The 71,769-nt window shown below is 43.7% G+C and overlaps 3 protein-coding genes across 22 annotated transcripts in view; all 3 read right to left on the bottom strand.

The window, feature by feature from the left end:
* Positions 1-1,898, bottom strand: part of LOC115406983 (eukaryotic translation initiation factor 5A-1-like) — a 9,118-nt gene extending 7,220 nt beyond the window's left edge. The window contains exons 1-2 of one of the 2 annotated variants that reach the window (XM_030117288.1): positions 1,756-1,898; positions 12-182 (exon numbers count right to left, since the gene is read on the bottom strand). In XM_030117288.1, coding sequence (XP_029973148.1) covers positions 12-173 — 162 coding nt within the window. In that variant the 5' untranslated portion in view covers positions 174-182; positions 1,756-1,898. Of the gene's footprint in view, positions 1-11; positions 183-467; positions 873-1,755 lie in introns of those variants that run through there. The other variant, XM_030117289.1, reaches the window with a different exon arrangement.
* Positions 1,899-3,680: 1,782 nt separating this feature from the next.
* On the bottom strand, positions 3,681-10,558 carry slc2a2 (solute carrier family 2 member 2). The gene is made up of 10 exons (XM_030117400.1): positions 10,335-10,558; positions 10,011-10,135; positions 9,649-9,764; positions 9,339-9,501; positions 7,928-8,034; positions 6,239-6,319; positions 5,954-6,058; positions 5,755-5,856; positions 4,654-4,857; positions 3,681-4,571 (listed from the first exon to the last, which is right to left on the bottom strand). The coding sequence occupies exons 1-10, from the start codon at positions 10,379-10,381 to the stop codon at positions 4,380-4,382; spliced, it is 1,242 nt and encodes a 413-aa protein (XP_029973260.1). The 5' UTR covers positions 10,382-10,558; the 3' UTR covers positions 3,681-4,379.
* A 1,682-nt stretch (positions 10,559-12,240) lies between these two features.
* tnika (TRAF2 and NCK interacting kinase a) lies at positions 12,241-71,389 on the bottom strand. Of its 19 annotated transcripts, none has more exons than XM_030117379.1 (35): positions 70,956-71,389; positions 57,438-57,503; positions 39,554-39,610; positions 38,321-38,446; positions 36,931-37,041; positions 35,650-35,740; positions 34,993-35,123; positions 34,853-34,907; positions 34,088-34,166; positions 33,782-33,957; positions 32,394-32,460; positions 32,085-32,283; positions 31,375-31,491; positions 30,254-30,340; positions 29,027-29,254; positions 24,697-24,861; positions 24,173-24,475; positions 23,870-23,976; positions 23,668-23,783; positions 23,042-23,139; positions 22,846-22,869; positions 21,863-21,931; positions 21,189-21,295; positions 20,888-20,990; positions 20,644-20,793; positions 20,460-20,556; positions 20,193-20,363; positions 19,938-20,081; positions 19,633-19,767; positions 18,984-19,084; positions 18,676-18,825; positions 17,838-17,855; positions 16,584-16,743; positions 15,924-16,063; positions 12,241-15,287 (listed from the first exon to the last, which is right to left on the bottom strand). In XM_030117379.1, the coding sequence occupies exons 1-35, from the start codon at positions 71,010-71,012 to the stop codon at positions 15,204-15,206; spliced, it is 4,089 nt and encodes a 1,362-aa protein (XP_029973239.1). In that variant the 5' UTR covers positions 71,013-71,389; the 3' UTR covers positions 12,241-15,203. The 19 variants fall into 19 exon arrangements, with proteins under 19 accessions (XP_029973239.1, XP_029973244.1, XP_029973241.1 ...); XM_030117384.1 differs by having other exon boundaries at positions 24,215-24,475; XM_030117381.1 differs by lacking the exon at positions 22,846-22,869.
* Positions 71,390-71,769: the final 380 nt, after the last annotated feature.

The raw sequence follows: 71,769 nt of genomic DNA, 5'->3' as shown, positions 1-71,769 counted from the left end.
GGTGATTTTACCTTGGCGTGTCCGTGCTTGCCAGTTTTGGAGGTAGACATTTCGACGATCTTGCAGGGACGACTCTTCAGCATGACAAAGCCGTTCTTCCTCAAGGCAGAGCACTGCTGGGGATAAGTTGAGGAGGCCCCAGCATCTCCACTAGTGAAATCATCATCTGCCATGGTGGACTTCTGTCAGACATGCAAGAAAATAAGAAATGTGAATGAGTGTGGAGTGAGGTCTGAGACAAGGCCAGTGTGACACACAGTAGATGCCGAGTCATGACATGGCTATCTTTAAAATGAAAATAAATAAATAAATAAATAAATAAATCAATACTACTAATGGAATTATCCCGTAATAGAATCGTTGTTTATCTAAGTTAAATCTCTGCCATCTTGTGTTTTTCCCCGCAAATCCAGCAGATGTTAACTCCAGTTCACAGACAACTCGGAGCTTTTCTCCCTCTTCTCTACCTTCTTAGCTCCAGAAAGTGCTCCGAACAAAGGTTCCGCGGAGCAGCGGCGCGGCGGGCGAGTGAGTCTCCCTGCTTCAGCCGATTAACGGAAGATGTTACGTGGCAGCGGGACCAGACGAGGTCCCGACACGGTGCCTTCAGACCGCCGGCTCGCTCCGAATCTCCGCCTCGTGTCAAGTGCTGTTTTCGTTAGCCACGTTAGCTTCGACCCACACCCACTGGCTCCGGGGGGGAAGTTTGGTAGCAGCAGCGCAAACTGTGGCACTTCCGGTGGCAGCTCGAGCTCAGCCTGCTGCCTCGGGTTTCCACTTCATCACGTAGCAAATATTCACGAAAACTTAATAAGTGATCGTTAACTTCATGGATTGATCAGCTACACGTGAGATTATTATCATCAGGATGATGCATCATGAACGTCTACTGTACTATGAATACTTCAGGAAACTTGACAAAAAAAGAACAGCAAACAGACAAGATGTCCTAGAACGTTTGCGTAATAAACAACATTCTGTCTCAAAGCAAAACTGTACTTTTTGACCTTTAGAAATTATTCAGGAACCCTTAAAAAAAATAATCACTGCACGTGATTACATCATGGAAATGCGGCTTCAACCATTTGTTATGCAACACCGTCAAAACTAGAAACTTAACCACGCGACTCCATTGATTCACACTTCATGAACGTAACCATCCTTCATCATAGGTTGTGATATTTCAGCTTCATGTCATCTCTCATGATGAGCTGCATTCAAAATGCTCAAACGACATCGCACCACCCCCGTAGTATTTGAATATTTACAGAAATACAGGATTAAAAACACATTCCAAAAAGGTCGATTCCTCTCTCGTTCATTAATATGACTTATGCAGCTAAAGACACATGTATAGAAATGACCATTCATAAAAATGTGGACTGATACGTTGTATTTCGTTGAAATGTGGTTAAATAAATAAAGCCAGGGATTGTTTTGGCAAGAAAGCAGCATTTGCCGCAGAAGGACGCGGAGCTGCTCAAACTGCGTGCAGAGGAGAGACGCAGCCTCCCGGAAACAAGGAGCACGGGCTGAAGGAGCGCGAGGCCCGGCTAGGAGGCAGCTAGCTGCTAATGCTAACGCACCGAACGGCGTCCCACCGCGGCCAAGTTAATAAGTAACAACCGGGGACGGGGACGGGTCCCGGCGCCACCCATCAGCCGAGCGTCACCGCGCCGCCGACACGCACGTTCACTCGACGCGAGACTCGCGGGTGAAACGGTAACTTATAAGAAGTGTGTACATTTAGCTTACCTCGCGTCTTGCTTACACACACTCTCACACACACACACACACACACTAAAAGAAAAACAAGAAGAAGAAGAAGAGAGAGTGACTTCGCATGCGTGGAGCTTTTGTACCGCAGGAGGGGCAGGGTGAGGGCAGGTACGGCCAGGGCTCCGGTGACGCATGCAGGGAGGGGGGAGCGCTCCGCTCCGCTCCGCTCCGGCGGGGGGAGGGGGGAGGGAAGGAGGTGGGGGTCGGGGTGGTGGAGGCTGCAGCAGACTCTCCGGGTCTTCCGCCATGTATACCCCCCCCCCCCCCCCCCCCCCCCCCCCTCCCATAATGTTGAAATATCTCTGGTTTACACAGCCAATGAGTTTACAGTACAATATACTTTATTGTCCCACTTAGGAAAATTTGTCTTGGACTCAGTAACTGTGTCATAAATGCCTTGACAGCCACGTGACAACACTCTCCACAACTATTACAGAGCAGCATTGCACATACCCCATGACTTTACACATAACACAAATATGTACCATATAATAAACATAGTATGAGTGAATTGCATTTGGAGGAGAGCTTGCACGTTCTTCCCATGAAGGGGTTTTCCTACAATACTCAGATTTTACACCTCCAGTGCACTCCTGCGTGTGTCAGGGTGTTTGTTCTGTTATGGGCTGGTGACCTGTCGGTGTACCTTCACCCATATCCAAAGGGGATCTGCTTGAGCAACCCTTAGTTAGGCAGTAGGTGCATGTACACCATTATCTTCACAGTCACTATCGTTACACAGAGTTATTCATACTCAGTTTGTTGTTTGTGCTTATTGTATCATGAACGAACAAAATTCTTTCAAATCTATTCACTAAGAGAACAACTCTATTAATGATTGCACTGTATGCAGAGTGGACTCAGAGTATCTATGTTTAATGTAGTTTTAACATTTTCTTCTGCATGGATTCCAATAATTCACTCACAGACTCAAGTTGCACACTGTTTATCACCATCAGACCAATAACGGTTTCTTTCTTCCATTTCATCCTTCTTGTACTGTAACGCAACTATTAGTAGATGTCAACCTCACTACTTTGTTTGCACTTCTTTTTGTGTATTTGCTTCCAAACAGTTAAACAGCTTTTGCTTTTTTCTTCATTTAAGTACCCAAAATAAATGAAAAAAATACATTTTTTTCATATACCGTACAGAAAAGCATAGATTTTATTTCAGCACTTGTAAAATATTAGCATTTGTACAGCTGGAATTAAATTATAATACTTTAATGTATGTAAACTTAGGAGGTTACAACTGTTGTCGCTCAAGGCAAGAATGCAGTGCTTGCACTGGAAGTGCTGATGCAGCCTGATCTGTAAGTAAATAGTCTGGAATGAGTCCCTCGGTGTTGCCAGGGGCTGTGTAAGAGTGATAACGTGTTTGGGTACATAGATCTATTTGTAAGCAGGGTAAATTTTGTGTAGTATCTGTTCAACGCTCATCTCCACCCATCTGTTCTCTGTACTTCCTGACTTATCTTTGTAAATTTTGTTATTTCGGTGGCTATTTGGGAGTATAAAACACATGTTTCTGTCGATTAAAGAATCCCTCCCAGCTATGTGGGATGCTGGATGAAACTCTATTGCTTTAAAACTAGTTAGTGTTGACGAATTGTTGTTTTTCTGTTGCACAAAAACTTTAATTACACTGTCGCAACTGGTGACAAAAGGCTGTAATTTACAACAGGTTTGTCTTTGAAAAAATGAGTCACATTTTTTGTTGTGTTGCTTTAAAGGCTCTTTGCTTGTTTTGTGAAAAGAGATTTTTTTCTATTTATAACAAACTCTGTTGGCACTAGGTAATAGCAAACACTGAATTTTGAATGAGAAGCAATAGAAGAGAATACAAGTTTCACTGAAATTTTATTTTCAGTTCCTTTAAAGATTATACAAACCAAAACACCATTTAGTTTAATGTCCATTCATTTCATGGTTGCAGCTTTTAAAAATGCATTCATACTGTTAATCCAGCAACTGGGGGGCAGTGGACACAATTCTTTGACATGATGAGCAGAAATATGTGCATGCAATTTCTTTAACACCTCAAGCCCACACAGTCAGCACTCATTTTGAAACAAGAAGTCCAACTCTGAATTTAACTCTGTTACAAATCTGTATTTTCTTTTTCATTGTGTTTTTCTCAGGCACTTGGAAATTTTTTGCTTCTGCATAAGCGTTGTGTGTTTTTATGTAAATGCCTGTGTGCTGCTGATGAGTGATGCAGCAAAAAAAATAAATCAGGCACCACAAAAGGAATTTTTCAGTATCACTCAGGGAAGAAAACATATCTTCAGGTCAACATTTTCATAGGATCAGCAATATTTGCAATCTCTTTCACATGCACATAGTATTTAAATTGATGTCAGTGTAAAAGCAAGAGTATAGCTGCTTCCGTTGTCAACCCAAAATACTGCAATAAGAGTTAATGTTTTGGTTCAATGTAAACTTCACTCCACACATTATGAAGGTATGATATGAGCACTGGGATTAAACATGTTGTCTTTTTTGTGTAAAAACTGTGTTCTCCATTCATCAATAAATGTACATAAACAATCTCAAAATACAGAGATATCTCTGTGTACCATGCAAGTAAACAGCAGTTTAGGCATCTGTTGATGCTTTGAGCTGCTGCAGTTCATTAATGTCCTTATGAGTCCGGCGTCCCTTTTGGAATTCGGCAGCGATTTCCTCAAATGTTTTGCCCTTGGTCTCAGGCACTCGAAGGTATATAAATATCGTGAAGCCAAGAAGCAACACGGCAAACAGGATGAACACATAGCTGTCCATCCAAGCCTGGGGAGAAATGAAAGGAGGAACAGTTATATCAAGACATGCCATCCCACGGGCTTATACCTACTGTGTTCTTCCGTCTCACCTGTATGTATGGAAACGTCATGGCAATGATGAAGTTACTTGTCCAGTTACAGCAGCCGGCGATGGCGATCGCAGCAGGTCGGGGTCCCTGACTGAACAGTTCAGCCACGATGAACCACGGAATGGGACCGGGACCGATCTCAAAGAAGCTCACAAAGAGGAAGATGGCGGCCATGCTGACGTAGCTCATCCATGAGTATGTGTTCTGGTGGAGAAGAGAAAATCACTGAGTTGAAAACCTCTTTCCTCCCTGATTGCAAGAGCTTCATTTCATAGCTTTCCTGCTTTAGTTGACATTTGTACTCAAATAAATGTTTGAGTTGAATATTTAAGTATCCTACTAATGGTCAGTGCTACACAAGGTCTCCTGTGTTCTGTCCTCTTGAATATAAGCTGTGTTTGTGAAGGAATCCACACTGGTGTAAGCCTTTGAAAGCTCAGGTCACCCAAGGTCGTGTCATCTGATGCCTGATAACCGCAGTCTGCACAAGTTTTTGTACAGCGAGGTCTGTCTGGGTCAGTGAGACCAAAGTGGCCAGAGTGATGGTTCAAGGACAACTTACACTGTTATGAAGACGACAAACATCTCATCAGCAAAAAACTGAGACCTGAACTGCTGACAGTGATGACTGGCACAGAAAAACTTAGAGCTCAAAAAACTCAGAGAGAAAAGCGCAAAAGACTCTGCTGATATGACAGGCAAAACTGTTGACCTGTTCCAACTGGCACCACAATTCATTGCCCATGATGTGGGCGATAATGTGCTATGGAATTTGGACTCTGGACTTCAAAATCACATAAGAGCCATAGATGAACGCACTCAGGTTGTGCGAGAGATTATCACTTTGTGGCTGCGCTGCAATGCAGTGGTTAGCACTGTCACCTGGATTCACGGAAACCCTGGTTTGATACCAGGTTGGATGCCTTTCTGAGAGGAATTTGCACCTTTTCCCGTTCTTTCATCACTTCTTTCTACAGTCTAAAATACATCCCTGTTAAGTTAACTGGCAACTCCAAATTGGATGGATGGATGGATGAAACTGCAAACCAGACAATTCACATCATCCAGTTCAGGCTACTAAGGATGGAGACTTGAACAAACCAGGAGTTTGAGGCCCACTGTCATGGCAATAGCACAGATGCACATTCCTCCCAGACCAGCCAGAGTCAAGGTCCGTCTGCCGGCCCTGTCCACCAGAGCAACCTGGAACACACAGCACCACGTTTAGTTCTGTGTTTATGTTTATTAAGACGATGCCAGTGCATGTCTGCAGTTTAATGTCGTCCATGTTGCGACTCACAGACACCAGAGTGAAGATTGTGTTGATGACCCCGACTCCAATCGTGGCATAGACTGGCTGACTGACACCGGCCCGCTCGAAGATGGAAGTGGAGTAATAAAAGATCTTGAAGACAAACAGGTAAAGATTTTATATCACTACTAATATATTTTAAGGGACAATGTATTTCTGACACTGACGACATTTAACCATTTTGACCATCATAAGGAGTATGCTGTGAATTTTCAAATGTGATTTTCCTCTAAGCTTTGAAACAAAGTCATGACTTGTTATTTTGTTACTCACAGCGTTGATACCAGAGAGCTGTTGGGACAAGTGCATCATAAGAGCAACAAACAGCTGCCGTCGGTACACAGTGGAACAGATCTGGAGGAAGGAACAGAACAAAACAATACAGAGTCAGACAACACTGTCAGAAAGCAAATCTTCTAAAATATTGATCCCATTTTATACAATCAGACTTAATTTGTCCAGCTTTACCAATTCCTCTGCTACTTTTATAGATATTATATAATCTTAAAGGGACTTAAGGCAAGATTTGTGAAAAACTACACATGCATTTCCACTTTATTCAATGCTAATGGGTCGTGAAGCATTAAAAACCTAAAATAACAGGCCAATCCGCGTATCTGTCTGTTGCCTTATACAGGCTGTGTGCCAAATAATTTGTTGCTGTTCGGGGTCCGAATTTCCCGCGCAATCGTGGGGATGTGACGTAAATTGACGCTGTATGCGCGTTGCCGAACAGGAAGAACATGGCCGCCGTGGACACGACTCAAACACTGCTGGGATCAGGGGCGGGCAGTGTTGCCAACTTGGTGACTTTCTCGCTAAATCTGGCAACTTTCCAAAGCCTCTTTTCGACTTTTTTTGTCAAAAGTAACTAGCAACAAATTTAGCGACTTTTTCTGGTGCTCTGGAGACGTGACAGGACGTCTCCGCTGTTCTTAGCAAGCAGCGGTGCTGCTTGAGCCTCTCCCCCGTCCCAAAGCACTCACAGGCGGCCAGTCTCAGCAGCGCTCCCTGCTGAGTTGGGGCCGATTGGGTAAACGGCCCGGAGCTGCCCCACGGAGGCTGACGGGAGAGCTCCGGATCTCTGCTACCGGGCGGAGACGCGCTCCGTGCCGGCCGCGAAGCGCGCAGGGACCCGCCGCATAAACACGGAGGCGGAGAGGAGCTCCGCGACGGATTTAAAAATGAATCGTTATATTAATCAATGCATAGAAGAACTATTTCCTAGATTAATCGATTACAAAAGTAATCGTTTAACGCACCCCTATTATCAGCGTTATCTTGTGAGTAAAAAAAAATAAAATAAAAAAAAATAAAAACATGACCGAAGCCGGGCAGGCACCCGAATAAATATTGGATATGTGTTTGATTCATGGAGGGAACTTCAGCTGCATTTGGGAGTGAAAATGGATGCTTACAAAAATCACATAATATGCACTGTGGTCTTGCAGTAATCCGCGACGTAGTAAACAGCATGAGCATCCCTGGTGCAGCGCTGTGAAGCCGGACATTCTGTAAAATGTTTGTGCGCGCTCCCGTGCCGCCTTGGCTGGTGGCTGCAGTTACCCACAGCGCCTATCGCGGCAGCACTGAGGTAAATTTTGAAAAGTTGCCTTAAGTCCCTTTAAGATAAATGTACAATTAAAAGCAACACTCTGAATGTTATGCAAATATACTCAATTCTCACTTGTTGAATTATTGTGTGAGTTTGAAATATTCCACAACTTATCACATCAAACAAAGCAGATTTTCTTTATAGTTTATTCAGGCTTGCAGTATGGTGAATCACTGAGATCTAGACCTTTTCAGGAATAATGTCCCAGTTTCAATTCCAGACCAGAAAACTTAAAATGATTTTCAAATTTTCTACATCACTTCAACACAAACAAACAATACCTTTTAGATCGGAACAACAGCACAATATTACAAATTCAACTGACCCCTGCCTGCTATGAGACCTACCAAAGAAAGGATGGAGACTCTCGGCTCCTTGTCAGCCTCTTCTTTCTCTCTCCTCATCTCTTCTATGTCAGGCGTTGCGTCATATGGTCCCTTCAGACGAGACAGACCTGCAAAACAAAACCCAACAAAGAGAGATGAGCTGAAGCTTGTATCAATTACTGACAGTAATTTTTTTTATCAGAAGGAAAGTTTAATGATTTAATTACAGAAAATGGAAACAATGAGTGTGTTGTAATCATAAGTTTGAAAAGTAGTGAAAATATGTAGAAATGAACTTGTACAACAAAGCTTCTTGTTGATAAATCATCTTGCTCTACTGAAGAACTTGTTTCCTTCCTATCTGATGCTGCATTTGTCAGAAACATGCACTTGTGGGATGAGCATCTGAACTCAGAATGAAGAAATTGACAAATTTTCTGCCAATGTCAAGTAGCTTTTCTTTGCTTTTGCTGTTGACTTCTTCTCTGGTACCCCAAGGTCCTCGCAATCTAGTGTCTGGTTGCAGGTGGTTATCAAACAAACGTATGCAACCCATGGCAACCCCATATCCCCACAGTTTTGAACCAAACTTTATCCTCCAAGATGATGATTGTCCCCACAGAGCAGGGTTTGAAGGTATGATAGAAAAGCTTTGACAATTTTTTTTTCCTGAGCACAACCCTCAGTTCTGCTTCTCATCCCTGAAATGCACGATCCTCAAAAATCAAAAAATGTTTTTGTGTCTAATTCTTGCTTGGAACCCACGACGAACAAAATGGCATTTTTATAGTTCAGTTTTCTTAAAAAAGGTATGTGTTGCTGAGCTTTAGAGATGCTTGTATTGTTTTTGTTCCTTATTGACAGATTCAGGTCAGCAGTATTCTGTGTTTCTCGTCAACCTGCAAAGCGGAACCAACCAGCTGCAGGCTGCAGCTCTAAATTCAGGCAACTGACATGAGAATGGTATTGATTTTCTTTACCAGTGGAAGGAAGGAAGGAAGGAAGGAAGGAAGGAAGGAAGGAAGGAAGGAAGGAAGACAAGGTTTCTGTGTGTGTGTGTGTGTGTGTGTGTGTGTGTGTGTGTGTGTGTGTGTGTGTGTGTGTGTGTTCTTGTATTTCTATCCTTGTCGGGGCCAAATGTCCCCACAAGGATAGCAAAACGTGGAACGACGTGCCTTGTGGGGACCTTTTTCCGGTCCTAAGTAGGAGAAACTGTGTTTTCTTGACCATGTTGTTGTTACTGAAAAAAGTAAAAGTGCAAAAACATTTCTTTAGGGTTAGGCTTTGTTGTGGTGTGGGTTAGGGTTAGGGTAAGGGTCAGGGTTAGGGGCTAGACATGAATGGGAGTCAATGGACGGTCCCCACAAGGATAGAAATACAAGACTGTGTGTGTGTGTGTGTGTGTGTGTGTGTGTGTATGAGTAGTTTGTACTTTTTCGAGCCTCTTCTTCCTTGCCCAAAATGATGTAGAGGTACCGAGGGCTCTCGGGGCAAAAGGGCAGCAAGAGGCATTGTAGCACTGCAGGAGCTCCAGACAGACCAAGCAACAGGGGCCACCGATCCTCGTTACCAAGCACAAAGTCCAGACCAATTACCTGCGTCCACACACACACACACACACACACACACACACACACACACACACACACACACACACACACACACACACGCACGCGCAGACACACAAGGTTATACACTCACATGATGCTGTGTGGGTGTCTGTCAGTGTGAGTGTAGTTCACCTGGCTGAGGAGAATGCCAGCGACAATCGCCAGCTGGTGTAATGTTCCCAGAGCTCCTCTGTAAGCCTTGGGTGCGATCTCTCCAATATACATAGGAACGAGCCCACATGTTAACCCTGAAACACACAACACGGACGGAGCTGATCAAAACCAATATTTTCCATGTGAAATAAAGACGATACAGAAGTGAAATACAGCAACATAGCAAGTCATGGTCTTTCTTTCATCCAACTGTGAATGAAAAAGTTAATTTAATGAGCAAAATGTTTTAAACCATTCATTTTGCACAGTTTATATCATATCAGGCATTGAGTGGGGAAATGTCTGTATTACAGCAGTAATACTGGGATTTGAAACCGTACCACAGTAGAAGCCCATGACAGCGCGGCCTGAGATGACCATGATGTACGGCTTCCACATCCTGCAGAGAAGCATCAGCAGCCCAGCAGCTACAGCCAGAACATTGATCATCATCATGCCCTTTATCCTTCAAAATGGAGAGAGACACAAAGGTGGTGAAGAGAAATGGATGGTGGATGTTTACGGCGGTTATTTCCAATGCTGATCTCAATTACAGGTTTCAGACAGTTACATTAACCTCCATCTTGCCTGCTATTAATTTCATCACTAGTCCCAAGTCTTCAGGCCTTTCAGCCTGGCTTGATGTCGCTGTTACCATTCCTCACCTGCCTTTCAGGTCTCCCACAAATCCAACCATGAAAGAGGATAACATGCCACCGATGGAGAAAATGGCCACGGAGAGTGACCAGTATACGACCACAGAGGGGTGTTGTTCCTCCTCTGGTGGTTCTGTGCTGTTGAATGACAGGTCTGCAGCTCTCTCTGAAAACACCCCCAAAGAGCGCGCATAATGCCTTTCAATGACCTACCACACACACACACACACACACACACACACACACACACACACACACACGAAAACAACAAAGTGTGACTCAATAAGGTAACATTATATTGGCTATGCCTTTATTTTCTCCTGATGGGGAAATTAACTCTGCAATTCAAAGAAAAAAAATTATGCACGATGAATGGTTCATTAGCAGCAGCATGACATTTAACATTTCTGGCATTCTTCAACACAATGTTTCAGATGACGTATCTGCAATTTACTCATTTGATTGAATAATAAAGATTTATCTAATCTGTTGACAAGATGTTCTTTTGTGCAGATAAAATTACATAACTGTTTATTTGTCTCTTAAGGTGTGTTACAATGCTGCTGCAAAAAAATGCCTGCTGAGAGTCCGTCCATCTGAGCAGGATCTTAAGCCTTTTTGGATTGGCTGTTTGTATGAATCAACGAGAGTAAAGCTGAAGTGATTCTGTGAGAAAGCAAAGCCCTGTGTGATGCCAACCTTCTGGGGAGCATTGATGACTCCAAGACTGTAGCCGTACTGCAGAGACCCAAGAGCAGCTGTGAATACAGCCACAGCCAGAGTACCAGTCAGCTGCTGCAGGGGTGAAAGGGACTCGGTGAGGTAAGCGTGCTCCAACTCAACCAACACGTTTCAGCTCAGGTGCATGCACAAGGACGCCACGGTCAACCACACAACTCCAATCACACAATACAAACGAAATAGGAATGCAAGAAAAGTGACTTTGAATTGTGTTTGTTGCAGCTTTGTGCAAAAATCCTGACCGTTTAACTGTGAATCCCTGCATATAGAAGTGTCTCACAGGAAGACTGATTATACGAATGTGACAGATATTACAAGTGACATCCTGCTTATGTGCAGATTCTAAAATCAAATTTATAATGGGAATAAAAATGCATTCACAGAACAATAAAAATTCCGTCCTCTACCCTTTGACCTAAATGGTATATAAAACACTGTAAAGCTTCACTGCCAGCATTTTAATGAAAACAAAATCTGAAATTAATGCTCACATGATCTGGGATGAGATGGTAGAAGATCTTATTTCAAAAATACATGCATGAACTGCGCTGGTTGAGAATGAGCTTACCTTCCCCGTGTCCATGATGGGTCCAGAGTGTCAGCCAGCAGCTTGGTAATGATCAGTGAAAAGTGCATGCCTGATCACGCTGTGTCCACCCGCTAATCGGCAAACACACACGCACACGTTCACAGGGATCTGCGCACACACCAGTACTGATGATGGACCTTTTACCCATTAATTAAACTTTTGATATGATGCAATGCTATAGTATACATAGAAGCATTTATTACTTTTATTACTAGGAAGTAATGATCAACAAATTGAGGCAGTAAAAAGTTACTGAAGGGAAGCACTGCTGATCTGTTGCATACTTGTTATTACAGTATGTTCCAGTTCTTAATGAAATAGAAAGTTACTCAAATAAAACACACGCCACCCTGCAAAGTTGTTTTAATAGGATGTAATAAAGGCATCTTTGTTTTTGTTGGTCTTTTCCCTTGTCTGTGATCTACTCACTCACAGGCACAATTCCTGTTAATGATTATACTTGAGACAGTGCACAAAGTCTGAGGGTCAAAGCTGATATCAATGTGCAAACTTGCAAAAAAGAAAAGGGGGGAAAACCCTCCAATGCTCTCTTTTCACAAACACAATCAGACACAACTCTAAAAGTGTAATGCTAGTTTCATTTATTTCTCTCTTACATCATTTCTTTTACAAAACAAATAAATCCCAAAACAGGACATTAGTAATGCTCTTTCAAATAAAAGAAAACAAGAATTAAACAGAATAAAGAATACAGTGGTTTCATCTTTGAAAGGAGAGACCTCAGTGTCACGACTGTCAGCATTTTTTTTTTCTCAATGGGAAGAGTGAATTTTAAAAATGGACAAAACACAATAATGCCCCATTCACGCTTGATCACTCGCGCCGTCGCATGCGTGCACACAGGGAAGACAGTGGTTTCTATAGCTCTGCTCTTTATTGCTAGAATGTTAGCCGGCTCCTCCGCAGAGAGATCAGCGAACCTAACTTTACAGCTGCACAGGAACGGCTACTGCATGAACACGGAAAAAAAAGTCCTTGAAAATACAAGGGAAACACATTTAATAATTTAACAGAATAAAATAGAGTCAAGAGGATTATTACATGACGGGGGGATTCGCCTGTTTTTGCTTTGGATGTGTTGAGCATGGGCCAAAAAGGAGGGAAAAGTTACCCAAAACAAGAGACAGGAAGAGGCACACTCAGATTCACCAACAGCTACTGAATTCATTCCACATTGATGCACACAAGTCCAATTTTTTTTTTGGAGCCAAACTGAAAGTTTATATTACTGATTGGAAAAGTTTTGCAGTCTTTACTTTGATCAAGTGCCTCGGTGTTGTTTATGGTCCGTTGGTGATTGTCTTCTCGGTGAGCTGCCTCCGGCGTGTCCGCAGGCTGGAGTTTGAAGGTGGCTTAAATGAAAACCGATGGCTTGAAAAATCTGCTGCCTGGCCTCTGTCCCGTTTTAAAGTAACTTCACTCCCATGTGTGTTGTTTTGTCAGTCGATCCTCGGGCTACGGTGATAGATCCCTCTGACAGAACACTAATTTCACTGCTTTTCAGTCGGCACGAGCGGGCCCACCGTCAGTAGTGTCGTAAAGTCATAATGGGTCGATCGAAGGATTTCAAAGGGCATTTCAACATTTTAATAAACCATACATCAGTTGCTCCTTTCAAAGAATAAATCAAGTCTCAAATTTGTTAATGTGCATCCCCATTAGAGGAGACAGATAGCATCAGCAATGTGTTAAAATTGGATAACACACACACACACACAAAGACCCCAGCTCTAAAAAACTAAACAAAACCAAAAAGCTGTAATGTAATAATCCAATAAAAAAAAAAAAAAAAAGCGTACAATGTGAGCAATGATCTTTTGGCCTCCGTTTGAGTTTTGCTTACATCATGCTAGGCACTGTACAAACAGTTCGGAGCCAAAATCAGAACAACAAACCGGGGATGATTCCAGATACACACCACAGCTTTCAACAATGAGTGCTTCCACATGCACACACTTTGTTTTTTTTTTTTTTCCTTTTCTTTTGGGATAGTAGCTCATGTCCTCCTGAGGTTGTATTCAGGATAAGCTTTTCATGTATGTCCTACAGCCACACAGCCGTGTCTGTAATTACTGTGATAAAGGAAAGAAAAACAGAATCCGAGAAATAAAACACTCATATTGCTATTGTGAGATGCATGATGTTTAGACAACCGACTGATAAACCGCACTACAAGAACATAATATATTGCATGTAAACACACTCAATGTTGCTTTGATCGCATCAAAGGTAAAAGTCCACCCACAGAGACTAAACGACTTGACATTTGCTGGACTGTGATTTCAACGTCCTGCTTCGATTCAGACTTGATTTGATTTCGTCTTATTTTCAGCATCAAGTCAACAGACACACACGCACGCACACACACGCACACTCCTGATTTCAGAGACACAGATGTGCTGTACATTTCATCAAACTTCGAAGACTGACTGACTCCAAACTGTTCCACAGAAAAAAAATGGAGGAACAGAAAAGAACAGAATGACGCGCGCATTGTTGATTTGAGGATTACAGTATATCTGATGCAGCACCTTCAGAGTTTAAAGAAGTAAAGAGTGAGGAGAGGGAGATCGTCAACGTGATGTGCGGGGCGGGGTTGGCAGGAAGAGAGATAGAGGAAAAGAGGAGTAAAAAGACAGGACGGGCCAGTGATTTCACTTTAAAGGGACACAGACATCATATTTGCATACTGTTGAAACCCACCCGACAGCCCAGCGTCTTTCTGCATCTCTATCAGAGGAACGCGATCGAACGCTAAATCACGACTCGGTTTACTCAAACCTGAAAAGATGGCAAAAAGGGAGGAAGTGGAGGAAGACAGGAGTGACAAAGGAGAATGAAAATCAATCAGGCTGTCTGAATAAATTGCCGGCACCCGGGCTGGATTTGTCATCTTTCAACTACTTTCCCTGCACTGCTGTATGGAACTGAATCATAAAAACCTGATGAAACCGTATTCATGTATCGCTTCCTCAGCCTCTGAGCTGTAGTTGCCTGGGAATAAGCCCACACTTGGAGGATAAGGAGAGAGGAATATGAAGGACATGGCTGTCAAAGAATTGAAAAAATATCATACATCTACCGGGAAGGAGTGCAAGAACATGAACGGAAGAAACGTAAAGTATAACTGTTACACACTTGAATGCACTGGTCCATGTGGAACACCGAGACAAAGTGGAGTTAGAGAGGGACAAGATTTATGGAGGGAAATAGACAGAAGAAGAGAATATTTGGAAAGTTAGTGGCACCAGTTTGCCAGTCAGTTAAGTAACGATGGCTTCTGCATGACCAGACTTCATCTAGTATAACTCTCTTTATTCAGATCTGGTCTTTATTATTTTTTTTTTCTTCTCTAAAATAACATCTTTTTTTTCTTCTTCTCTACACTGTATTAGTCTCTCCTGTGTTAAAAGAGTTCATTTATGGCCTCACGGTTGATCAGGCTCGTTTGTGAGATGTGCGGTGGGCCGATGTTGGTTACCAGACTGGCCGATGGGAGGATGAGGCAGAGTGTACGACGGGCGACATCACCAGTTCATCATAGAGTTTCTGTTGAGTGTCATGAAGAAAACTTGGCTGCTACCTCCCGAACGCACGGATGCAAAGAATACCTGCGTAGGAAAGAGAACAGAAAGAACATGCTCGAGTATTCCTATCAAGAAGTGATAAGATGGTGCTTTTATCTCGTCCTGAAGGTACTGTATCTAACTGAACCATATTTTCCTGGGAATAGGTCTGAAAAAGTGAACTTGACCTATATTTGTGGTGTGATATTCAGCTCTGAGTGTTATGCTACGTTCGAGATTAGAGACAGGAGGAAGATGCTGGATGTGATCTGGGGACATCTGACTCAGAAACCAAAGACATTAAACAAAATTGTTGTTTAATTCACTATGTTTTGTCCTAAAAAATAAAATTCAGCCACGTGTTCATAAATACAAGTTTTTAGTCTGTAAATATAAGCTGGATAAATGTATTCGCAAAAAGTAGCAGCCGTGCTGCATAAATAGCCAATCAGGGCGAATGAGGCCACACAACTCCAATAAAAGCTGTTTCTCAACCTGTTTGCTTTGGTTGGGATTGCCCTGAACCTTTTGTCACTGCGCAACAGTTCAAACAGTCGGCTATCTGACAGATAAGCACAAAGTCATTTAACTTGTGGGTTTTTTTTCTTCTCCTCCAAGACTTAAATTAATGAGGGGACAGTGTGAAAGAGTTTTCTTCAAAGACCGAAAAAGCCGTGTTACCTTGTCGTTCCGCTCGCACAGGAATTTGAGCCTCTGGGCTCTCTTGTGCATGAAGACGCCGTCCAGATGACCTGTCTCCACAGAGCGGATCTCTATGGCTTTCTCCCCCCAGCCCATAATCTGATTAGAGTGGATATAGGCTGAAAAAGAAGGAGAGAGAGAGTTTGCATATTTCTTAAAGAGCATGTAAATGAACAAAGTACAGTAAACCTTTAAATGTTACTCATGCAAGTCTTTTTGGAGACTTTAGCTGTAGTTAATCTGGCAGATACTTTCTTTGTTAGTAATTCTTTTTCCACAAAAGTGAAAGACATATGTTTGCTGCTGTTTGATGGTGTTTCATTTAAATCAGTATAACTTCAAAAGTGTTAGTGAGTGAAAACAACATTCATAGTCATATACAAGTAACTTTTAAATGCGTTGCACTACTCCAGGCTGCCACACGAGGGCAGCAACACAGAGAAGTTGCACATTCTGATTTGTCCATGTAAGAGACAGCTCAGGTTAGCCTTTGCTTGTCTCTTCACTTGCTCTCCGACCTGTATGTTTGTTGTACCTCTATTTGTACATTTGCCACCAGCCTTCTTATCTTTCATGAAAACTTTCTGTCCTAAACTACGACTGAAATCTGTATGAAAACGCCATGCTGGCGTGACATACCAACAGAGGTGGGCATTTCTCCCCACTGTAGCACCACGTCCTTGGTGATCCGTCCGTAGGTGTTGACGTAGACGCCCTCGTCCTCGTAGCACAGCAGCATCTCCATCCCATCCGTTTTGGGCAGCACCACGATGGCGTGGGGTGTCACCTGGCTCTGGATCTAACACAGACAGACACCGGCGAGCATTTCAGAGGCTTTAATTAAATCTGTCAAATTTAATCATAATCTGCGTTAGATTAAAAATATTACAGGCTCCATCACTGGACTTTAATGTAGCTGAATTTGGCAAGTGCTTTGGCCTACATATCATAATCCTCTAAAGAGCTGCAAAATATCACAAGCATCAAAAGGTTCAAAGTTTGCTTGAGAAGCCAGTTCTGTGTGAAGTGTCAGCTCTCTCAACTCTTAATGAACATAAACAACATCAAAAGCTCAACACGAAGCACGAACGTGTACATCTCATAAAGTTTAAAGCTCCAAGACCACCTTCTCTATCTATGGCGTCCAAGTAGAGAGAAAAATTCATCTCAGCTCAGTAAAACCTGCAGTCACTCAGTAGTTCTCAACACCAGCCAATATGCATTTATTAGTACAGCTTTGCCTGCGATGATCTCAGTGAAGAAGAATGTTAATGTAGACGCTGGTGGATGATCTATGCCAGTGCAGTTTCTCATTGACTGTCAGATACGATATAAAGCTAATTACAACGCATTAAATGAAATTACAATATAGCTATGACACTAATCGCTGTGACACATATGCCCTTAAGTGGGTGTTTTGATTGTGAAACTTCATGTCTTGGTAGCAGAAGCACGTTATAGTGAGGCGTGACTTCTGACTGAAGCTCTGGAGCACAACAAGTCGTGAAAAAACACATCTCAGCTTACCACAAACTGCATTTTTACTATTCATTTCATGACAAACCAGGATGTACCTATGTACAATCTCTGCTGACATCAGAAAAAGTCAGCTAATTTCTCTAAGAGGTGTGATATACTCCAAAAGAGAATGCATCAAATGCAATTGCAATTACAAACACTGCATTATCATTAAATATATACTGTGAGAGATTGTGTTTGTGGAAGGTGAGATGAATTTATTCACGTACACGTCAATGTCAGGAGAAGTTATTGGTTAATTTCTACACTAGTGAGCTGGACAGCACACACACTCTGGCAGTGTTGTGCATTCACTAAGAGGGTTTTACTAGAAATCTATTGATCTAGTCTAGTGGGAGGATGGCAGGATGTCACCTTCATCTGTTTGGCACACTGGAGGAGAGATTGGCAGGGGGGAGAGAGAGAAGAAGCAAGGATGAAAGGTGGAGACAGCGAGCAGGAACATCCTTCATTAACTGCAGAGTGCAGTGTGTGCACGATCACGCTGAACGCACGCTGGCTCACACACGAATCCTCAGATTTATTCGGTGGTTTACATTTTCTGGATTATTGTCACTACATCAACAGTTTGGCTGAACTGTGTTTGAACTTGATTTCACTCAGAGCAGGCGATTAGTGAGAACTTGGGGGTGGGGGGTGGGGGGGGGTGATCGGCATGCAAGCACCAAACTTGATTTGCATTCAAGAGCGCAACAGAAAAACGCTGACAGTCAATCAGCTTTCATGAGTGACCAGAATAATGACTACCTCTCACCATGTGTGTCTGTCCGGTGCGTTATGAAACACAGGTATGCAGGAAAAAAAAACACCTGCCGACAATGCTGTTTTGTTTAAGTGGTTGCCAAATTTATTTTGCTGGCAGCCTCCTCCAGACAGTTCGATCTCTGATTTGCCAAAAACTTACAGTGAAAACAATCGGTAGTGCGCAGGTCGAAAATATTATAACATTCAATCAATCAATCACAGGAGACACTTCTCAGGAAACATTTATTGCATTCGAAGGACCTAATCCTCACAAGAAGGAACACAATTTTCTTCTGATCTTGGAACAGGAGGACACCAGCAGGTAATACAGTACCATGGAAGGAATGACGAAATATTGACATTGGTGCTGACGGAGAATTATTGAGCCAACAAGGCGACTGAAAAGGAATATGATGAGACACGCATGGATCAACTCCCGTGGACTTACATGTGAGGGGATGTAGATGTCGTAGGGATTCCCCGAGTCCACGTCAATGACATGGAAGCCTACGCTAGAGCCATAGATGACTTTTAACCTCTGACCTTCCTCCACTGTCAGGTCGACCAGTTGAGGGCGGTGCTGCAGCTCAGTAAACGACTAACAGGCAGAGAGGAGGGTGGGGGGGGGAACATGGAAACAGACAAGAAAAAGGCGTTCAAAAATCATTAAAACACATTTATGAAAAGATATGATTTTATTAAACTTGTGCAGAAATACACAGAAGTATGAAGCAGTGCGTCTTTGTCCCTCTGTACCTTAAAAGCCATGAACTTGTGGTAGGGTTTGGGAGCCCAGGCATAGATTTCCACTGAGTTCTTAAGAGCAATGACCAGGAACTTGATCCTTTCATATTTCACTAAAAATGAAGAAAAAACACAGACAGAAAATTGGTAAACAACTAACTAAATGGAGTATTCATACGATCACTTGAACCCTTTAACAAAGTTACAATCAAAATGAGAATTACATTTAATGAACAATCTTCTCTAATTGATCTACAGGCCAACGTTCAATCATTGCTAATTATTAGTGAAAAAAACATTACTTTCTTTGCCTGTACGGTGATTTTTCTAAGCAGTATGGCTTGCTATCGACTTTATACCAGAAAGGTTTTTCATGCTTGTTTGTGATTGTTGTATAACTTCTCACTTTGTCACCTGATCATATGTTATCAATCATCGTTTCATTTCTTTAAAACTGTTCAGGTAAGAAGTGCTGGAAGGTGAGTTACATTTTTATAGAGATCGGAACACAATGACTAGTCTGTATCCAAAAACGAAAAGGGGAAGCATCATCTCCCAGACCCCCGGATCCTCCCTTGCTGCTGCAGCGCCCCTGAAGCCCCGTGGTGCAATCCACACTGTGAAAATATAAAACCCTTTAACGTGAAACCGTGAGTCTTACCAACTTTATAATGCACACAGCCCTCCAGTTCTCCAACCGTAATCCAGCCTTGCTTCTTCTCTACCTCCGGGTCGTTGTGTAATATTCTGTTCCTCAGCCAAGATAAATAGTAGACACGTAACTTATTCTTCTTTCCTGGAAGGGAAAGAAAACAACCGTAAATAAGATTGAACTGACAGTAATTCTTTCACAAATTCATACATTATTGCTCTATAAGAGGGTGGGTTTGAATTATACTGTGAAAAACATCGGCGTTAATCTTATGAATGCATCGTAGGCTTTTACAGTGTGAAAGTTAAACCTACCGGAGATAGTGACGAGCACGTTGAGGCCCTCCAGTACATCCATTTGCAAGAAACGCCGCCTGGTAATCAAGTTATAGACTTTTCCCTGTCCGCTTCGGTCAAGCAGCATCAGACCATTCTCCGTCCCCACCAGAAGATTCACACCTGAGCACACAGAGAGACACCGGAGTCAGAGAGGCAGAGAAACAAACAAAAAAAATAGCAAAGATAAGAAAAAAGGAGTGTGATATGTCAATAAGAGATATTAAGTCCTACCCCAAAGAGCGGCACAGAGGATCTCAGAGTTGAAGCGCTTCTTGTATTTGCGAATCTCTGGCGTGTCGCTGTGAGGTCTGATGTTGGTGGGGTTGACATTCACCACAGAGATCTTCCTGGCTTCGTTCAGCCGGGCTTGTTCCTGCCGCAGAAGCTCATTGGCAAACATGGCTAGTATGCCACAACAGAGGAAAAAACAGATAAAAAGATAAGTTTTAGTGCCATTACAAGCCAAGCCTTAACACAGTTAGGGTATGGTGTACCGACCTGCTGCTGAGTTTTCATTGTCATCACTCGGGGAGGTCTGATACACCCGTGGATCAACAAACGGTGTGAATGACGCTTTGGACCCACTCAAACAAAACTATAAATTAGAGAAAGAACAGCCGTGAGTGTCTCCCTTATAAACATGTATAGAAACATTAGTGTACATGTCTGCGACGTGTCTGACCTCGGCCGCATCGCTCAGCTCCTGCAGGGCCGTGGTGGGCGTGGCAGAGGGAGAGTTGCTCTGCTGCACCAGGTCGGGCAGGTTACCGTGGTTGCTGTGATTTCCAAATCCATTACTCTCTGTGTGACCAGCTCTCCTCCTCTCCTCTGCCTGGAAGACGCAAAACTCAATGTCAAATCAAAATGAAACAACAATAAAAACAACATTGACATTCTGCGATGTGCGCGAGCGGAGCGATCATCACCTCTCTCATCACCAGAGTCCCGTCCTTGGAGCTGTTGTGGGCATCTCCCAGGGAGTCCTCCGTCAGCCCGCCGTACGACTCACCACTGGTCTGCACTGCTGGCCTGTGATTCACACACATCGGAAACACACACACGCACACACAGACTGAATCATTCACAAAGCAATTCTGCTAAAACCGTCCTGACAAGCAACTGGCATGGTGTTTATTCAAAACCCGTGGATAGCTCCGTACAAATGAAGGCTGACAGGCCAAAAATAAAGTGCGGCAGAGAGGATATGAAAACAGAAGGACAACTTACATGATGCGGGGGATGTCGCTAACAGCAACTGTCCCATCATGCCCCACTGTCTCGCCGTCCTCGTCGCTGCTCTCCGACTCCTCACTGGAGGATGAATAGTCTGTAACCTTCAACAGAACACAGGGAGCGCAAACAAAAATCAATTTTAATAAGGAGAATTGATCAGGGGACCTCTAAGACACAACACTGTGAGACGACTTTATAGAGATGTGTCTAAATTACCTGCAAGGCTCATTTGAACCTTGCACATTTTTTTTCAAAATGTCAGCATTTTTATGATGAGAATATTCACATATATTGATGAAACCTCATAGATTTTTTTTTTTTTTTTTTTTACTTTAATTGAGTCTTCCTTCTGTTTGTTTGTGTTCACTCATCCACGGAGATCATTTGTCATGTGCTACTGACAGCAATGGAAAAAGCACATCATAATCTGCTTGGTAACCCGTGGGGATTTTACACAGCAAGTAGAAGAATGTTAAGATAACGCGGAGATCGGAATTTTACTAAACTGTAAAGCAGGCAAGCTTGGACCAGTAGGAGGGATGTTATCACTGAGAGGTGGAATTGTCGTTGGTTATTCATCTTTAAATCTGAAGATAGTCTTGCCTGCATGGTTTTCCAGGTTCACACAATGAAGTAAATCAGTGTCTTTATCACAGATGCCGTCATACCTTCACCGGAGGTCTGCTTCCTTCTTCTACCCTTAGTTCTCTGAGTTCCTTCGCCAGAGCGCTTAAGTCCTGAAACAGAGCACAGAGAGGAAGAGGAGAAACAGGCCGTCAGTCAGCCGACGCGTTCTGTATCATCAGGCTGCAAAACCCGAGAGAATAAATGCCCTACGGCTGGGAAAGGAGAGCAGAGAGGACCAAAGACGGGGACAAACCTCAAACGTCATGACGAAGGGACGTGTGTTTCCACATGAACACCTGAGCCGTCATGGAACAAGAGTGCTGATCTGACCTTTTTTTTTTTTTTTCTACTAAATATCTGGGGGTTTTTTGCACAAGGAATGATCATAATCAGCACTTTTATTCACTCACAAGCAAATGCTAAGTTTGAGAACAGAGGCTGTATTAGGAGAGAAAGGCTGATAATCAAGCTTGATGTACTACTGGAATGCAGAATGACCCTGCCTCTGCTCTACCAATCACCCCCATGCCAACTGGCCAGTGGTTTCTGCCCCTCCCCTCCCCTTCTCCCGCCCCATCGCCCCCCCCCCCCCCCCCCCCCCTCCAGCCAGTGGATCAGACCATATCATGCAGACGGGGGGGGGGGAGGAGCGTCACACTCGGTGGGCTTACCAGCTCCTCCTGAACCGTGACAACAGGGAAACAGGAAAAGAAATTCAGAGACTGTTCGGGCGCTTGGCAGATCAGCCTACACACATCTGCTCGCTCACACACACATGCCTGTATCGCACAAATCCCCCACAAGCACACATTCACCCACACTCAGGTATGTGTGTGGAAGCACACATGCACTGCCATTGGCTTTACACTCTGAGGTTCCAGAGTTTCAGGGGAAAGTTGTCTTCTTGTGAAACTGTCTAACTCCACCATGCCGGGGGAAGAGGAGGGGCTCTCAAGTTGGAGGTAAAGGAAAACCAGGAAAAAGGAAAAGAAAAAATATAGAAGGGGACTCGATTGTCACTGACCTCATCTATGGCTTTCTTATAGCTCTGTAGAATGGAAAGAAGGAAGGAAGGAAGGAAAGGAAGACAGAAGGAAGTAAAGAAAGAAAGAAAGACCAGATGAATAGTAGAAAAAATGAGGAGGTGGCCTGTACAAACTGACCAGAGAGAGGACTGGTGTGAGAGAAGTGAGTGTGTGTGTCTCTGCTGTGAGACTCACGGCCGGTCTGCTGGGTCTGGTGGATTCACGACCTTCCTCCTGTTTGGACTTTGCCTCCTGATTGGCTCCTGGAGGAGATCCTTCCTGCTTGGCTAGACCTTTTAGAACAAAAATGGGAAAACATTGAAAGATCAGAGAGCTTTGAAGGAATAAAATTGTCCTTCTTTGGTTAAAAGCCCGGTCTAATTTGGTTTTTCTGAGTAACATCTTTATAATCATGGGTATGAGCACTATAACATAGAATATGCCACTCAGGAAAATGGATCTATATTTAACTCTTCCTTCATGCTACGTGTTCTTCAGAGGGAGATCCATGCATTTCTCGGATATCACTCTGACCTGTTGTTTGACACATCCCTCTACACCTCTTACAATCTCCCTCTCATTTCCTCTCCTCTATCTCTCCAGAGGCTGAGAGTAACAGGGCGCATCAGACAGGTTGATCAGAGCAGAACTGCGACTGACAATGTCCCGCTGATGGCCTCTGAGGTGAGTGAGTGTGGACGTCTGTCTGGTTCCCACAAAAAGCAACTCTTTAAATTGATTTACATGCCTGCATAAGTGCGCAATTTTAAGTTTGGGTGAGTGTTTCGTCTGTTTCCTAAGTGCAGTGTGAGTGTTTATACCTCTCCTCTCTGCTGAGCCTCCCTGAGATGAAGGGGAGGAGGAAGATGATGAATTGGAGGAGGTTCTTTGCAGCATGGCGTCCAGAGAAAGCTCGGAGCGGCGCAGGTCTGGATTGCTGAAATTGGAAATATGTCGTACATGAGACCTATTGAAGATTAAAAATGGAGGGAGAGAAGAAAAAAAAAAAACCCATTTCTGTACCTGGCTCGTATGAGCTGAGAACCTGTGCGAGGGCCCAGACCCACTCCTCCGTTAGGGGAGTTCTTCCTCACTAGGGCTGGGGAGATGGATGTGGTCCTCTGGGGTACCTGGGCAGAGACAAACACACACACACACACATAACAAGTCAACACACTGGAACAATTTCTCTTTTACCCTGTAAAATGATTTCAATGGTTAAAGTTCAACAACTATTAATACTATCTATCATCATGCACAATGACTTCATCTATTGACTTGCATAATATAAAACAATGAAGAAATAGTAAAATCAAAATAAAATACATGAGAAGTTGTTAATCTTCTTTTCTGATTGTGATCCTCAACCTTGGGTGGGATGTCCTCCTCCCTCAGCCAAGCGGTTCTGTCCCTGTCCCTTTCCCTGTCCCTCTCCCGTTCCTCCCTGCCGGCGATCCGAGGAGGGAGTCCCGGCGTGTCGGAGGTGGGGTCAGAGTTCTGCCGAGGCATCTCGGGCCTGGGGGATCCCACGCTAACGCCTTCGCTCAAAGCTGAGCCTGTCTGGTCTTGCAGAGACTGAGAGCCCGACATGGAGCTGGAGTGGGTCTTTACTGGGACCAGGTGAGCCATCTGCGAGAGACAAAACAGAGGAAGTGAATGGCTGCGATGAATGGATGAATGGATGGATGGATAAAAAAGATTCAGTCATATGTCGACCTGAACTTTGATATAGAAGGCACTTCGAAAAGAAGCAAAGAGGCTTGTGATTTGGGGGGATACACAGAACATTTACATCACTAGCTTCCCAAGCATACAGACGCATACACACACACACACACAAACACACACACCTGTGGTTCGATGGGGCGGTGGATGGGTGGGGTGCGGGCAGGCTGCATGCCGCCGCTGCTGAAGGACTCGGAGCGGGGAGGGAGGGAGGGGTCGGAGATGCGGTTGGACACTTTGTGCTGCGGCGCCGGGGAGCTCTGTCTGTTCAGCTTAGATCGCTCCTCCACCTGAGACAGGTCACATACCGCCGTCACTCGCCGCCCAGCACACAAGACAGGCACGCCACACTAACGCCACTACAGGCACCGCAGCCCGCATGCACCTCCTCTGCCAGCCATCGCACCGTCTCACATCGCATACCTTTGTGGGACCACATCCAGAACCTGGATGACTATGTTGATTGAACAAGAGATTTCCACAGAACCCAGCATTGTAGAACTTGTTTTGAATTGTATGAGTCATAACAAAACTGCCGCTGGAGCGGTTGAGGCTTGAAAGAAAGATTAACCGCCAGGTTGGATATTTGTTTCCTGCTAACCAATTGTTTGTCTACAAGTTTCCATGTCCCACAAACGTTGAGAAGTAAGACTGTGAAGTGGCTTAAGGGAAAGTCAAAACCAAAAACCAGAAAACAATCGATGCGGACGCAGTTCCTGAAGACGTCTCATCGTTTCAACTGAAGGAGTGCGTGTATATGTCAACGCAAACAGCCACTAAATGCGTCTGTGTGAGTAAGACAGCAAGCTCCTCTTCCCAGTGTAATCTGATTATCAGATTATCTACTGTGCAGTAGGAGAAGATTCAAAGGAAAGCTCCCAGCAGTCAACATCCCACTTTTCAAACCTGAAGAAGCTCCTTCGTGGTCGGTAAAACACTGACTGCAGGCTCAGTGGGGCATGGTTTCAATAGCTCTCAGGTAAACATATGTGTGTAAAGAGAAATATTACAGTTTTAAAGGCTTTCTCTAATTCCAGATGAGCTCATAATCCAGCAGGATTATTCAAGATTATGCCCTGGGTCAAAAACACTATGCAAAACTGGTTCATTCCTCAAATCTGTGTTGGTTGACTGCTTGGAGGGTAACTACAGTGTGTGCAACAACAGAGAAGTCGTTAGTTGTTCAGGTGAAAGGCAGCTACCGATGAGGAAATCAGATGTATCTAATGGGAAAGAAATATTCGTTGGCCGACAAGAAATCCTGGTGAGACTGAAGTGAGAGTCTGATCAGAGTGAAATTATGGGTTAGCGTCAACACAGACTGACCTACAGGAAAGAGAGAGAGTATTGTTAGTACACCCCTCTACAGAGAAAAAAGCCTCTGGGTCATGCTGCTCGAGCCGACAACCCAAAAACTCCTTCAACTGTGAACAGAGAAACAAATACTGGAGGAAGTTGTTTTTGTGGAAATCTACATTAATAAATACCGGAGGGAAAGCGAGAGAGAGAAGAGAGGGATTGGAGAGGACGTCCTCTGAGGGTTCACCATTTCACCAGACCCCATCACCAAGAACAGATTTGATCGATTGTTTAACTAACCTAGAGGGAAACGAATGCACGGGTTTCCCAGGTGACATCGAGCCCCGAATGTACAGGGAGGGAGCTGCTGACCGGGGCGCACCGGGGCATGAGAGGAATGTGGCCATGGGGGGGGGCTGGCAGGGCTGGGCGGTGGTGCAGGGGTCTATTAATCAGGGTGATCATAAACTCTACCCTCCCTCTGGATTTCATTGCCAGGAAAAAATGTTTTGGATGATAAAAGGCGACAATTCCAGCTACACTAAATGTGTACAGCAACGCAGCAACTTCATACTAAAACACATGAAGATAAATGAAGATAGGATATAGATTTTCTGCAATGTCTTTGTCTACATATGAGCAATATATTCACACACCCCTGTTAAAAAATGACGGTATTTCGTTAAAATATAGACACACCCTGTGTACTTATTGATTCCAGTAAATGTCATATTATTTTTTTAAGATGTTTTTAGATGATTAAATGATAAACATATGTACATAGACAGGGTTCAAACTGGGGGATTAGCGGCGTTTTTATGCACAGGTTCCATGTTCACTATGTACATAAATGGCTTTTCTCCCACAGTCCTAACATGTGGTGTAAGATCATTTGTGACTTTAACTTGCCCTTCAAGTTCAACACAAGAGGAGTCGATTAGGACCATGCCACTCTCTAACTAAAGTTCATTACATCAATATGTCTTAATATCATCAATAGCATCATAATTGACTCTATAAAAAAGTCAACAATTTCTATATTTTTGGAAATGTGCCCCATAGAATAGGAGACATTAGTGGAATAAACTGATTTATCTATTTGAGGAAAAATTTGGGAGCGATATGTTTGTTTCAGTTCAAGACGCTCAAAGAGATATCTGTCTCATATTCAGCATTTACGTACATTAAAATACACATTGTATTGTGAAAATCTAGACTACTGTCTGTACTGCCATAGTTAAACGTTATTTGTGCTTTGAACAGAAGTATAAACAGTTCACTGACTGAGAAATACTGAAAAAAGTTACGAGATGCTGGCTGTGACTCTTCTGTCTACTTCTTTGTTTTATTTCAAATTATAGAAAAGATAAAGACTCCAACCCAACCAATCACAGAGACAGAGTCATCAATATGCAAAATATAGTGTGATTTATACAATGTGGAACAAGAATTTGATTAAAATGCAATGGAAGTTTAATGTACTACAAAAATAGTCAACTAATAATTGGTCTTATTTTCTTTTTTAAACGTATACATTTTAAGCTGAATAACTATGGCAGTAGAGACAAGAACACATTTTAAGTACGAATGTGGAAGTGTCCTTATGCGAATACGCCCATTTTGTTTTTCATGTTCATCAGAGAGAGGTCATACCCTCTGCTCTGAAGCATCGGATTTTGGGGAATGGGCACGATGATAAACCCTGTGGGGGAGCAGCGAGGCGTCGTTTCAGGTGAGGTGAAGATCGGAGAGAAGCTGGAATCGGATGGGGTGAAGAGGAGAAAATCTGGAGAGGCGTTGGACTGTGATCTGAAGGACACGGGGGAGAGCGACGGGGAGGTTTTGGGTGAGGTTTGGGGAGAAGGGCTTATCCGGTCAAATGGACAGCTCTGACGACGCACATTATCCAGTTGCTGTTTCAACGCGCCTTCAGGCAATGAACGACTGAGAGGGGAGCTGCTTCGAGAGCCATTTCGCTCCCACCTGCCAGTTTCCCAGTCCCAGTGAGAAGGACAAAAAGGGAGATTGTTTTCAGGCACTTGGAGAAAATTGCCATGGTGTGAGACTGGTGGTTTAGGGTTCTGTAGTCTGTTCAGGAAGGATTCGGCAAGAGGTCCAGTTTTATCAGGTGCCTGAGAGTCGGAGAGCTGGCCGATATTGTTACAACTGCCAGACAACCTCCACCATCCGGTCGATCTCTTCTGATATTCAGGTTCTATGTCTACATCTATTCTACGTGACGGCGAGTGTGAACGACTACGATGAAGACTACTGACCGGTTTGACCATGGGCTTCAATCCAGACTGGGGTTTCTGGACTTCTATCGGAGACCGAGGACGGGGTTGGAGAGCGTTAGCATGGGGGTCTGCAGACATTAGTCCTGGGATGGCTGCCTGAGTGCAGACAGACCGAGGTCTCTCTTGACGTTTTTCTTTCAGATTGTTTGGCCCAGGTGGATAAATACCTGGTCTACAATGACAGTCTCCCTCCTGCCCCCGACCTGGATGCTCTTTTTGACTCTTACTGGGTCCTCGAGCACGGCCTTGGCCATTCCCTGGACTGTGGCATCTATTTTTCTGAGCCCTGAGCTCTCTGACCTGCTGACTGATCTCCTGCTTCAACTCTGGATCGAGAAGCTCTCCCTCATCTAATGAAATACAGATATGGGGAAGATGGGTGGAGAGAAGCTGGGCATTATGGGACGGGGTTCGTTTGGGCGCCTGAGCTCTGGGTGGGCCGTGAGCGCCGGAGGATGGAGCGGGCTGGTTGAATGACTGGTGGTGGCGAAGCTGTGAGCGGGGCGGGTTACCATGAGCATGCTGCTGCTCCCGAACCTAGGAGTCAGAGTCAGAGGAGTGATACGACAAAGACACACACGTCAGACATTGCAGAGCGAGCAAAAGACTGTGTTCAGATTCACAAAGTGAGGTCTCCTCTCTACAATCCAGGGTTCACTGACTGTAGTGAGATCTGTTGAGAAAATCATTCACAACACAAGAAGGCCACAAGTGTAGTCACATATTGACCTACAACTGGAAAAAAAAAAAGATTTGCACAACATTGGTACTTTGTCTTGTTTAAAAAAAGAAGTTCACATCTCGGAAAATAAGTCATTATGGGTTCACACTGCTGCATGTCATGCACGTTGGAGCTTACCTCTTTAGCCCAGGCAGGCTTGTCATTAGGATTAATGACATCCTTGTAGTGGTAAAGCTGTTTCTTCTCCACCTGTCTTCCCTCCTCCTGCTGCTGCTGCTGCTGCTGTTGCTGCTGCTGCTGCTTCTGCTGCTGTTGTAGAGACACCAGGTAGGCTCTCTCCTGCTGGAGCTGCCTCTGCAGCCTCTCCGCCTGCCGCTGCTCCTCAACTTGCTTACGCTTGTACTCCTGGTGAAGGAGAGGTCGAAGAGGGGGGAAAAAATATGAAGCACACATGTGAGAAACAGAGGAAGGTAGAGAAGAGGAGGGGAGAAATGAAGAGAAGTGGGAACATGGGGCATGCGAGGAGACAAAAATCAACACCGAGACAAGCGCAGTGTGGAGAGACTACAGACAAATAGCTAGTATAAGCCACGACTACTGTTTTTCATAAGTTAAACATAGCCTGACTCTTCCTCCATCTACAGTACCGGACACAAGGAGTCATGCAGTCACAAAATGTGCAAAACACAAGTGATAAACACAATATCGATAGGTGAAGAAACAACACAATCACAGTTTTGTCAGTTATCACCAACACAAGGACGGTTAAGGAGGAGAAGGGTTTCAGATATGACACTCAAGATAGAAAAAACAGCGGGACTGGAAAGGGATGAGGGCGAAAATGACTCAAGTATGGTTTTGATAGATGAATTCACCGTTCACGTTTATATTGGCTGCATCTCAAAATACTGCCGTTTTATCCAGACTTCAGCTAAGTTCCAAATTAATTTAAATTCAATAAAACTGAGCAGAAGACAAACAACTCATGCCATATTGTTATATCGCTGCCCTTGACAAGATTGGGACACAGAAAGAAAACAATGTGAATCACAACAATGTCCTCTTTTCTGCTGCTTTGGGAGCCGTTGTGACAGAGCTGCCAAAACAGGATTTCTCACAGCCTCTCTTTTGAGATCCAGCCAACTTAATGATACCATACATGCAATCAGTGATGTGAATAAATTCAGCACAGGCTTTTAGAGCTGAGCGACGTATTGTTTCAGCTTCACGTTTTTCCTCGAGTCTCTAACTGTCACGCAAACGGGGACTCGAGCTGTCAGACTGTGGATTCTCTTCCAGTCAGTTCCTCTGCACAAAAAGCAACTTGGGTGCATGCAGCGGGGACGGGAGACCGCACAGCACAGATGGGGAGGCAGTTGTAGCAAGTGGGAGGGCCACAGTTACCAGCAGTAATGCCTGTTCCTGCAGTAGCTGCTGCTGGAGGATCTCTAACTGCCTCTGTTCCTCTTCCAGCTGTCTACGGATATACTCCTGAGCAGCATGTCGACACAGGGAGATGGAGAGAGACTGAGAGAACGATCGAGAAAGCTCAACATCCACATATAGACAGAGGAAAAAAACAACAACACCGGAAATAGAAAAGATTATATCTGTGGTTGCAGCAGAGGAAGAGAGGACATGATAGCAAGAAGCTGTAAGAAGTGAAAGGGACCATATCCTCAAACTACTTTAATAAATTACAAAGAAAGAAAAAAGACAGACAACAGAGAGAGATGTGAGGATATTTTTGCAGAGTACCAGAAAAGTGTGGGAGGAGAGCAGCAGAGCAATAAAGATGGAGTAGGACAGATGAAAAAAAAAAATACACACGAGGACAGCGATTCAAGTTCACTGAGAGGACAAGAGAGCGGCTAAAAGAAATGTCTATGAGAAGACACCGAGCAATCAGAATACACGCAAGAAAGCAAGCTATGTTAGAAATGGGATCTCAGAAAAGTTAGCTGTCCCAGCTTCAGAAACAGGCCCTACGTGACATTTTGCTCTAATCTGCATTAAAACTCAAATGTCATTTACTTTACATTCCAAAAGGTCCAATCATTTGGACCTTTAAATACAGATTTTGGATTTCGATTTTCATGACATGAAACTTTTTTGGATTAACTTTTTGATCTTTCTAAAATGTTATCAAATAGTTAGCTCCATCAAGGGTGTTGGAATTTGTAGACCCAAGCTGGATATGACAAAATATTTGATAATAAAGAATGGATCAGGGAAAAAAAAGCTGTGGACAATCATGTACTTCGATTTTATCACCTCAATCAATGAACAAAGCCTGTGAAACTCCCCAATACTGGAAACATAGGAATACTACTGTTATGCAAACTTAAGTTCAGAAAAATGCTTCAAGACAAAAAATAAGTCAATATTATATCTTCGGTGTAAAAACCAAGACAATCTGGCATGAAAGAATGGCGTAACTTTTAGAGAACCACACACGTTTAGGACTGGAGATGCCATTAAGGCACACACTTTCAGAATTAAAATATAATGTAAAGTGTATGAACCTGCTCTCTCTCGGCATGCCTCCTCTCCTCCTCTCTGCGGAGCTGCTCCATTTCCTCATAGCGCCTCCTCTGTTCCCTCTCATGCTGCTTCCTCAGCCCACGCTCTCGTTCCTGCTGCTGTTTGAGGAGAGAAGAAGCACTTCAATTGTCTGTTGTCTAAGAATTTTAACAAATCGCGCCTCAACTGAGATTCTCGCAAAACTGTGAAGACTCTCTCTCAGTCACGCAGCTTTCATCTTGTCGGATACTTTTAAGTTGCACGTCATCATTTGACTTAAGTTTTGGCCCTCCGTCATCAAAGGCGAACAAAAATCACACACACACAGTTACAGACACACACTTTGGCCAGTAGCGGTGGGGTCATGTTAGTTGAGTTGAGTCATGGAGCTTAGCAGTGCGTTGGGAGGCAAACCCCGGTGGGAACCCACAGAGAGCACACAGATTAGGAGTTAAGGATTTCCTTCTGTAAGCCTGCTCTCTGGAACTAAGAGAGGAACGCTGGGGAACAGGCTTTGTGTGGTGCTTTCTCACTCTCTCCTCTCATCAAGCCAAGTTCAGAGTTTCCTAAGTTTAAACAGCTCAGACGAGGACCTCTTTTCAGCTCATGCACGTCATCAGAAACGGATCTTTGCATAATAATTCGTCCAGGCAGGAGGATCCTCAAGCAACTACTTCCACACTCAGACATGCTTCCAGGTGTTTCTTCTTACCTCTTCCAACCTTCTCCTTTGTTCCTTCTGCTCCTCGATGCGTTTCTGCCTCTCGGCCAGCAGTACGCGCTTGTGCTGCTCGTTCTGCAGTTGCTCCAGCTGCTGCCGCCGCTGTGCCTCCGAACGCTCCTTATTGGCCAGCTGGAGGCGCAGGAAGTCTCGCCTCAGGGTTGACTCACCGGGGATGTTGATGATGGAGCTGGGAATCAGCCAAATAAGAAGAAGAAGCATCACTCTGGAGCAAGCGAAAAGTTTGGACATGGACTAGTCCAAAATTGGATTTTTGTGCTCATATTTATAATCACTGACCTCGGTTCACCCATGTCTCTGTCTTCATCCTCCTCTTCACTGCCACTGTACTCATACTCTGTCTCCTCTGAAGGATGGAGAGAAAAAGGAAGCTCAAGTGAGCAACTTCACAGCAAAGCTCTTCCTCCTAACATTCAGAATTTTACACTAGAACTCCCCTTTATTCATTGCTAAACTGCTCACGACTTTGGCATTCTCAGATCCCTCATTCCTTTAAGGCACTTTCTTTGAGCCGCTCTGAATGAGTGCATAAATTGTAATTTTACTGTGTGTAGCGAGGTGGAGAACATTAGCTCTGAGCTCTTTCAGTCAAACGGGGCTCAAAGCATAATAGTTGCGGAGGAAGCCGGGCTCTGGCTGAGACGCACTCACACAGACCTGCTCTCTGAATGTGACACAGTGACAGCTGGAGGAAGCCGCAGCTTCAACAATGACGAGACATTTCTATACATCATGGTGACGTCCGCCGCGCGGCGTGATGTTTGGTGAAGCGGCTAATGTGCTTCTTACTCGTACCGCTCCGTATGCGGGCGTCAGTCTATCACTCTGAAGAAAACCGATAGAACTGAAGAAAACTAATGGACGTCTGTCACTTTTATTTCCGTCCTCTTTGAAAGCCATGACTGTGACAGTGTGTGTGTGTGTGTGTGAGCATCTCAACATGCATACATCTCACACTCACTGTATGCATTTCTTTCATGTAGTGAGTGTGTCATATTCTGTATGTGTGATAATAATTCATCTACTGAATTACAGTGTAAATTAAGTGGAGCGTGTGCACCAATATTGTGACTTGATTGTAAATACTAGGATATTATGTTTAGATAGTAATACATGGACGTCCTCTGAAGACAGAAAAGGATCAGAGCAACAAACAACTGTCTAAACCACTGGCTCACTCCCATTACCGCTGCAGACTGCTCCAATCTTTGAGTTGCCAAAACATAGCTGTGAAGCCGAACACCGGCGCTCATGCACTCCCTCACGCTTTACGAAATCCAAAACAAAATCTCTGGACGGGTTCCATGACTAGACGGGGCTGCCGGTCCTCTGATCTATGGCTCCCCTAAAGGGGCCCAAGACGCCAGAGCGGGAACTACTGGTCTAAACTATGTTTAAGTTGTTTATGTGTTCTTTTGCACTCACATTTTTCATCTTGAAAACTACAAGTACTGAGGAGGCTGTATGTGAATGCTGAACCTGAATGTGGTTGAGACTCCCGGTTTAGAACCTAATCCTACAAAATTTGGAAATCAACAATCCTGCAAATAGTCTGCTGCATTTATATTGTAATTGTGCTCTTAATGCCAGTCAGCTTCAGATAACTTCAGCTCCACCTCCTACACGAACATCTATCTGACCTTTAGGATCCCATGCTGCCCTCTCACCTCTCTCTCCTCTCTTCTTCTTGGTGCGATCGATGTGGTCCTTCAGCTGGATGCGGATCTGCCTCTCGTTGGGCAGGTCTCTGATGAAGGGGTGTTTGAGGAGCTGCTCTGTGGTGGGTCGCTGGCTGTGGCTTTTCACCAGGCAGCTCTCGATGAACGATAGGAACTTCTTCGACCTGAAAGCATCGACACACAAACAATGCAATTTAAAAATAACAACTGAAAAACCTCCTGGAATTTCTCGGTGTCATGATGGCACTGGCGTTGCTCTCAATAACTATGGACCTAACTGATGAAGATACTCACCATTTCTTTGACTTTAGCCTGGGCGCGGGGCTGCGGGGAATGAGGAAGAGGGCTCTCATCGGGTGCATGTCACACAGCGCTGAAACATCAAAAACAGGTGATTGAAGATCAACATCTTTCCTTTCAGAAAGAACATGCAGCTACTCGGAAAAGCTGTAATCCCAAAGTGCTCACCAAAAGATGATTAAGACACAAAATAATAACACTTGTCATTTTTGATACCAATCCCTCTAGAAATACTGGTTATCCATCTTCAAATATGCAACTGTTATCGTACCGTTGTTTCTTTTGATTTCTCACACATTGCACAAAAGCTGGCAGACTGATGAATGTGTTTACTCAGAGATTACAGAGTCCACATCCCTATACCGTCCCTAACTTTCACTGAACAACACACTGTCTGTGCTGATTACTGTGATCACTTATCAGCGTGGCGTGGGCAGACTTTCAGCAGAAGTTGTTTCTCCGCTGGGCTGAAATTAAACGGAGGGCGTGGACGTCTCCTGCCAGCGCTAATGATAACAACTGTGCGCAGGCACCTCTCCGCAAAAGATAATGACAAAACGACTAAACACCGGGCACAAGCCCAACAACTTGACAAGCATTTTTATATCTGCTGCTTTGCGTTCATTAAAACTGTGGCGTGTGATGAGTTACAGCAGCCTAAACCGAGAAAACGATCCAAGAGCTGATTACAGCGATCGACTGGAAGAGAACTGAGTTGTAATGTGTGACAGAGGTGTGGAGTGTGGAGAGGGTACGTACGAGGCGCTCCTTCGGCCATCTCTATGGCTGTGATTCCCAGGGACCATAAATCGCTCTGCAATGAAAGGCATAAGTATTGAGACGGATCAGAAAAGCATTTGCAGTGTGTGTTTTCTGATGCAAGGAGGCTGGAGAATTACCTTGAAGTCGTATGTGGCTTCAGGGTTCTCATCACAGGCGATAACCTCTGGTGCCATCCAATAAGGTGTCCCAATGAATGTGTTCCTCCTTCCTACTGTTCTGTCCAACTGGGCCGAGACGCCAAAGTCCACTACGCAGCAAATACAGAGACACACACACACACACACACACACACAGATTAAAGCCTGAACTCCACAGGAATAAAACACCCAGACTGCGATACCTGGCTCAATTTACAAATACAGACACAGACGCACTGTAATCCCCTCCATGCTCTGCTCTGAGGGAAGAAGCAGAGAGAGAGAGAGGGAGAGAGAGAAAGAGAGGGAGAGAGGGAGAGAGAGAGAGACTCCCTTCTTCAGCAGTCTGCACCATGAACAGTGGCAGAGCTACAAAGAGATGAGTAGGCTGGTATTCAGCATAAAAGAAGAAAGCAAAGCCACACAAACACACACACACAGGCACGCACGCACACACACACACACACACACACACACACACACACACACACACACACACACACACACACACACACACACACACACACACACACACACACACACACACACACACTGTCTGAAACTTTATACCTCCTGCCGCCCATCTGAATCCAAACGCCTTGTGTTTTGTCAAGTGGGGTTAGATGACGGACTGACCTAGTTTGACCTCTGCGTTCTCAGTCAGCAGGACGTTCTGTCCCTTGATGTCTCGGTGGATGACCTTGTGCTGATGGAGATGAGTCAGACCCTGCAGAAAGTGATGGAGAAACTCTGTGAGGGGAAGTCATGGCAGCAACGAGCCAAATCGCGGCCATTATTATGAAAAAGAGCTCATTTCAGAAAAGCGTGTCCTTGAGAGGGACTAGCAGCGCCAGGACCGCGACCTTTGGCTTGAAACCTGACAAAGTCACTTTTACAGGGGGAAAAAAAAAAACTCTTCAGCAGAGGTAGAAATAAAATATCAAATGTGTCATTTTCAGTGTTTGCATAACTGAAAACATTTTTGTCCATAATTGAATTCAGACACAAATTTAATCACATACATGTAACTGCTATAATTATATAGTGTTCTTGACTATAAACTTGCTGCAGACGTAAATGTGAAATGTGTTGAACACCAGTGAGTAAAAACATTGAAAGGAGCAGAAGAAAGAGGTAAAAAAAAAAAAAAAAAAAAAACAACCAAAAAAAACAGCATGACTATCAGCATAAAAACCATGATGGGAAGGAGGCAGCAGGAAGAGACGAAGCAGAAAGTACAAAATGAGACGTGAGATGAGAGGTGAAAAAACAAACCCGAGCGGATGGGGAGAAATGGTTGTCACAGTTCAGAGCAGCACTGGGCGGAACTGACAGTGATATTGCTGCTCTCTGTTCGAGGCCGTGGCCTTCAGCACCCAAAATGTACCATAACAGATAGCAAGTGATAAGATGTGTGTGTGTGTGTGTGTGTGAGTGTGTTGTGTGTGGTGGGTGAGTGCGATTTCCATGAGAACATTCAACACATGACTTTAGCATCAGTCCAATAACAGAGACATCACAAAACGCTTGTGATCGCTATCAAAGAACAAATCTGTGTCCATGAAAGAGCGCATTCATCCAGCTCACATGTAGGCAGAACATTCGGTGGTGTCACGACTTTGTTTCACGCTCTTTTGCTTGTTGAAATGTAGAAATATATTTCAAATGTAAACATGTTTGGTGAGCTTCGATGAACTGTCTATATAGCTATTCATTTTTTTATATTACTTATGTTTGCAGTTAAACTTAAGAAGTTGCTCTCAGCCCGATCGTCTCTAAACTGCCCACCTCCCACCTCGGCGACCCCGGATCCCCTGACTAGAAGTACTTTGCATAAACACAAAGAAACTGTAATTGTTGTTTGTGTGGTTTGATAGAAGATTTGGCAAGTGTGACTTGCCAGAAGAGTTGACTCACCCTGAGAATCTCTCTGCAGATGTAAGCAGTCCACTCCTCTTTCAGAGAGTTGCCCTTGGTATTCTTGATTAAGTCTGTCACCGAGCCAGCTCCACAGAACTCCATGACCAGCTAAACACACGAAAAAGGCTGATTAGAGACTCTTCTTCCAAAGGACACAATGTGATCTTCACTTGTTGATGAAGAAAACCAGGAAGCCATTATATATCCTGTCCCTGGGAGGAGAAACTGATAACCTAGGTACGTTTTCTTATGAGATTTGATCGCAAACTGTCACAGTGCAATTTAAAAGCTGAATGTTTTTTTGATGGATACAAGTTTTCCATCCAGAAAGTTGTACTGGTTCATTGGTATTGCATTCCAGCCATCCCAAAGTATTGATATTGTTGTCAGCTTCAATCATCAAGTAAGTAAGTCAGGCTTCGCCAAGTCATAAAACCTCAGTGACAGCATGGCCGCATGTGTCCAGAATAACAATGCGCAGGATTTTTCACTACAGTGATGCACTATAAAGCCGTATTTGTTCGGTCTACAGACATGGACAGACAGCAGAGCTCAGATTTCCCTTTTTGCTACAGCTCAGAAATACACAGATACTGCCGGAGAAAAGTTACTGAACTTTATAAGATCAAATGAAAGATTCCAGTTCATCTCTTTAGGTTCATTTTCTCCCCTCCCCTCCTCTCATTACACCCTTGGAGACGGGTGGGCAAAAGTTCAGCCGGTCACTTCTGGCTCTGCTTCAACCCCTTCCTAATCATCAGTCTGGATTAAAGGGAGCGAGGAAGCCGGCCAGGAACAGCCGGACCGCTCTCATCCAGGCTGCTGGCTGGGCCGACTCAAATATACTGTATGCATAAAAAATAATGGGACACATGTAAAAACACACCGGCCTACAAGTACGGTTAGACTCATTGACACCCGGGAAAACAAGCAGCTGTTGAGTCAGGGAGAATTATGCAGGCAGTATATTGGTTTATTATGTGTGTGTGTGTGTGTGTGCATATGTTTGTGTGTGCCCTCCCATTGTTGTGTGATGAATGCTACTGGATCAGAGAAGAGAGAGCTCCCTTAGATCGCGTTAACACATGATTTATTGCAGCAGCCAACCAACCTCACACTGACTCAGACCCTTTATGTCTTTCACACACACACACACTTGCATGCACAAACACACAAATAAGTATACATATTCATCCCGATGCACACAAACCTACAGTGAACTGCATGACTGCACTCAACACTCATGTAATAAAGGGTTGAAAAATGGAAAGCTTTTCGGTTTTTTTTTTTCCGTACCAACATGTCTGTGACAGACATCGGCCTTCTTTTTCTTCTCAATTACAGGAACGCATAAAGAACACAAGCACACACACAAATAGTACCGCACCCATAGCTGGTCGTCTATCCCGGGGAGGTTCTTCTTGATGAATGCTCCATAATAGGTGGCGATGTTGCGATGGTGGCTGTACTTCTTCAGCATGTTGATTTCCGCTTTGATCTCCTCTTCCTCGTCCTGAGACACACACACACGCACGCACACACAGGAACAGAGGAAATCAACAGGCATCAGATCATGACCTCTATTTGCGACCCCTCAAACATCTTAATGGAATGTTGATAGAGCAAAAGGAATCAAGTTGTTGACTGATTTGCATTTGGAGTCCATTTAAATTCCGGGAGCTGTTGTTGCAAAGCACACAGCTGGGCCTTAAATTATCCACAATAACAGCATTACTTTTTAATTACTTTCGTTTTAGGGGGTTACTGACACAAAACCAAAGCAGTTGTTTTTTAGAATTTGTTATAGTCACGGCTTAATACAGGAAAAAAAAGTACATTCCTTATTTATTACATACAATTCCAGTAAATTGTGCACTGATTAATTCAATTCAGAGCTCACTGGTGGAGGCATTTGTTTTAGTAAGCTGATTTTTCTTACATTAGCGGCTCATTAGGTTAGCAATTTTCTATTTGCCCTTCATTTAATTTTCATCAGTAATTAACTCAGCCGTTAATTTCTACTGTATTTAAAGGAGAATTATTCACACACACACACACACACACACACACACACACACACACACACACACACACACAGTCATAGTTTGATTCATTTGTTCATGCATTCTTTATTACATCTGCTCTTTTACTTATTTCCTCAGCCATTCGTCTTCGTGCACCTTGCGCCCCGGCACATGTTCATTTCCTCATGCATTCATTCATGTTCCTATTGATTCATTCATTCTCCAGTTCCGTTGTTGTTTAATTCCTGCGGTCCTTCATTGTTTTTCCTGGCAGCTGAGTGCTGACGGGGAGGCGTAGGGTGAGAGAATCGCTATATATAGCTGAGATTCCCTCCTGCTTTTCAGACACGCCTGAGACCACACTGCTGTCCTAATACCTCCAGCTAATATTACCATGGCAATAGGCCTGTCCTCGTTTCCTCTCTGCTACAACACACTCATCCGTACGCGCGCGCGCGCACACACACACACGCACACGCACACGCGCCAGCTCTGACTCATCGCTCGTAATTAGATGACATGGACGACAGCGGTATAATCACTTGAGATGATTTTCTGTGAGCAAATGCCAGAGTGAGCGTATGTGTGAGTCTTACCCCGGTGACATCCATGACCTTGATAGCTGCCAGCTGCCCCGTCTTAACATGGCGACCCTGGCGAGAGGAGGGAAGGAGAGGGGCGGACAGAGCCGAGGAGAGGAGAGAGGAGAGAGGAGAGGAGAGGAGGAGAGAGGAGAGAGGAGAGGAGAGGAGGAACGTGATTAATGCAATGAACCGCCGTAGTTTGCCTTGATTAGTTGCTTTACATTTAAATAAGAACACAGATTGAGTCCATCACCTTAACTTCTGCAGATGGAATGGAAGCAGCGGAAGGAATAACAGGACGCTCAACAACCAGCCTAGTTTAGAATCCAGTCAGGTACGTTGCCCCAAATGACAGCTCTGTTTAATGACGAGCAACAAACAATCAACTCCTCAGTGTTTTTTTTGATGGAGTTTGAGATTTATTGGCTTCAGAAAAAAAAAAAAAAAAAAAAAAAAAAAAACCCCGACTTGGCAGAGTGTTTTAGTCGCTGTCTGTGAGATGCAGGAGCAATGAAGACAGATACCACTCAGCAGACACAACTGCTGTGTACCATCAAAACCAGGCAGGTGCCTTGAGGGGGGGGAGGGGGGGTTGGCTGTGAGGAGAGGAACTCGGAAAATTGGAAGCTGAGGGGCAAAAGAAAAACCCGAGCGGTTCGATCGCGAACGGAGCATCTGCGGCTATGACTCGCTAACCGAGCTGGAGACGCCGCGACCACTGACGGCTATTACTTCCACCTGTCTGGACTCGGCTGATTAGCATTCTGCAGCCTGCGAAGGAAAGCTTAGGAGGAGCGAGTCACAAACATACATAAGGGAAGAGTGCAACACACACTCAAAACAAGGGGCAGGACTGTTTGCTGGTGGAACTGTTATAAACCAGATGGTATTAAGGGTCTGGCGCTAAAGCGCCTCCTGAGGGCTTTCATCGAAGGGCCATGCTGATATCGAGTGCTGCAGCAAAACACACAGGCCAGGGTTCTTACGGCGAGACGGATCAAAATTATGGCTAAAGGTTGGTGGTTTCACTGCATCGCAGTTCATTTGCAGGAGTCTCCGCAGCGTGCTTTGCCCATTAGTCATTCTCACAGCTTCTCATTGTGTTTTTATGTCATTTTAACAGATCAATTGCACCCACAGGCTCGCCAAAACTCACTTCTACCTGATTAATAGCTGGTGAGTGTTTGGATGCCGTTCAATAATATATACAGTGAATAAATATAGAGCGTAGTGAAGTTCTGCATTACTTGATAACAATCTTTCACAAGATGCGAGTCAACAAAAGCATCATGTGTGGGTTTAAGACTTGAGGTTTTAATTTCAAGTTAGAGATTGCAAGATATTGATTTGATGGATTTGTTATTAAAAGATGCCATCAGCTTAATACAAAATAGATCAGTTTCCCTGCAGTATTTGCTTCTCACTGCCTCAAAAAGCTGTTAAATGTCTAAAATGAATAATTTATTTTATATTGTTCTGATTTTTAATAGAGATAATCTTTTCGTACAACATGATTTCACCTTTTCATTGGAAAACGTGTGCAGAAGCGACACTGGTAAACAACAGTGACAAAGCAAGGCACACACGCTCAGGCTGTGGGTTCGTGCCAGTTTGCATGGGACGGTGCAGCATGAGGGGAGGCACAGCTGTTAGCTGCCTCACTTGGTCTGTCTCCAAATTATTTGACCATGAATGCGCACATTTGTTGACAAAAGCAAAACCATACAGAGATTACAGTTGTGCCACATACCGTCTTTTAAAAATGATGATTTAGTTTCTATTCAGCCCACTGACCAAACATCTGTAGTTCTCAAACATTTACTGGCAGCATGCCGATATCAGCTGGTCACAGAAGGATAAAACTTTAATGTCATAAGTTGCTTTTCTCATTAAAACATCTCCAATCTAATTAAAAAAAAAAAAACAATCCCTCAAAATGCACTGATGTGCTGCTGAAAAGAAATTCATACTTTTTAATATGATAACTCATTGTGTCAGAATCCAGCTCAAACCCTCGGTTCCACACTGTGATCAGCAACACACATGCGCACACACACACATGCATGCATACGCTGCACACACACATGCACACAAAGTCCATATTCAGTGAGAGCAAAAGAGCTGGGAAGATTGGCCAGGGATTTCTCATTAGGATCAGACTGCCCCAATTCCACAAGCACAAGGACTAGCTTTGTTGAGGAACCAACAAAAGAATTACAGCCACTTACAAACCAGATACACACACTCACACACAGTTGCAATTGCACATGCACGCACACGCACTCACACACACACACCAGAAAATACAAAGAGATTTCCCATTTCCCTTTTTTCCGACTCCTCACACAGACAGAAGAACTCATGCAGACACCCACACATGTTCACACAAAGTCGTGGAGAGGCAGGCAGAGAGAGTGATTGAGGGACTTAAAGGGAGATCGAGAGCGCGCGAGAGAGAGAGAGAGAGAGAGAATGTGTCAAATAGATATTGGACATGGATATCATCAGAGCTGGATAAAGATTCATTACTCCCGAGCCACCTGATGGCCCCCCCCCCCCCCCCCCCCCGCCTCCGCCTCCCGTCTTCTCATGGAGCACTAATGTCATCCAGCCTTATTAAATGACCCGGTGTGAAAGCAGCAACAGAAAGGAATTAGCACATCTTCATCTCTTATCCGTCTTTGTCCGCTTCCTGTTCATTTATGTGCAAATTTCAAAGGTGGGATTAGGATGGACTAAAATAGCATGCAGCCAACAGGTGTGCAATGTTTGAAGCATGATTTAATAGACACTCTAAAGTTGCTAAAACCATAAATTAATTGTTTTAAGTATTGTTTTGGCTCAACAGGAGCATAAATCAATCTGGTCGATGCGAACTTGAATTAGATCTGTAATTAGGCTTAATTTCAGTTTTCACCGGTTGTTTAAGAGTCTCAACTCGAGGAAATCTTTGGAGTGTGCTGCATTTTGTCATCTATTCAACTTCATGTTAAATCCCGGCAACGGATAAAACAAAGGGATATAAAGTGCTAATCAATGAGCAGTAGACGTGTCGGTTGGATTTTTTCCCCCCCAGACAGACCAGTCACTAGTTCAGTTAAGCTAATCGCCTCCTGGCTTTAGCTTCATGATTATTTCACGAACCCACGCTGATGTAGCGTCTCTCAGCCAGAAAACAAATAAGCAATTTTCTCTAAATCTTAAAACTATTCCCTAATGAGAACTGAAAACAATCGGTAGCCGGGGCTCAGATAATGTTAACTAAAGGAAAAGAAGAAAAAAAAAAAAAAAAGGATTTCACACAGCATTAAAACTGTTCTGTAGCCTTCCGTCGCTCTCGGATGGCCCAGTCTCTCTCTGATCCGTCCCATTCAGACCGAGGAGCGCTGAGCCTCACAGGCTTGTTCATCCCTTCCTCCACTCGTTTGTTGACTGCTTTGCCTCTCTGACCTAGATCTGCAGTTCCTCGCTCTCTCGCTCTCGCTCTCTCTCACACACTCTGCCTTTTTCTCCTATCCCTCTGATTCTCTCCCTCATTATCTAACCCTCTTAACTTCTCACAATCTCCTCTTTATGCCTTTCGTTATTTCTCCCTTCCTCCCTCTAAATGTCTCGCTTGCTTCTCCTCTCCCTGTCTCTTGCACTCTCTGCTTCTGTCTCTCCCTCCCTCTCTCTCTCACGGCTCGCGGCTCGGCCCAGTGGCCTGTGAAAAGCAGGTCCTACGCGAACATGACTGAGCTGAACGCTAATGCCAACAAAACAGCATTCGGCTTTGAGCTCGACAAGCAAATATGACACGAGTGGAGCGCGCCATGCAACCTTTCACTCTGCCTCTGCTAATGCATGTAAAGCCCTCTGCAAGCCACAAAGCTCTGACATGAGCCCGAGAGTCTTTGCAAAGTAAAACAAACACACACTTTGTTTGCTTCTGCGCACAAATAATCTCATTTAATGTCTCAATGGCTATTAAAGTGAAAGAGTTTTCAACACCATTATTTCAGATCAGATTGGAAACCATTTTTTTTTTTAAATGTATCCACAACACCATATTTTCCTCGTATTTCTTCGGATATATTGCGACTAAATACTATAGCCAAACATCTGTCACTCAAATACAGATAGAGACACACACACAGACACACACCGAGAAGGAGCTGTGACGCCGCCAGACCAGGTGTGTGTGAGCGATAACGTTCCAAATAGACTATGTCTGTTCCGCTTGGATGGCCATGTTGTGATGGGGACGGCGAGCCGATACCAAAATGATCTCCAATCAGCCTTCAGGCAGCCACATAGCGAGGGAGCTTTAACTTGGCAGCATTCCTAGAGGTCATTGTTTCATAAACTGTCGGATGTGCATGGAAATTCACAATGGAGCACAACATTTTTTTATCATCGACAAAACATCTTACAAATAAAAGAAATATATCTTCATTTTTTTTTTTAAAGAGAGTTTTTAATCAACAGTGTTAGCATGCTTTATGTGAAGGAGTGTTTAATATGAGCCAGTCCGTCAGACTGTCATGTTCGGCCGGCAAAATGAGTTTGCAAAGTCTATTTCTGTTTTAATTCACGGGGGAGAGATTCACCACGCTGCACCGAAACCCAAAATGAGAAAGCAGATTGCAATGTCCGTCGTAACGCAACGGCAGAAAGAAGCTAACTTACTGCTGGAGTTCCATTAGCACCAGAAGCATTGCAGCCTGTCAAATCGGCTGAAAGACAAAAAGGTGTTCAATCTAAAATGTATGAGAAATATCAAATGATCAAGTCGACAAACAAAACTTGTGGCAAGCCAAATCGATAGTGTGTTTTTTAATGTTTTATTTAGACTAATGTTTCCAAATCGAACAAGGATATAAAAGTAGCTTGTTGAGCCAGAATATCAGTGCGTATAAATCAGGTCTTTTAAATTTTTAATCTTAATTATCTTCAGTCAATCAAAGAACTTTTGCAGCTTCTGATGATCACTCTTCAAAAACTGGAGCTTCAAGACATTTATCAGCTCATCCGGTTTCTGTTTGGGTCTCACTGAGCTGCGAACTCTGTAACCTCTCATGACCGTTGGTGCGGCTTCACACATTGACTCATCACATACGCAACACATCCACTTCATGTTTAAACTCCATTTTCATGCGCGTTACACGAAGACTGTCTGAGATGACGAATACCTGTTCTAGCAATTACCAAGAATGTAATTGTGATTAATTGCACCTGTCAAACGAAGGCAAAACACAGTGAAACTCCAGCAGACCATGAAAAAGAGGAAGTTTGTATATTTTTAGTATGACAAAAAGGAGGTCGTGTGCAATGACAGTCTTTGCGGGTTTTCTTTTTTCTTTTTTTCTGGTGCTGCATGAAGATAAATGTTCAGGGGAAGCCAGAACACACGTACACAAACACACATGCAGACACACACCAACTTGCGCTGCAGCCTGCAGAGGAAAACGTTTCTTCATCATACTCAGCTTGAAGCTGCAGTCATGATAAACAAACCTGCTCACCTCTGCTTTAATGCTTTCATGCAACCTGCTGTGAAGAGCATGATACCCAGGCATCTGTAAGTGTGTGTGTGTGTGTGTGTGTATGTATGTGTATGTGTGTGCATGCGCACGTGCGCATAAGAAATCCTTCTACAGCAAGTTTGTGTGTGCGTTCATGCCCTTGCCAAGTCGATTACACAGACATCCCCAACGCCCCTCCACCCCCTCCACCCGGACACATTTACCATGCAGGACACTTCCTGTCGTAGCCTAGCAACAGTCTTGGCCGGTTCGGGTATACCGTGGGCACATTACTTAAGTTTATGTACGCACATGCACATTGAGAGCACAGGGACAGCGAATGAGTAACTGCTGTCCAAAAAAAAAAACAAAAAAAAAAAAACATCCAAACACCAAAATTTTTAAATTGACTGAGGAAAAAAAGTTTGTGGCTGAAAAAAAGAATCCTCCTTTCACTTTAAATCTTAACATGGAGCAGAATGTAAATACCAGTTGGGTGGTTCTGCAGGTTTCAGCCCATTAACAACAGATCTCATTACTTGGGGCCATTATAAAAAAAGACTGTTGTAAGTAAGATTGATTTCCTTCTTTGAGACGAGGCATTAGTTGTTATTCATTTCAGGAAGAATGAAAATCTTCTGGTAGAGGTGACACTCACTTTCGCTCTCTCCCTTGCATTTTAACAGAATGTGTGCAGTCTCACCTGAAATGAGCCTTGAAGGAATACCATTGGACGAAATAAAGCGTAGAGCTTCAGGGAACAGTGCAAAGATGATATAGCACATTGTAAATGTCAAATATAATTAAGTTTGCCGATTGTTTAGAACACCACCGATGGACTGAATCAATCATGCGATGAGTTAATATGATGTTCTACCAAGAGCTGTTTCCCAAGGGTAAACTCCGCTTTACCTGCTGGATGGAGATATCTGACATTTCAGGGATGGCTGCCAACATAATAACCTTTTTTTATTCAAAAGACAGTTCCAATGATTGTTTTCCGAGTGCTGCGTCTGCCAATCATTTATCATCCGTGTTTTAGTTCCTCTTTTTATTTTGCTCCCTTGCCGTCATTCATTACAGGAGCCACTAAAATCACTGTAACGACGCAGAGGGAAGCATATTTGAACTGCAGTTAATGCACTGCAACACTGGCATGTGCAATAAACTTTATGTCTGATGACATTTTGCCAGATTGAAATAATTTATAAGAAGCCGCGCTGCATCATTTGTAAACCCTTGTTAATATACTACAAGCACAGATCTACACCCTGCATCAATCTCTACGCTCCACGCTTGTAAACGATACAAGAAGTCAGAAGCAATCACATATGCTAAATCAGATCAATGCTCACATACACTGGCTGAAGCGGGAACAGACTGATGGACCATGCCGTCGCAAACTCTTTGTAAGAAGAAAAATGGGTCATATCATAATCCTAATCTGTGCTTTCATGGTAATCCAGACAAATGTACACAGATCCACAATAGAATGCCTACTAAGCACTGCGTCCTTGAATGATGCGCGAGAGGTAGACTCCCAGGCTTTTACCTTACGCATTTTTCTTTCTGTTTATTTCCTCTGACGGACGAGTCAGGGAGGGAAACTGCCATTACACACACACACACAAACACACACATCAACTCTGCCCACAACTTCAGCTGTGTCAGGGTTGAAGGATTTCAGACAAGCAGCATTTTAGTCTGTACCTTTGTATCAACACCCACCGGTTCTACTCTGTAGGCTCACAATCCCGGCCAGCTGAGCGGAAGGTGCCGGAGCTGTGATGCAGAATAAAAGCCGGTTTTCGCTATCAAAAAAAAAAAAACCTCACATGCACAGTTCTGCTGGAAGTAAACCCAAAGAAATACGGGGGCAATACTTCCAGACACACCTCATTGCAGTTCAAACACCTGCAATCATTCCGCATTCACACGTGCTTGCGGACGCCGACACACACGGACCGGGCGCACATACACCCACGCACACACACACACCCACACACACTGTTGTGGAATCAGTGAGGCAGTAAATAAAAGTGACAAAGGCCTCCTTTCCAATCTACTACTGCACTACCCAGGAAATATAGAAGCACCCCAAGGCTACTCTCACACTCACGCATGAGAAAGGAAGAGAGGAGGGAGACAGATTGAGACAGGAAAAGATTTAAAAGGAGAGAAGACATAACAAGAGCTAGTGAAGATGAGGGAAACGTATACAAGTGGAGAAGGGTTGTGGAGAAAGAGAGGCGGAGGCGCTGAAACAAAGAAAGAAAGAAGAAAGATGAGAGGGGAAAAAGATGAGCGCAATGATCTGTAGAATAGTCTGGAGGGCATTTATTGATGAGCGGAGCAGGCTGGTGGGGCTGCAGGGAGGAAAAGCTGAATTTTTTGCGTCAGACAGCCTGCGAGTGTTGATTCCACTCTGAATGAACCGCTGTTATCAGCTCAAGCCGATTGAAACAATAATCTATCAGCAGTCTGAAATATAGCCGCTCATTAACCTGCCTGATCGCAGCGCGAGCGGCTAATTAACAAGCCGGCGCAAACACAAATGTGCAAGAAACAGACTAATCTGGGTTCAGGGAAGGGATTTGAAGAGCTAAATAATCACAAATGTCTGCACACTAAATGGTTTTAACTGAGAGAAGCAGTCTGCAAATACACTCAAATGTAATCATAAACAAGTTGGTTCAACTGTGAGGCAGTCTGCATTGTTTCTTTATGGTGGGGGAGGCAAGGACAATACAAAAAAGCCTCTAAGCCTGTCACTTTGAGCTTTGAAAGATGTATTCTTGCTTTTATTTCAACTCAAATAGCAACTGAAACCGGATATTTACCTCTCTAAATAAGAAGGAAGCCTGACTGTTCTCAGGCTATACAGGACGGAGCCGCAAGGCTTTAAACAGCTACAAAAACACACCTTTGTCCAGTTTAGCTTAACCTTACCTCTTACTAAACTTCACACACACGGGCAAGAGAGTGTTGTTGATTCCTAATATTTAATTTATCAATAGAGATCCTTGCAGGGAACTGATCCTCAACATTGAGACACACTGCGTATCTCTTCACAACGCTATAAAGCTGTTGATACTTTATTTACGCAGATTTATAGGCAACAAGTATGTAAATCTGTGTGTTTATGTGTCTGCTTGTAACAGTCTTTGAATTTTTAATGTCTCTTTATTATTGCATTTATGACATTGTAAGAATTTCAAGGGAAGCTGTCACATAAATAAAATGCCCTTTCAAGTTTTTTTTTCCATTTGCCATGTGTACACATAAACAACAGTTTGGACACAAAGGAATTGTTGAGTCCTTACCTATTTCCTTTACTAAATGTGACTAAGTACAATATTGCAAATGTGTGTGTATGCAGTCATCTGAGTGTGTGTTTGTGTGCATCTGTTTTGAGAGCATGAGATTGGATGTTAGGTCAAAAAATAGTCAAAGCCTGTCCTCATGTGAACACATTTTGATGTGACGGAACTAAACGCTAACAGGATGAACTCTTGTTTATGCGTGCGTGCACGCGTGGGAGCGTGCGGGTGTGCGTGCATAAAAGCGTATTTATGGTAAGCACTGAGACTGACCTAGATTAACAGAAACACACAAACTCACACAGATTTTTCCTTTTTTCTTTTTTTTTTTTTTTCTGGTATCAAAATCCAGCCAAACATCTTCACAAGCCCGCTCCTAAAATGGGACATCAATGCTGACACGACAACAGTTCAGAATCTACATTATTGCCACAATGACTCACTAACTCATTGTGGCATAACTCATTCACGCTCTCAATAATTCACTCCGAGTGCTGTTGACCTGCACGCTCATCCACTTAGCTCACATTTGAAAGGAAACTGCCTCAGAGTCGGGGAAATCTCTGAATGCGACAACTTGTGCAGAGCAATGAGAAATACAACTGGAGGAATGGTGAACAGCAGAGCGAGTCCGGCCAACTGGGAGAAAGGGGAGGAGGTGTGGAGGACTGCATCGAGGAGGCAAAGCGGCAGGTTCAGCACATTGGCATCACGCTCCAGCAGCTCTGGAGGTCAAATGAACAGCCGAGCTGATTTACTGTACAGGCCGAAGGTGAGAGAGAGATAAGAAGAAACAACTGGGCGAGGGGTTGAGGAAGGACGGAAAGCATGAGCAGGAGAAGCATCGCAGGGGAACATGAAAACAAAAAACAAGGAGGAAGAGAAAGGATGGGCAGTCAGAACTGAGAGAGTTGAGGTCAGTATAGATTATTGATTTAATTATTAGGCATTAAGTCTTTCGGAAGGACGCAGCCTCTACTGAACACTGCACTGCTGTCACACGATCAGATAAAGTGTGGAGGGTCTAAATGGGAAGGATACTGTAGAAAAAGTCAAAATAAGGAAGACAAATAAAGCAGGAATGAGAGATTGCTATTGACATCAGGCATGGCTAATTGACTCTGGTCTGGGTGGCAGGAGTGCATTGTGGGTAAGTGGGGCGCATGGCCTTGGGGGAGACAGCAAGAGGATGTAGGCTAATGAGCACTTTGCCAGGTGTGAGTGTGTGTGTGTGTGTGTGTGTGTGTGTGTGTGTGTGTGTGTGTGTGTGTGTGTGTGTGTGTGTGTGTGTGTGTGTGTGTGTGTGTGTGTGTGTGCGTGAATATCTCTCCTCTTTTTGCATGCGGGCAAAACGAGCACATCTGCTGTTCCCACGGTAACAAGCAGCATTCACCTCGGTTACGGTTCATAGTTCATTCATGAGGACTCCGGAGACTGAAGCATGTGCCTGCGTGTGTGAGTGTGTGTGTGTGTGTGTGTGTGTGTGTGTGTGTGTGTCACAGCTTAGTGTGTCAGCATGCTGGCTTGACATAACATGAAAACCCAGCGAAGAATAATGACACTGACACACTGGAGGCACAATTTATCTCACAACATCCTTTCCTGCTATTTAAAGCAGATGCAGAGAAGACACGTTTTAGTGTAGTGCAGAGCTTCCTTTTTTATTTTTCTCTTAATAATGTATTATTGTTGAGGGCTACTTGGATCTGAAAAGCATGGCTCTCCTCCACGCTTTTATTTATATTAACTAGTGTGTCGTTGCTGTAAATCTATGACTGATGGACTTGTTATGCTCATGGTTTTACACTCAGCTTTATTCTATTCCCAAAATGACTAAAAATAATGATTTCACCCTCTACTTTTTCTTCTTATCATTATTTTGTGTCATAAAATAAAAATAAAAAAGTCCAGCTGGGAGAAGGCTTTCCCCTGACCCTCAGATTCCCTCTCCTGAAATATTCTGGCGCCCTCAGGAAAGATCCGCCTGACGGATTAACAACCCCTTTATCAGATTAAGGAAGTGTTCCCATTAAAGCTGCTGATGAGTAAGTAATGCAGTAACTGTGAAACCCAGCTTAAGCCCTTTGCATACAATTGTCTACCGAATAATGAGTATGTAAAAAAAAAAAGTATACGTTTTTGTACCTTTGAATGTACAACTAAACAGTGGCTACCTTAGGCTGTAGTGTTTTAATCAAATAAAAAACATTGAAAATGCATAACTGTGAAAGAAATATTTGGTCTCTTCAGCTAAGCAATCACAGAAAAATGTTTAAAACTCTCATTGTTGGGAGGACGACTGCAGGCGGTTTCTCTGAGCTTGTGAAAACTGGATGTTTTTGAGGTTGTCTTAGGACAGCAACAGTGCCGCTTTCAGCTTGTCAAGAGGGATTTGTGTTTTGCTTTGTTTTCATGGTCTGCCCTATAAATAACTTTTCAAATATGCACTGTTGGCTGCGAATAACAGCAGAACCTCAAGGCATCACTTTATGGTCTCTGAACTTGTGATGGTCATCATTCAAAACTCGATGATGGTTCACAGACTGGAAAAACTGACCACTGATTAATTACTGAGGGTTTCAGGGTGGCGCAGTAAGAGTAGTGAAAAATTTCAGTGTCTTACTTTATCGCCTTTTTTTTTTTTTTTTTTTTGAGACCACAGTGAGAATATCCCCGGTTCAATTAAGGATGGGAGTCTTTCTGAGTTTGTGTGTTCCCCCTGTGAGTGAGCCGGTTTTCTCAGATTACATCCCACAGCCCCAAAACATGCAGAAATCGGTTAAATAAACAATTCAAATATTGATAAAAGTCACAGTACTGATTTTTGTTCAACACTCGATTTTCTATTCATACATAAAAAATGATGTGCTTCAGTGTTCAAGCCTTTAATTAGTCTACATGTTAGTTGTTAGAATCATGTGGGACGTTGCAACCCACACTTCTATGGACGCATCTCAGTTAACAACCTACACTGCAAAATATATGTGCATATATAACTCAGTAAAAAAAAAAAAAAAAAACGCAAAGCAGACCACGAAGTTGCCAAGTTGCCATTTCAGTCCTTTCCATCAGTGTCTACTTCCAAGGAGATAAAAACTGTATTTGCTGGCCTGCTTGATCCTCTTTCCTGCTGTGAAACACTAGCTGGAGGAGTTTAAAACATCAAACAAGAGGGATAAATGAAGTCACTTTATCTTCCATCCCTTTTCAGAGTCTTTCATGCTAGGTTTTCTTCACCTCACGTAGCTTCGGAGGTGTGCGTGTGCGCGCCGCGGTGTTTGTGCGGCGTGCGCGCATGCATGTATAAATGGTAAAGGGGTAGCTGTGGCAGGAAATCTCCCATGGTCCTTTGCTGCTTGACTGCCAGCAGATAAGGGAGATTTGAAAAAAAAAAAAAAAAAACACAACTTTGAAGTTTTATTCCGTTCTTAAGAGTGCAGAGGAGGGTGAAAACCAGGCAAAGGCACACTGGAGGTGAGAGAGAGAGAGAGGTGTGATTGGTTAATAAGATGAAGTGTTACTTTCAACCGTAATCCTAATCTAGATCCTGTCTGTTTACATCCCCAGACCCTGGATTACCTGGTTAAACAGATTATCATTGACAACAGTGAAAACGTGAGTTCAGAAGTGCATCTCCTTCCGTGTCGTGTTCCCTGACGTCTGCTGCTCGTCACTTTTAGAGACGCCCCACGAGACGAAGACAGCTTGTTCAGATCAGAGCATATCACCTTCACTCCTGAGTGCGTGCGGCCAACAAGCACGGGGACACGGTGGCGTGTAGAGCCCCCACATGATCTGTCAAATCCATGTCCCCACATTGATCTGTACAAACATGTACCAGTGCATCCGCTCGCTGTACAGAGTCACCGTTACAGTATGAAAACCTACGGCTCAGGCCTCCAACCGTCACATCTGCTTCACTGTGTATGCACGTGTGTGTGTGTGAGAGTGAGACGCTGTGTGTCTCTGAGAGCAACTCGTGAATATTTAAAGAGTGCACAGAGCACTTTGCCCGAGGACGAGCAGAGTGGATGTGTTCTGTCACCAGGGAGAAAACGACTGGTCGCCCTTCGTCCACTTATTTCTACCACTCCTTCGCCGCGTGAGGACAGAGGAGGGAAAAAAAAAAAGAAGAGTGTGAACTGTGAAAATACCACACGTTTGCACTCACACATACAAACCTGCACAAACACAGGAAATGGTTTATTGCTACCCGAGCCGAGCAGACAGTCGATGAGGCGACGGGCCGCCGAAAGTGTCATTGTTCACGGGTTTGTTCGTGTGTGTGTGTGTGTGTGTCGCCGATGTGTTTGTGTTCTTGTGACTAAGCTATGATTAGCTGCCCTCTCAACTCGTCCTTGAATCCATCAAACAGAAAAATGACTTCTCCCAGGGGAACGGCGAGGAGCTGTGATTAATCAATTAGCTGATCGATGAGCCTGTCGGTCAGTCAGGTGTCCCGTCGGTCGGGATTTCAGCCAATGGAGGGACGGGGACGGTCGTCTGCGAAGCAGGGAGTGTTTTCCGTGTTCGGAGATATGTCATTCCCATAAGCCCCATCAAATATTTACGAGCAGGGAAAGAAAAAGAAAAAAGAAAGGAGAGACCGCACAAAAGAAAGAGCAAGACAGAATAAAATAAAAAGAAAAGTGAAGACGAGAGAAGCAGCGAAATAAAGGGAGGAAATGCAGATGAGGGAGTGATGGAAAGGCAGACGATGAAAGAGTGAAAACAATGAGCGATAAAGCTGAAGGGGGATGTGAAGAAAGAGTGGTAGATGAAGAGGGAGGGAGGGAAGTGGAGAGAGAATGTGTTTAATTATTCAGCATTATCCGTGTTCTCTATTTATGGGCCTTTTAAAGCAGCCAGTGGAAGCTATATATACACGTACTGTAGGCACAGGCGGCTCCCTTAAGTAAAGCTCACTGGGGAAGTTTCAGCCCAAAAAACAGAGGGAGCAAGAAGTAAAAAAACCTGATTATATATTGATAAGAGAAATCTACAAAAGCAAACAATGAAAAGTGAGGAGAATGAATAGACAGAGGAGGGAAAACGAGGAAATGGAAGTGCCACAGATATGTAAGAAGAGAGGGGGAGACTGAGGGAGAAGTCGAGCTAAAATTATCCTTTCACTGCAGCGGCTCGTCCGTCGCTGCTCTCAGGTAAACTGCTGTCTCGCAGACAGGGAAACCGCAAACCAAAAATAATGAGGGACGACTTTTAAAGACATCTTTTTATTAAATGAGATGAGATTTAAGCACACGTGGGAAAGAAAAGAGAGGGACGGAGGGAGAGAGAGGAAAGAGCACCGGAGAGCAGATCTGTATCATTTAACTATATGGGGTAATGGAATTGTTGATAAACCTGTTATCGCTTGCTCCCAGGCACGCAGGAGTGCAGTTATGTGGCACATTACCGGCCTCATACCACCAATTCCATAAACCACTGTGCTGACCATTACTATCACATGGACACAAAAGGATGCATGCATGGATACACATAAGGCCACATCTCTCAAGCTCCGCTGCACATAGCTCACAGAGGAGAAGATACTGCAGCACAACCAGAGAGCTGGGTGTCTCAGGCGTTCTCTTTTCTCCAGGAAAACGTTAACAGTTAAAAAAAAATGTACACATATAAAAATAGTGCACATTATTTCTGTTTGAAATGTCATATTTAGACTACTTTTTCTGCAAACACATAATCCTGCATGACACTGGTATTCAGTCATGTGGAAAAAGGAGCATATAATCAAGTTAAATATCATCAGCGTTTTTTTATTATTATTATTTACAAGCATTTGACGTATAAGACATCAAATGCGTGTGACCACCTGGGGTATTAAAGTAAAAGTTTTGAAGTCTTCCACAAATTTAAAAGGGTTTCGAGGAGTTTTCTTCTGAAAGGCAGATCTGAAACCAGCACTTGCATCGCAGCACTTTGAGCTTAAAATGGCATCATAAATGTTAGAAAAATAAAAGGTGACTACTCAGAAAACTGTCTGTTTATAACTTTTAACTGATGCATTTTTCAAGTCGTCCAAAAGGCTTATTAAAGTTTCAATAAGCTAAAATGTTTGGTTTGTCCTTAAAACATGCTTCTGGTGATACGACCAAACATTTATTTGATAAGCATAGCGATAAAGACTCCATTAAAGAAAGAAAATCAAAGGTATTGTGTGTAGGTTGTACATTTACTCACTCACTCTTCGGTTTTTAAATAGAAAGCACTGAAATTACTATACAGGAGCAGAAATTCACCTGTTTTCACAACACAGCGCACTGACTCACACAAGATCTCAGCGTCTAGATATAGAATGATATTTCCGTGTGTTACTTCCCAGGACAAATGTTTAAAAATGTTTCGCAGAGAGCCAGCGATTCCAGGTCACTCATACCCACCAGGCTGAAGGTCAATTTCTCATCTCAGTGAGTCACAGATTCACCTGCTCGCGAGACGCTGATCCTCTCCAAGCTGCCTGCCAAGACGAAAGACTTCACCCGCATGAGAAATTTGAAATAGATGGCATTTTCGCTCAAGCGACTCCTCTCCTGATCTGTATGTATGAGTTCAATCTTTTTTTAGTTTACAAACGCATCTCTACGCCACTGAACGGGCAACATTTTAAATGGCTTTCAGCGTTTTACACGACCGTTCCAAATTGAGAACTTGAATACGTTTAATGTTTCATCACAGCTTCAAACTGCATTCTGGAATTCTAAATTTATGTGATAACTTGATTTTTAAATCAACAATAGTACGTTGAATGATGTGAGTGACAAAAATCTACTGGCAATAATGGAGAACGCATACAAAGGGATAAATAATAAGATATGGGTAAAGGGAGAGATGTGATTAGATTAAGCATGAAAAACTAGACAGTCTTTGGAAATAAAGGAAGCAGATTTAGCAACAACAACAGTCACAGAAAGAGTGTTGTTTACTTCCACTTTTTGGCTTAAGAGTTCTGTATTTACTAATCAATATGAGTGATGCACAGCAGGTCAGAAATGAATGAATTAGAGGGAAATCATGAATCAAATGTAGGGTGATAAACTTTCACACTGAATCCATGTAGTGGATTTTTTTTTTTCCACTTCGTAACACCCAGTCACCCACCAGTGAGGCTCCGGAGTGCAGCTCCAGAGCCAGCAGACCAGTGCTGTTGCTACAGGCATTCTTTGGATGGTTAATGTATGGGACAAGCCTGAATGTCAGCCAGTAAATGAGCCGTGACTTTCACCTAGACAGCAAAAAGCAGAGTCAGCAATAAATGGATACACATTACTCTACCGTTCCCTTTCCCTTACGTGGGTTTTTTTTTTTTTTTTTCGCTCCCTCCTTTCTGGCCATTACAAACATGCACGTGGAGATGTCAGATTAATTCTGGAAGGATGGAGGAAGTATCGCTGACCTCCGTCTGAGCCTCTATTTCATCCAATCAGCTGTGAGAAGCGGCTCCTCTCCATCACCACCTGACCTTGCCTCTCTGGTCCATTAGACGCTCTCTCAAACACACAAAACACATGTGGCCCGCGAGGCGCGTCACATGTCAACAGCGTCCACGCATTTGGACAAACACATGTTGATACCAGATAGAGGTGATTAAACGGGGCGACAGCGGTGCCACTTCCTGCAGAGCGGCGAGATAAAGCAGCGGAATCAGGAAAAAGGAACTGAGGGCCGGGGAACGACGGGCCGTCGCCGAGGGAAGAGGAAGCCCGGGCGGTGACATGCACTCGCAGATACCACTCAAACAACTGCGGGAAACAGATGAGTCTGTCCGACAGCAAGACGCTCAAACCGCAGCGATGCTGCACCGGCACCACAAGCGCTTCCTGTGTCACACTGAAAACACGCCGAAACAACGAAATTGATCTTCTGCCAGCGACTGCAAAAACACGGGAGTGTTTCGAGCGTTTTGCTGGAAAGTGCAAGCGGGAGGGGAATCAGACCTTCGTCATCGCGCCGGCAATAACAAACATGCGGTTTCCGATGTGAAAAAAACATCTCAGTCAGGTTTACGCAACAAATCTGACTGATGAAGGTTTGGTTTGACACCTATGCTACATGAATTTGTTCATCTTAAAGTGGAACGTGTTGAAGGTTAGTATTTTGTCAGCAAACAGCTGAATGAGCTGCTGTTGTTCATGACAATCTAATTTCTGGAATCAGAAAACATGGTGTTGGACGTCTTTATAGAGGAGTTAACAATTGTATTGCAGGGTTGTAGAAAAAAACAAAGTCAGTACTGTGGGAAAAACAATAAAAACTGAAGAAAATAAGGAATTATGGTAAGATTTAAGAGGAACAAAGGAGAAAATATGTTATTATAAAACTGGTGCGGGCAGGATGAGGAAATGCCTCTCACCACATTAGCTACAGTCATCACATGTTGAATACACCAAAAAAAACAACCCGGCAGTAGCTTTTCGGTGTTTCAGATCACATCGTGTGATCAAGAAGTCAACAAAATACTTCAGGATATGTCAAGAATATTTTGCTTTTGAGCGACAGATTAACACCCTGAGGTGGCATAAGGTAACGTATTTCACCACTTCTGGAATTAAAAAAGATTAAAATAAGACAGATTTGTGAGTGTGAATTATTCTGCATTGAACATATGCTCAAGTAATTTGTACTTGACAGGGAGACATTTCCATCTATACAGCCGAGTTGTTGTCTGTTTTCACACATCTGTCAGATGTTGCCTGTTTAAACATTGGAAACTGACTACTGCTGGGATTCTGTGGTCATTTTAGACTGCTGCGTCACATTTTTAAATAAAAATATAGACTGAATGAAAAGTGAACACAGCTGGGAAATAGAGACCATGAAGACAAAAGCATTGAGGGTCCTCCTCTGTTTTTAAGTGTGTTTTACATTCGCTCCATTTCTCTCCAGCTTGCGGGCTGCTTTTATCTCGAGGTATTCTTTCCTGTACTTCTGCTTCCGTCAGTCACATTTCTGTTCTTTATTCCATACGGGCTTCTTGTGAGGAATACCCAAAAGCTGATAAGACAGAGGACTACACCACCAGGCTGGGGATGTATCAGACTGCAGGTATCTTACCTTGTACACTTGCCCGTAGGTGCCATTTCCCACCAACTCAACCAGCTCAAATATGCCAGCGGGATCCTGTAAAACCAAGAAAACAAGAGACGATTAGGATTTACTTGCTCGAGTCAAACTGATGTTTGGAAAACAGCACATACAGGTTGAAAAATTCACAAGTATGAAAAAGAACAACTTTCATCATATTATCTGTGTCACAATAAGGCCAAATAGGCCTTTGTCTAATCCAACCCTTTGGTTTAGGCTGTATTTGTTCGTCCATTTTCGTATAGATTGCATTCAGATGTTGTTGAAAATTGACCTAAATTACTTCAAGAATCAGCTGACGTGTTCTGAATTCCCACCTACATTCAAAGAACCGTAACAACACACAACAACATGTGGAAACAATACGAAAAGTGAATTTCCCTGGCCGGTCTTCATCCACTCATTCTGCACACACTCCACCAGTTCTGTAAGAAATCTGTCCTCGCTGTGGATACTTTTTCTTTTCTATTCAGTTCTTATTGCACTTTTAATGTGTTTCATTGAATTGATCTTCTGTTATTTCTATGCACCAGTAGTGTCAGACAAGGCTCAATCATCTGTTTTATATATATATTTAAAAAAAAATCATTACATATGATTTCATTCTGCTACATTTATCCCGCTTACATATTTTTTCAATCATTAGAATATGGATAAACATTCTAAGCTGCACTAAATGATCCCTTGTCATTCTTGGCGCAGTGAACATAAACACATATGTGAACTTAAAATACATCGGCAGATTAAGTTTATTATCCTTATTACAACATTGCGCGCATAGCTGAAATACTGGCGGTGGTTTAACGTTGCAGTAAAATCTTGCTCTACCTCCTGAGCTCTGAGTGTCGGTGCACGGGTCTGAAATGCAGCACGGGATTGTTTTCGGATCACATCCAGACAAGCTTATAATTTAAACCCACAGTTGCTATTGCCAACACAGAAGGAGACACATCTCTGACAAGGAGCAGTTTGAACAGAGCATAAAACCCACTGACCCCCGCAAACACACACTTACATACACACCTCCCCCTTCCTCTCCGCAGCGTGTTGCTACGGCATTCCAACAATAGCTGGTATTCACCCTCGCCTTCCTTCACTCTCTCATCCACACTCTCTCTGCTCCGCCAGACTGTTTTCCAATGAGAGCAAGTCCATCTATGTCTCTGCCTCTCACTCTTTATCTGCACTTTCTCTCTTTCATGCCTGACAGTGTCCAGAACAAGCCCTCCTTTCCAACGCAGCTTTCATTCCAGCAGTGAATGCTGCACAGCCCCAGAAACACCGAGGAGCCTTTTAACCAGCTCCTGCTTCTCCTCCTCTGCACGCCGACCATTAATGCATTTCGCAAATGTTTCCCGATTAGTCCTCAGCTTTTTACTTCAGTCCTTCAGAGAGATCTTAATGGGACTTTAAATTGTGTGATTTCGGCCATCTCAGATGGAAGAGCGGTAATAAAGGTGATTGGAGGCAGGTTCACGGACAGAAGTTTCCACAGTCGTGAAACTGTCTGTGTCAGAAGTTTCACGGCCGCCGCCACAGCGTGACCCCTGCTACGAGCTGAAACCGCTAACAACCGACTGAAACGCGCCACAAATGACGCCAGCGCTGCACAAAACTATCGCTGATTCCCAGGGAGCTCCGCACCAGTGGGGGAAACAACACTATGAAGACGAAATCACAGTTGAAAGTTTCTGAAATTAACGTCACGCAGTGACAGTAACATTCTTGCAAGATTCTAAAGGAGCAGAATCTGTCCAAGCAAGTTCCAATAAAGCATCTTTTAATTTCATTTCTAAAAGGAAAAAGCCCCAAAGCCTCATTAAGTAACTTTACTAAGTTAATTCAGCCATTTAATTGGATTATTTTGCTTGCGCTGGAATACATGCACACACATGCAATGAAATCTGTGCGCTCTAGCAGATTTTTATCATGTTGTGGTGATCGGACAAAACTGAAAGGTCACCCAGAATTAACTGCGATTGGCTGAATTTAAATTAATAGTTGGAATTGCAGCATCACAACTTCCTGGAGGGACTGACTGATTGTTGAAATCATGCTGCTTCTGTTATGATGGTTGAAAATACGGATTCTTTTAGCTTATCATTAGCAGTTGCACAACATCATCCACTCAGTCAACTATCATGCTGACATTGGGGGGGTAGAAGAAAAATCTCTTGGTTTTTTTTCAATTTTTTCTTAAACTTCTCTACACAATCACAGGAATGAGCAAAATAAGATTTTTAAAATTGAGAACTTCTACTGCGGGCAAAGCTGGAGGCTTATTCCACTGCTGACTCACCAAAACAAAATGCACCATTGTGAACGTCCACACTGGGACTCAAGCAAAGCCGGAGAACAGAAAATATTACAAGATGCTCACTTTCCACAGACAATTCCCCTCTCAATAAAGCATCTTTTTATTTCAGCTCTGAAAAAAAAAGAAAACCCACACAAGCACTGTTCACATTTCCGTCTCTCCTCTCTAACCTGATCGCTCGCGCCTCCAGCGTCGCTCTTTCATCAATTGCTTGTTTTGTGTCACTTTCTTCACGTGACACTGATGCTACGTCTGTGAATTTTGATCTTGCGCCAAAAATTAGCTGATCAGGTGATCTAAAACAGTACATAGAGGAGGAATTACAGAGAAACCAAAGCAAATGCAAGGATGTTTTGGAGTCTGGCTTTCATTTGCATCTCTTTCCCTGGGTTTTCCCTGGCCTTGCCTCTCTTCCCTTCCCTCTCTCTGTCTCTATATGTTTGTTTGTGTTGGTCTCAGCAGACCTGTCAACCTGTCAGCTGCTTCTGAAGACTGGACTTGCTCTCCTTGCTCTCTCTTTCCTCGTCCTGTCGTTCTTCAACCCCGCTTTTTTTTCTCCCCTTGTTGTGTTCGCCCGACACTGACGCGCATGCACTCTCACTCACACGCACACACACACACACACACGTCGACAAACTCATTCTCTCGCACTCTGTCTCAAGTACATTTTCCCGCTGTCTCGCTCTCTCTCACACACACACACACACACACACACTGTGCCAAAAGCACACTCCTACACAAGGGCTAGTGTTCAAATGTTCTAACAAGTGTGAGTGGGCACAAATGATGTGTGTGTGCGTGTGCGTGTGCGTGTGTGTGTGTGTGTGTGTGTGTGTGTGTGTGTGTGTGTGTGTGTGTGTGTGTGTGTGTCTAACCGAACGTGAGTGCAAGTGAAAAACAGTGAGAGACTGAGAGTCACTTTCAACAGTGCAGACAGCGTTATTTCGCAAGCGATGTGACTGTTTGCCTCGCTACCGGGCCTTCAGCTTAGCAGGTAGACTTTTTTTTTTTTTTTTTCCTCTTTCTTTACTTCCGTATTCTTTCTCCAACTATGTGTGTGTGGAGTTGGCAGCTGTGTGAATTAATTCTCAGAGCTGCATACAAAGTTCTGACAGCAACTCCCAAGACACATCCAATGGTCTCTCTCCCCCTCTCTCTCTCCATACAAAAAAAAAAAAAAAAAAAAACAGTTTAATAGAAAAAAGTCTGAAGCAAATACACCACAACCACCGGAAGACACATGATTTCGGCGTGCGCAGGCCTCTCCTCAATGCACAGCAAACAGAACGAGTGCTGTGGCTGGAGAATGAGAGCATTTTTGCTGCTCCAGTTCATACATGTCCTTAGGCCCGCTGATAAAAATATAGCACGATATCATTCATATTTTATAGGCCACTTGCAGAATGAGCTCTCAGCACGCGCCAGCCTTTGTTGGTGCATCTGCACAAGGGTGTGCTGCCTTGTTTTACTCTCCTTGTGGGGTCCTAAACCTGAGAGCACTCCAGACCTTGTGGGAACCATATTGTTGGTGCTCAGATTGGCCTTTTTTTTTTTTTTTTTTTACCATTTTTGTCAGTTCGATTAAGAGATGGGATTGTGCCACATACATGAACACTGAGTAAACACTGATCATGTGCTTCAGTTGGTGGATCAGCCCCACAACACTTTGCACTGCGACGTTGACACTTTGCAACGTGCACACATGATCCTGCACCCGGCTTTAACCAGAGGTTTGCCAATATTGAAGATGGATTTTTTTCATTGAGCTCATTGTTTTTCCCTTGAAACTGGAAGACCAAAGAAACATTTTCTCCACAGTTGGTCAGCTGGTTTGTGCTTTGCCGCTGCCATTTTTCTCAAAACAGGGTGCATGAAGCGTCATAAAGTGACGTAATGTGGAATCCGGCCAGATTACAAACAGGATTACACCGCCTCCGATCAATGGGAATTTCGGTAAATCTTATCAGACATGATTCTAACCTGCATTCCGTAGGATTATTTATATCATGTAACCAGAGCTAATAGCTTACATGTGACTGAGTGTAAAGAAACGGTGTTAAAGATATGTTTACTCTTTGCTAGGGAATGGCCTTTTCACTCCAGCGGCAGTAGGAGAGTTTTGCAAAAGCAGCAGTTTGCATTATAAACAGTATTACCTATAATCTACAACATACAAAAGCCTAAAGCCCAAAATAAATAATGGCAGTAAAATACAATTTTAGAAGTGGAATTGTTGTCCCAAGGGCATGCAAATTGAGAGGTCATCACCTATGTGTTGTGGTTATTTAGGGGAACATTTTACAATATAAAATAAAAGATCAATTGAAAGAGCACAGCTAAAGCTTCAGGATAGTATTCGGTCGAATAAGGAGGCAAATGTAATGAAAGACCAGCAAGGGAACATGGCCCATGTGCAGAATAAATAGGTAGTTTCAGGGAACTAATGGCACTTTAAGTGCATGTACGCTTGCGTGGTTAAGAGTTCCCCATGGCTAGAGCAATTTCCCCTTCCCCTTTTTCTCATTTTGTTTCCCCTGCCGAGCGTTTGCCAGGGTCACATGACTGCCACATGACCTCACCGGTGGCCGATGAATCACACTGTGTGTCTGCGTGAAGCTGCTGAATAACAGCGGCGCATTAAATATAGCCGGTAATACAAGGAAAAACTGCTGAGAGGAGGAAGACGGAGAATCAGCCAATTGAGACGCGATGTAAAAATGCACAGACACACACCATTTCTCAAGAAAGGCAACTTTTGAGATGAGGTTCTCTCGAACTGATGACAGAGCAGTTTTCGCTTTACTTTATGCACTATTGAAAAAGTTTGAAAGAAGACCAGAAACCAAAGAAATGAACACAATTTCCTTTGTTTTCTGTTGAGCATTCATTGCCACAGGAACCTAACAAAAGGTTCATTTGAATTTATTTCATACATGCACTTAAGCTAATCTATTAACTTCTGTACATCCAGACGTTAAAAAAAAAAAAAGAAAAAAATTCCTTAATTGGTTTATCCTTTGAAAGTCTGCCAAGATTTTGAGACTTAAGAGTGTTGTGCACAAGTAAGTGTCGGATTAAATTTGGGCACGAGAGCCTTGGGATGGCTGCAGCAGCAGATCCACTCTTCTTTTTTTCCCCAACCAGGGAATATTAATCCATGAGTAGCAGCAGAGGCCATTAATAATGGATTTCAGAGTGCAGGGCTGCAGTTCATAACATGTGTGTGGACTGTATACATTCTTTCATTTTGTAACCTAACCTCAATCCTCGGCGCTGCATTCCAAACTTTAACTCTTATCTAACCAAAAGCTGAGCTTAGTTCAGGAAAAACAAAGTCATTTCACAGTCCGTATCAGGTGGTGTAATCTCACCTCAATACAGAGTCGTAAACATGATCAAACTGATCATACGGATTCACTCTGTTAATGGATGCGAATTTCTGCAGCAGATTAAATCCCTGATGCTGAAATGTAAATATTTATGGGTAAATAACATAATCCTGAGTGAGGGTTATTGTGTGGTCATCTCCTGATTAACACAAATAACAGCTATAATGGTCATCGGTCGAAAGTGCAGCATTACACTGCGGCATTAGTCTTTTCAGAAGCTTTTTGTGTCATGAAACGAAACAACAAATCTCTTTGAAACATGTTTGTTGGTGTAATGTAAAGTATCAAACGTAGTGTATCAAACTGTGTGTGAAGCAGGGTGTGACCAATCCTGGGTGGGATGAAGAGGATCTGCTCCTCTCTGTTGTACGTACACCTTTTTTTTTTGCTAAATTATTTATATTGCAAGGAATGGTTAAAAATGCACCTTCCCGTCATGCTGAGTGATGCAACCTGATCAGGAAATTGCACAAAACAGATGCCAAGAATGGCACAATGCACATATCTAGTGTCATGTTTAGTACGTTGAGTCAGAACATTTGGTTAAACCCAGGACTTGCTATATTTCCACATTTGAAAATCACCAAAAGATCCTGCTTTTTTTCTTTTTTTCTTTCCCACTTTGTACTATTGCGTCATGCCTGAGTGCACGTCGGCTGCTGTCATCTCGTCAACTTTGTGTCAAACTACATCTAAAGATCAAGTGGGAGGATATCAGAGAGCCAGCAGTTACCTGCGGATGAAAAGCAGTTTTATTACCGGGAACATGAAATGTATGGCCGCAGAAGCTTCTGTATGAGATCGCTATCTGGTGAGGTTTCTCATATCAGTTCTGTTGCCAGAAATCACACTGCAGTTCAGTGTTCAACACATTGCACGTGTATTCGGAGGAAATGGGAGAAATAAAATGTAAGGAGTGTGAACAAGTTTGTGAGAAGACATTTCTCAAGGTTAAAAAAACCCACCAGCGGCGCAATAAGTGAAAATTAGAATTGCACTAAAACAGAAGTAAATCAGAGCAGGCGGTGGAAATGTAATCTATGAGATCGTATTTACACTGCAGCACAAATTGCTTAAGGGATAAACGATAATCTCAAAACAAACTGCGATCACTGCAGACAAAAGAAGAAAGCAATTTAATCTTTGTATCTTGATGAAACACGAGAGGAGAAAACTTTACACCTGCAGTTCGTCACTCTGATCAGCGATTCAGTGTACCAGGATTCAACTAGAAACAAAGCTGTTCAATTTGATGTTTGGAAATGAATTGAGATTCTTCAATGTGAAATTCAATCAAGGCTTTTCTGACTGGACCAGGTTTGGTAGTGTAACCTCCATATGTACATAAATAGAATGAAAATGCACCAAACTACAGATTTCTATTTAAATTAGGTAAAAATATTGCATAATTTGAGATACACGATATTCAATCAGGTTCAATCAACTAAGAATAACATTTTGTGTACATTAGGTCTCTTTTGAAACTGCATAGTTTGTAACCATGTAGTGACTGAGCTACTCAAAGCACAAAATGAAATGCAATACCATGGAGTCAGATGTGTTGGTGCAGGAAGTGATCAAAATTATGACAGGATTTCACCTAATAGTTCCCAATTTCACAAAATAAATTAATCTATTGACATAAACTCTACCTTGTATTTTCCACAGTCATTTGATTTTCAGCGCATCCTATCAGTAGACCAGCGATGAGACAAGTGTGACTCCAATGTCAAGCTTGCGTCCGTTTTTGAAAACCTTTAGGCGAAATGAACACGAGAAATGCAGCGAGGTGGATTCTATTTCAACATCATTTTCCCACGGAGTGCATTTAAGCTATATGCTTCTACGCATTTGACAGCAGCCAGGTCAGCGCAGTTGACGTCTATAGAAAGTGAATTTCAGAAAAGTGCGGTGGATTGAATTAGAGATCCTAAGAGGATGATAGGAGTCATGCTGGGGCCGGGTCTGCTGCTTATAAAACTACTTACACTTAACAACATGGCTCACCACTCCACGCTGCTTCTTTTTTTTTCATTACAAGGGGCTGTTGTGTGTAGCCTAATTCCCAGCGCGTCTCACCCGGACATGCACGGTACTTTAACAGGAATCAACTCTTAATCACAGATTTACAGTCTGCTGAAGACGGCGCGCGCTGCGGGGATTGTTCTGCGGAGCTTCGGAGCTCATTCGCCCTTCGTCTCTCGCCATCCATCTCTGCCACCTTGTCATCTCGCACCTTTCCCTGTCATCTCTCTGCCCATGCCGCCGTCCCCCTCATCATTCATCTTTTCTTCTCAATTCTTGATTGCCAATCCCTCCATCTGTCATTTCGATCCATCTTCCCTCCCTTCGAGCCCTGCACCATGAGAGAGTGACACAACAGAGGGATTCGGCTCCTGTTACAGGCTCTTTAACGTGCACTTCAGCTCAAGTGTGAATGCATATTTGACTATTACGCAAAGTTCCCGTGTGTTTTGATGCATCTTTCAATACATGAAGGAAGCTGAAGCATAATGTATGATTATAGATGTTATGTTAATTTAAAATTTGGCATCCCTCATGTTGATTACTGTGTTGTTTATGCTGAGCAGAACAAAGAATACATTGAGAAGTCAGATAGTGTGGCTGGAGTACTGACGTCTTTTTCCTTTGATCGTCCTTATCTTTGTTTACGTACAACTCATTGTAAACCAAGAGTACTCGAGCTGCAAATGTCAGTTACATCAGTCCATTTGTATGGAAGAACCTGGACTTGAGTGTTTGGAAAAAATACAACTATTTCCTCTTAAACTTGCTCGCCTGTCGGAAAAACCCTCATGAGACGTGTACACCTGACAGAGTCTGTTGGGCAAATGGGCCCACAAGTGGATATAAAGCCAGGTTCCCACCAAAAAGGCTTTAAATCCTCAGGTGATGTGAGCATGGCAGCAGGGTTATTTCCCCCTTATATTCCCCCAAGCATGTTTATATATATGAAGAAAAATCTCAAAAGATGCATTAGTTCTTGTCAAGTGCGATTGAGGAAGTGCATCATATTTTCAAGATCACAGATATGAAATGGATCCATATCCTTACAACTTCATGTTTTTCATTAAACAAGAGGCAACTTTATTTCACATACACACTAACTCAAACCTGTTTATCCATGTTGTAGAGTACTTAAACAAGAACATAACAAGCTATAATACAGCAAACACTCATGATATCATGATTTATGCTTTTAACCACAAGAAAAAGATGTCAATAAATACTTCATACATATAGAGATGGATGCACATGCCTTAAGTGAATTGATACAGCTGCCTACATCTACATTGAAGACTTCCATTAATAATCCATTATATATTTATATACTACTTACAGAAGCTAGACAGTAAGTTTCAAAAAGTCAAATATTAAATATGTGTGACCCCAACTTATACGTCCCAGTACAAGTAGAGCAGAGAATTAAGGACTTAATGCAACTCCATCAGTGACTTGAGGGGGGGAAATAGGTCAGCTCGAAGCAGGCTGGCAGAGTGGAGAGGGGGGTGGGAGGGAGAGGGGCATTTCTCAGCGACAGACTGCCATACAGTATATAGACTATTCATGAATAAGCTCTGTGTAAGCCTTGGGCACTGCTGTGGCCCCGTTACTATGGCGTCCATGGTGAGGGGCCGAGGAATGTGGCCTTACTGGGCAACGGGGATAGAGAAGGCGGGGAGGGGAGGGGGGGCTCTGGAGAGGGGTCTTTGCCTTGGACTACTTTAGTCACTGGTCACATCACCACCTTTTGCCCGAGCCCAGCCCCGGCTGTCGTCTCCTCTCGCTGTCTCTTTATTGTTCCTGCGAGCTGCGTTCGTCCTCACACCTCCTGCTTCCCTCCCCGAATCTGCTTTTCTCCCGTGTCTCTCTGCGACCGTGTCACTCTCCCTTCATCCTCACCTGCTCTCCCTTTCATCCCAGATCTCACACCTGAGTCCCGGCACAGCACACTCGTCCACTGCCAGAGTGTGTCAGTGCGTGTGTGTGTGTGTGTGTGTGTGTGTGTGTGTGTGTGTGTGTGTGTGTGTGTGTGAGTGGCACTGTGGTGGCACTTCCTGCTGGTTTACCATCTGTTGCTCTCGTCAGCTGACTGAGTGAGCTCGTGCGCCTGATGCCTCTGACCTACGTGCGCTCGCATCACTTTACATAAAAACCATTGTCTGTATTTTTTTTTGAAAAAACACAGAGACTCGACCTTGTGTGATCTCCCGGCTGTCAATGTGAGTCACGTAAAGACGGGGGAAGCGGCGGCGACGCGCGTGTGACTGCCTCCGCTGAGCCCTGGCCTTGAGGTGAAACACGGCCGGTCTGTACAGGTGCTGCTGCCGGGAGTCGACCTGCGACACCGGCAAACTGTCGCAGAGAACCGACACGAAACGTGAGAACAGAGCGGGGGGGATGATGGACAGAAAAAAAAAAAAACAAAAAAGTGAAACGCGCCGAGACAGCAAACACGAAAAACCACTTCTCTTTGGTGTACTTCCCACTTAACCTTGTCTGTCTCGCAGTATCATTACGTCTGTCTGGCTGAGTAAATCAGCTCCGATCATACAGACACAGAAACACAATGGCTCATCGGCACCACCAGTATTAAAAGCGCCCACCCCCCATCCTCTCCCCACCTCGTCAGAGCCAGCTGACCTACTTCCTGTCTAGCCAGTCCAGTTGTTGACTGTACACTCATCTTAGACTCTCTACTTGTGTGTGTGTGTGTGTGTGTGTGTGTGTGTGTGTGTGTGTGTGTGTGTGTGTGTGTGTGTGTGTGTGTGTGTGTGTGTTTACAATCCATCCATCCTTCACTTCATCCAGGGGAGGGTCACAGGAGTGATTCTGTCTGTTGGTCTATTTATCTACAGTAATAAAAAAAAAAAAGAAATATACTCCTCTGATAACCTCTGTTTGCCTTCAGTTTGGTAATGCTAGAATATAAAACATATCCTTGCAGGAAGATGTTTTGTTCAGCTGTACGGCTGTTAAATGTCACATAGGGACAACAAACACTATAACGTGGAAGAGGAACTAGCGTTCAGCCCAAAGGTTATTTTAGCCTGTTCCAGCTCTTAACCGTCAGTGAAGTGTCTCTCAGTTGAACAAACTATTTCATTAAAATATCGCCAATAAAATATGTAGATTATAGCACACCATTACTGAGGAGAATATTCAGAAATTCACTTAACAGCTATATAATGTCGGCCATTCATGAATTTATCGCCTGCTCATGCTTAATGTACAGTACGTTAGGGTCAATAAGGAGCTGCAGCAGCGGACAAGGATCTCCCCTATGGCCAATTTACAGTCAACATGTCGCCTAACAAGCACGTCTTTGTAACACTGGGACAGAAAACCAGAGTAACCAGGGAAAATCCAGCTAAATCCTGGGAGAACATGCTGAAAGGCTCAGAGTTTATACGTTCTCACTGCGAGTTAAGAGAACTCGACAGTACAGCACTATTGCAAATGGGTCATTTAGAAAGCATAGAAGTGAAAAACACCTTTGAAACAGACATAGGAAATCCTGGTCCCGGATGGTTGCAGATTTGCATGATTTCAATGCTCCAACACACCTGAATTTAATGAATGGATCAGGACGGAGCTCTGCGGGAAGCCTGACAAGGAGCCAATCACTGCGATCAGGTCTGTTTTATTGAAGACACATCGAAAGCTTGTAGGACTGCAGACATGGAGGAACAGGATTCACCACCCCTTGTTTAAAACGACGCTAAAGAACCTTCTTGCTCTGACATCAGATATGTGCTCACAAACTGGAGATGGGAAATGATCAGTCATACAGTGAACACTCAGTAGCCTATTCCTTAAATATATCTTTAAAAAAAGAATAATTGGGGCATTTGTGTGAGTGTGTGTGTGTGTGTGTGTGTGTGTGTGTGTGTGTGTGTGTGTGTGTGTGTGTGCGCGTGTCCTTGGAGCTGAGTCACTGTGAGAGACGAGCACTTAACATCACGCCTCTGAAAGAACAGGACATACATGGACTGACTCCCAATGCACAGACGCTTCCCTCGTCTTCCTCATTCCTCTTCATGACTCGTGTGTCTCCTTCAGTCTCTTTATTACTGTTGTTTCCACTCATTAAAAAAAAAAAACTTGCATCCAGAATGCAAAAGCAGTATTTTTTTTTTGCTCTTCTGCTTAATTCACCTCTCTCTGAACATTACTCTTTGTGCAGACAGGGCAAGGGAGGTGCGCACGGAGCGATAATGCTGAGAGACAGAGCGGCTGGCAGATAGACAGGGAGGCACGCTCAGTCAGTGAGACAGACAAGACGCTGGGAAAGCGGGCGATAAAATTGATGGGGGAGAGGAAGAAGAAAAAAAGAGGAACAGCATGTAGGTAGACAGATGAACAGTTGTGACTGAAACAGAAACACAGAACGTGAGCGGTGAAAGAGACAGAGGAGGAAACAAGACGATAAAAGAATAAACTGGACTGATTCAAACGGACAAGGAAGCAGGTAAACGCAGGCAGGCGCACAACAGCTGCATCGGGGTGCCCGAGTGTGTGTGTGTGTGTGTGTGTGTGTGTGTGTGTGTGTGTGTGTGTGTGTGTGTGTGTGTTCACACGTCTCAGTGACACAAATCAAGAGAAAAAGATGATTAACTTGTGAACATGCATCCTCTGATTTTTTTCTTTAAAGTCCTTTCCTGTTTTAGTGGTGGATACGAGTGTGTGAGAGAGAGAGAGAGAGAGAGAGAGAGAGAGAGAGAGAGAGAGAGAGAGAGAGAGAGAGAGAGAGAGAGAGAGAGACAGCAGCAAACAGGTCTTTAGCCGAAGCGCTGCTCTCATGTTCAGCATCTCTTACTTGGATGCAGCGGATGATCAGCCTGGCAGACACCCACACACTGGGAGCACACACACACACACACACACACACACACACACACACACACACACACACACACCCTCAAACACACACTGACAGTAAGACACACAATGCCAAGTGAAGTGAAAACATGGGTATCCACGCATAAACACAAATGCAGGAGGATGCTTTGTGTGTATGTGTGTGTGTGTGTGTGTGTGCACGCGTTGTGGTTTGCAGCACAAGCCAGATGAACAAAAGAACTGGCTCTTGCAGCATGCGAAGCTTCAGCTTTGACTGAGAGAAGACTGTGACCACAGGTAGGCTGCCACTCACACACACACACACTGAGATAATAGCAACAAAATCTTCCAAGAGAGGAAATCAGTGTGAGAGAGGGAAATGATGGATGAATAACAGTTTACTGTCTTACTCAGACGAGCAAAGAGGATCAGCAGTGTGTGTGTGTGTGTGTGTGTGTGGTGGAAATAGGTTAAATTCCTCTCTGAATAACGGCCGATGAGCCCATAATAGAGGAAAACACACACAGACCCTCTTTATCCAGGTCAGCAAAATCACTGCTGTAATCTCACTCCAGCCTCTCACACACACTCCACCTTCCCGTCAGTGACTTGAACGGAGGAAAGCTTTCGGATGCGGGGAACAGCTGCCATGATAGTTTCTGTCTATATTTAATATGATCTATAATTTGACACATTGTGGCGGTGCGTCTCCCACACATCCGCCCGGTGCTGCCTCCTCCTCCTCCTCCTCCTCCTCCTCCTGCTCTGCCGGTTGTTATTCAGGGAGCAGTGTCAGGTGCAAAGGGGGGAGAGGAGCGAGCACACACACACACACACACAAATAGCAGTTGCTTGTAAAAAAATAAAAAAAATAAATAAATAATAAATAAAAGAAATTAAAAGGTCATATCACCTTACCTTCAAAGTGGAGAGGTCGATTTCATCCAGACCTCGAGCTGGAGAGTCACTCGCCATGATGGAGGACAGAAAGCCCCTCTCCCGATATCCCGAGACGGCCTTTCACTGTCACGACTGTGTGGTCTGGTCTCCTCTGCTGCTCTTTACACTGTCCCGCTCCCCTTCTCTCTCTCTCTCTCACACACACACACACACACACTCTCTTTCTCTCTTTCCTTTATCTCTCTCCTTGCACAGCGGACAACCAAATAATATCAATCCACCTTTTTCCGACACAGCGCGCGCGGCTAGAGCAGCGCCCCGGCGGGGAGGAGGATGGAGAGCGACAGCGCCGGGCTCGGCGGCACCTCCGGGTCCATGTCTGAGGGATGGAGACGGTCTGCGGAGGAAGAAGAAGCGCTGCGGAGAGCGGGCGTGCTGTGGCGGTGCCGCCGCTGTGACAGCCAGCCAGGGAAATAGACGGAGGAGGGGAGGTGGGCGCTCGCGGCCGCTCCGGCTGAAACCACGCCTGTTACCGGGCGGGGTCTGCCGAGGGAGACGGGACTCCAAACTTTCTCCATATCCTCAAGTACCCTCACCGCGAAGGCTTCTTTTTCTTTTTCTTTTTTTTTTTTTAGTCTATTTGAGTAATGTCCTACCCATCACATATATTTAAAAAAGTTTCTTTCTTGATCTTGTTGGTTTTTTGTATAAAAAAATCCGCCCTAGATCATGGAGGACCAAAATGTCAATTTCTAAGAAACAAAAAACGCCTTGAAAACTTTAATATGAACCATTTTTTGTCTTTATTATTGTGGCTATATTGCTTTTATGC

This window comes from Salarias fasciatus, chromosome 19 (genome assembly GCF_902148845.1).
Source record: "Salarias fasciatus chromosome 19, fSalaFa1.1, whole genome shotgun sequence".
Classification (NCBI taxonomy): Eukaryota; Metazoa; Chordata; class Actinopteri; order Blenniiformes; family Blenniidae; genus Salarias; species Salarias fasciatus.
The sequence above is the reverse complement of the archived record's forward strand: the minus strand, read 5'-3'. Positions and strand labels throughout refer to the sequence as shown.

What these genes read in the sequence shown, in the direction of transcription:
- tnika (XM_030117379.1), bottom strand. Translation starts at nt 71,012, where the DNA reads ATGGCGAGTGACTCTCCAGCTCGAGGTCTGGATGAAATCGACCTCTCC. An exon ending in TCGACCTCTCCACTTTGAAG is followed by an intron (nt 57,504 to 70,955) that starts GTAAGGTGATAT and finishes TTGGTTTTACAG; the next exon opens with GATCCCGCTGGCATATTTGA. An exon ending in GGACTCTGGTGATGAGAGAG is followed by an intron (nt 20,794 to 20,887) that starts GTGATGATCGCT and finishes TGCGTCTTCCAG; the next exon opens with GCAGAGGAGAGGAGGAGAGC.
- slc2a2 (XM_030117400.1), bottom strand. Translation starts at nt 10,381, where the DNA reads ATGTTATCCTCTTTCATGGTTGGATTTGTGGGAGACCTGAAAGGCAG. An exon ending in GAGTCTCCATCCTTTCTTTG is followed by an intron (nt 6,320 to 7,927) that starts GTAGGTCTCATA and finishes TCCTTCCTCCAG; the next exon opens with ATCTGTTCCACTGTGTACCG. An exon ending in TGACGTTTCCATACATACAG is followed by an intron (nt 4,572 to 4,653) that starts GTGAGACGGAAG and finishes ATTTCTCCCCAG; the next exon opens with GCTTGGATGGACAGCTATGT.